General features: G+C 31.4%; 3 protein-coding genes across 3 annotated transcripts in view; 2 read left to right on the top strand and 1 right to left on the bottom strand.

Moving 5' to 3' along the window:
* Positions 1 to 4,489: 4,489 nt before the first annotated feature.
* LOC142335073 (uncharacterized) lies at positions 4,490 to 30,306 on the bottom strand. The gene is made up of 4 exons (XM_075383411.1): positions 29,557 to 30,306; positions 23,807 to 23,974; positions 21,722 to 21,923; positions 4,490 to 4,775 (listed from the first exon to the last, which is right to left on the bottom strand). The coding sequence occupies exons 1-4, from the start codon at positions 29,560 to 29,562 to the stop codon at positions 4,588 to 4,590; spliced, it is 564 nt and encodes a 187-aa protein (XP_075239526.1). The 5' UTR covers positions 29,563 to 30,306; the 3' UTR covers positions 4,490 to 4,587.
* Positions 30,307 to 59,329: 29,023 nt separating this feature from the next.
* The window catches only part of LOC142335072 (late secretory pathway protein AVL9 homolog), a 72,670-nt gene continuing 67,615 nt past the window's right edge, over positions 59,330 to 64,384 (top strand). Inside the window, exon 1 of the mRNA XM_075383410.1 lies at positions 59,330 to 59,423. Coding sequence (XP_075239525.1) covers positions 59,343 to 59,423 — 81 coding nt within the window. The 5' untranslated portion in view covers positions 59,330 to 59,342. The remainder of the gene's footprint in view (positions 59,424 to 64,384) is intronic.
* Positions 63,591 to 64,384, top strand: part of LOC142335071 (uncharacterized) — a 9,432-nt gene continuing 8,638 nt past the window's right edge. The window contains exon 1 of the mRNA XM_075383409.1: positions 63,591 to 64,090. Within this exon, the coding sequence (XP_075239524.1) occupies positions 63,672 to 64,090 (419 nt within the window). The 5' untranslated portion in view covers positions 63,591 to 63,671. The remainder of the gene's footprint in view (positions 64,091 to 64,384) is intronic.

The following is a 64,384-nucleotide window of genomic DNA, read 5'->3' as shown; positions in this document are numbered from 1 at the left end:
GATTTTTGTAAAAGGTAGCAAAACTGATAAATCAAAAATTAGAGTAAAAATAAAAATTATTGGTAATAACTTTGAGAAATGGTCCATAATTTTACATTCTATTTGTTAAAAAGATGATATTTGACTGCTCTGAGATGTTTCACAAAATACGAGCTGTGAAATTGGGTTAAAGTGTAGAAAAATAAGCTGAGATAGAAACAACTGGTAGGATGGACTGTGCAAGGTTTAACGGTTCCTTGAAAAATAATCCGATTAAATCAATTAAAAAGACAACGAATGCAAAAAAATTTATTGCAAGGTCTTTTCTGATATTACGGTAGCTCTATACATTATGGTACCAAAAAAGCTAGACAAACCTAAAAAACGCGCCACTAACATCAAGTAATAATTATTTTGAGTTCAAGTCAGAAAGCAGTCCACCAGCAATAAGTTATTACGCTATTAGCCTTTTAAACATCTAGTAGACGGTTTGTACAGATTTCACACAGGTTTCTAATGACATCGTTGTTAAATTTTGACAAATTTTTAAAATTTTCTCAAAATAACTAATTGTAAGAGTGTCTTTGAAATTTTCAATTGGATTCTGATCGAGAACATTTGATGACAATTTAGGTACCTCATGCTTAGTTTCGTTGAATATATTGTCTACAATCTTCAATTAATGCGCAGGAGCATTACTTTGTTCAAAAAAATTGGGTTTTGAAAAAAAAACAATTTTTCTTCAAACTACCAATTAAGCTACATTTAAGCTTGTTTGAAGATCTAGCAAAGAGTTTCTGCCCATCTGATTGCATTGTAACCAAATTATAAGTGATATTCTTGTTGATCTATTCATGTTTTTTTTTGTCAATGGAAACCGTAAATCTCGACTCACATCAGCATGGTAAACATAAAAAAAACAAAGAAGTTTAACCATTGTCTCTGTGTAAAGAGAGAAAGCAAAATAAAACCTCGTTTCTCACTTCAAAATTTCAGGCCCAATTTAACACAATAGCGCTAATGAAAAATCATGAGCTTTTTGTTAGCCTGCTGGATCAAAACGTTTTGCGTTTTTGCCACAAAACAAATCACCACCTGTCAGGCTCTACCTCAAAAAAGAGAGAACATAAAGGATTCTATAGTATTCTGAAAATCATTGCAGTCTTCGAAGCTTCTCATACCCTCATGGAAATATAGCTGAACTAAACTTACAACTTTTTTTTTTAAAAAAATCAAATCGAAAAAAGTCCATTCAATTGATAAAACATCAATCAAAATATTCAAAACAACCATTAAAATCTAAAAAAAACATCCAAATATATCCAGTTCAATACATATTAGAAATATTTCACATAATTAAGTTGTTCCGGTTACCCAGCATTTATTTACTGGTTTTGGCTCTTGATTTCGTTAAATTACAACCCAAAAAGCTCTGCTCAACGCGCTTTAAACTTTAAATTTTAATCAGAAATATCAATTGTCTTCCGGAACATCACATGAACATAAATTCAAAAGAAGTAACGCGTCACAGTCTAATTTAAGAAAAAATTAGATCTCTGACCTTGAACTGCTCATGGTGAAGTAGCAAGGTAAAATACCATTAGGATACGTCCATATAATTTTCATAATGAAGTAACAAGTCAAGATACCATTGGGGTACGTCTATACAATTTTGAAATTTTTTTATTATTGGGATTTAATGATTCGATACATAAAGGATATGTTGCTATTTTTCCAAACGATCCTCTTGCCCTTCCGTTCAGATCAATCAATTCTTTTATATTATATCTTCATCTGTTTCAGGCAACTGATCTTTTAATCAGGTTACCACTTGCAAGGAAAAGTTGTTTTTTGTTTTCGAAAAATATTTTAACAAAGGGTGTTTCATCTAAATTTAGTTACGTTTTATTTTTTTAATGGAAAAAAGTGTAATTTGTGAATAACGAAGTAGCTTAGGAAATTTTTGATAACATTGAATTGAAACGCACCTTCTTACAATTGAAGGTGGTTAAATTATTTCAGACTGAAAAAATCATGAAATCCACAATTTATCTAAAAAGACTTTCTGATCATGTTTTCAGTGATTCGGTCAAAAGTATTTGTCAACTGAATTATTTTAATTCGTTAAAACGTGTTGCATAGACTTATGGTTTTATTGTGAAATTTTGTAACCTATCTTCTTCTTTCAAATAGCACCAAACTGGCACAATAAGGCCAAAAAGGCCAAAGATACAAAAACAGAAGACAAAAAAAGTGAAGACTAAGATATAATGGGATACAATTAATCAATGAAAACTTAAAATAGCACTCAAAATTTTACTTGCCTTGTAAATGTTATAGGATAATCAGATAAATTTTATAATTTTAAGCGTTGAAAGCATAAGTTACAGCGCATGTTTTTGCTAAATGTGAGCAATTTTTGTTGCATTTGGTTGATACGTATGTACCATTTATCCAAAAAAAACAATATTTTAGCAACTTGTTTTGTTTTCAATGTCAAAATTGTCTAACCTTGTTTAGCTATTCCGGGTTTTTGAGCAGCCCTCACACCTGCAACTAAATTTGAAGCATTTTTATAGCTTACTTCTTATACAATTTTCCATCAGTGGATGTTCTTCAAGCATATCCGCTCTCAGTCACTCACAATTCTACCAGGCTTGAATCAATTTGACTTCTAGTTTTCAACTTAATAAGATCTAGTGATAAGCGGATTCAAATCTTGGAAGAATATTGCGAGAAAGGAATCTTGCCTAAAAATTTAAAAAGGCCGTTTATAGATCTGGGAGGTGACCTAAAGGCCAGGCTGGGACTTTAAGACCGGTTTCATGACTCATAGATGTCCTAGCAAAAATTTCTTGAAAGAAAAATACGAGATTTTTCCAGGATCTTAATTTTTTATTCCTAGGGGGATCTTGAGTAAAATATAGTTTATTAACGCTAACCCAAACTAACATCTGAACTCAGCTTACTTTTGGATAAATCAAAACAATTTAGTTTAACGATCTTTTTCCGACTGAACGAAGTTAGTGAAAAGTCTGGTTACAAAAGTTGGGCAATTGAGTTGATAGTATTGAATTTAGTTTGCATTGTCAAATTAAGATCGTTTGAGTGAAAACAAAATTTGTTTACTCAAAAACTGATCAAATTTGTTATTTAATAATACGCAACCTTGAGAATAATGTGACTAAAACTGATCTTAAGACTGTAAAATGCTTGAATGCTCATTTATTTAGCATTCGCTTGTTGCTGCTGAACAGAAAATTCAGCTTTCAAAACTAAATTCAGGCTTTCAAGCGTTCGAATTCAATGTGACAAAAACAGCCAGGGTCTGAAAAAAATAGTTGATTGAGTTAATTGAAGTTGAATCTAGTTATCTTATACTTGTAATTGTAACTTTTGTCATAATTGATTTAAGTTACTCTGAATTCAATTTTTTTCTTAGAAAATTTTACTGAATTGTCGCTGAAACGTTTTAAGTTTCCTGAACTATTGCTATGATCAGTGATAATTCAGCACCTGTTCATGGGATATGAAAAGAATGAAGTTTGACTGAAGATTAAATTTCAAAACGGTCATCTCTTAACGAACATACAAAGCACGTAAAGACAGTTAGACTTAGAAACGGAATTGTTTCTCTTTATTTTTTTGCACTGAGTTTTTGTATAGAAATGAAGATGAAGCCTTGCGTTAAAAAATGGGATCTATTCTGTCCCTGACCCCCCCCCCCCCCAAATAGTGTGTTTTATGCCACCAAAATTACAATTTATGCGTTGTTATGTAACACATTTCTAAGGAAAAATTGAGCGTGCACCTGATGGGGGTGGGGTGGTGGGGGGGGCATAAAAATTGTATGCCCACTAATCATGGTGGGGGGGGGGACGGGGGGACGGAATAGATCCAAAAAATGTTATAAGAGATACCCGCCAAATTCAATAGCTTAAGGCAAGTTTGGCGTGAAGAGATGCTGGTTCGAATTTGTTTTTGGATTCTGTCGCTACCCCCCCCCCCTCCACCCCCCCCCCCCCCGATAAAATGAAAAATAAAATAATGATAAAATATTGAAACAACTCCGCTAAGTAAGTCATGCGAGTTTTCGTAAACAATTATTTATTAAAGAAAAGTAGTTTGTATTTTTGTATAGCAACGTCTGCAACTACAACACGATAATCAAGTTATCTAAATTGGGTAAAACAGAAACCCGGGTTGACCGCCCAGAACAGATTGAAACCAAAACAAATTACGTCTTTTTTCATTGAAAGCAAATTTAAGAACTCGTGAAAATGTCGAAAAATGCTGTCAAAAATATAGTGGTTTAAGCTGAGTCGTATGCCGTATGCACAAATTTTGGGCCTTTCCCATTGTAGCCCCCCCCCCCCCTACCTTAGTGGTCAGCTTATAGCCCCCATCCCCCCAATCATGGTAAATATAGCATAATGGGGGGGGGGGGGGGTATAATTCCGTTGGGGGGGGGGGGGGGGGTACAATGGGAAAGACCCCCAATTTTTGCTGTTTAAATTTAGTGCAATCAACCCGGAATTACATCAATAAGAGTAAACAAACAGGAATCGCCAAAATGTGATTCCCAGTTTTGTTTGTTTGTTAGTGACGTCAGTTGTTTAGGCTCCATTCATTGGGGAAAGAGTTGAGTCTGATTGCGTCATCAACTGCGATTGAGATGTACTCGTGAGGGGTCAACATTTCGCCAGTGATTGGGTCCTCGAATGACATTTGCAGGTGCACCTTCAAATGGGGTCCGATACTCACACTCCTAGGCTTATTTTCCAAGTCTAGCAAATCTAAATCACAGACAAGGTTTCAGCCTTTTTTTACCCCTATCAGTTCACCCCCCCCCCCCCCCCATCATTTCACCTCTATCATTTCGCCCATTTAAAATTTCACCACGATTTCATCCCCATTTTAAACTTGTATAAATGCTGCAAATAACATTCAAAAGAATATGTATACGCTATTTTTACGCAAAGGTTTTTGGGGTGAAAATTTTTTATTATTAGCTGATGCCATGATTTTAACTTGGAGTAAAGGTTAAACATATTGTGTACAGAAAACGAATATAAATTGAAATTTTGTCCAAACAAAGGGTTTTTTGCCAATTGCCAAAAATTAAGTATCAGCTCAAGTTGAACTCATGCAGTTGAACTTAAATGTGAAAATTGACTTGAAGGACGGTTTGATATTCTATCTCCAACTTTAATTGAGTGAAACAACTCTTGTCCCTCGGGTCATTTGGGTTGATGGAAAATTGTCCATGATTAAAAAAAAATTGATGGACACTACTACTGGCATATAATATCAAAAAGCTGATAAAGATGAAAAAAATCTCGCATTAGCAAAAAACGTGTTATTTAATTTACGAGGCCAATGTCCGAAAAGACAAATTTCAACAAAATTCTCCAATTTGTGCAATCCACGATAGAGCATAGCTACTCAAAACGTGGAATTAGGTTTTTATAGGGTCGAGGCCGAATGGTTATCTTGTAAGAACTTGCAAGTTTCTGGCAGAAACTTACAAGGCGATGCATCGCCTTGCAAGTTTTTCTTCCAAAAACTTGCAAGTTCTTACAAGTTAACCCTTCGACTTGCAAGTTCTTACAAGTTAACCATTCGACTTACAAGGCTCTTACAAGTTAACCATTCGACTTACAAGTTACTTACAAGTTAACCATTCGCACACACACACACGCCCACACACACACCACGCACGCACACACACGTGAGCACACACACATACACGCTCTCTCTCTCTCTCTCTCTCTCTCTCTCTCTCTCTCTCACACACACACACACACAAACATACACACATACACAAACACACGCACGCACACACACACACACACACACATACATACACACATATGCCCGAAACCGTATTATAAAATGTTGCAAGACATGAATGTAAATGGATGCTTGAAAAAAATCGAATCTGGAAAAGTGTTAATTAAATTATAAAAAAGGTATAAAAATAAAGGGCCACTAAATTGTTTTGAGAAAATACTGACATATGAATTTGAAAATTCAATCAAAGTCAATTTTTTGGGAACATTTTTGAGAACGCGATGAAGCTAATTGAGATCTACAGTTTTTTAATAGAATTGCAAAAGGAAACTCTCTTGAATTGATAAAATTCGAAAAGTAACCATTTTGTCTACTTAGGTCGAATTTTATTATGTTATCCAAACTGAGCAACTAACTCCCACGCGCTTTCTACGGTAAATGACTGAATTTTATATTGAATTAACCAATAAGAGTTGTGCTCGACCGGAACGAACTTGCAAGAAACTTACAAGTTAGCCATTCGCCTTGCAAGTTCTTACAAGTTAACCATTCTACTTACAAGTTCTTACAAGTTAACCATTCGACTTGCAAGTTCTTACAAGTTAACCCTCTTTTGCAAGAAACTTGCAAAATCTTACAAGATAACCATCTTTTACAAGAAACTTGCAAGTTCTTACAAGTTAACCATTCGGTCTCGACCCGGGTGTCCATGATTAAAAAAAATTGTTGGACACTACTACTGGCATATAATATCAAAAAGCTGATAAAGGTGAAAAAAATCTCGCATTAGCAAAAAACGTGTTATTTAATTTACGAAGCCAATGTCCGAAAAGACAAATTTCAACAAAACTCTCCAATTTGTGCAATCCACGATAGAGCATAGCTACTCAAAACGTGGAATTAGGTTTTTATAGTGTAAAAATTTTGGTATGTGTCATTTTTTTATTAAGACATATTTTGTTTTCTATTTGGTAAGAGATTGTTGTAATCTATATATATATATATATATATATATATATATATATATATATTTATATATATATATATATATAGATGGCTGAAACTGTTGTCCATTTTTGAAAACTTTGTTCGAAATGCTTTTTTGGCCCGGCTTTTCCTTATTGCAATTTTTTGACAGATCTGTAATATTATAGGTAAGTTTATAATTGGTACTTGAACAAATTCAATTAACTTGTTGTAAAAAAATAATGGAAGCTACAAGATCTCTTTTTTAAACTAAAGTCCTGGTAATCGACGTTCTCTTATTAATTTTTGCTTTGTCAAGCTAGGATATTTTTTAAATTATGATTTTACACAATTTTGCCTGACCAAATGTCCACGCCCTATTAATTTTACGAACAGAGTAGCTACTTTACTTTAGCAACAAAGCAGGATATACTTTATTGATAAAGCCCACGTTCAACTCAATTATATCTAAAAAATTGGTAGATATGGTGATCATACATCGTGACATAATATAAGCAATCATTTTATCATTTCCTGCTTATTTCTTCTAATACAGCTACAAGTTCCTGTTATTACTAGAGATAACAGATAACAATACATAACGTATAACTTAACAACTAATTTACTCCAGCAATTAAAAACGAAAAACTTATTCATCAAAGGAAAATGTGAAACCGTTTTTTATGACGCAACAGTGAATTGTTTTTTGAGTATTTATAGTGAAGTAACGAATTATGTCTAACTTTAGAAAATTTCTGCTGCTAAGGTTTAAATTTCTTTTAACTTAGTCATAGACGCCGGCGGGGCAATTTTATAGATTTTTTGTAAACAGTTGGAGTAATTATTTTTTTAGCCAAATATTAAAAACACTTTCTTTTCATAACTTTCGATTTAATCGATTTTGTTCTCGCATGATCAAACCATAAATAACCATGAGCAATGTATACTAATTTTAATGACTAAAAAGTCATAACTACTGCCGGAAATATCAGCTTGCATACAAACCATCTTCAAAAATTACCAATCAGCATCCTAACAATGATTTTGATTAATATTATGAAAATGTGAGGCAAAGCCATTTTGATATATAACACTATCTGTCAGTTTTTATAATAGTATAATTTATTATAATGAATTGTAAAATAGAATATACCAAAATTAGTATAATCGTTCCTTTTTCGCTATATCCCACACTATGCTACCCTTTTTACATGTATAAAGATACGTTTTGTAGAATTAAAGAGGTAAAATGTTCCACGTGCTTATTTTGCTAAGTAGTCAATTTAAACATTGCACTGACCGTATTGACTTAAAAACCATAATCCTAATCCGAAAAAGAAACTGAACTTTTTTCCACAATTTTGCAAATAACTGAATGCTTTGTGAAACAAGTGAAACGCACTAAAAACTTCATAATAGATTACAGTAATTTGTAATGACCGACTTTTAAAACCAACTTTTGCACGCTTCGAAAATTGTATTCAAATACTGGTCATGAACATAGAGACCCAAATATTTCAAAACCACCCAAGCAAAGTTTTAGCCCGCTTGATTAAACTAAGTTCATTACTAATGGCTAACTTTGCACTTAACTTAATGAGGTAAATGTGCCGTTGAAAATCTGGGTATTTTATCTTAGAATTTTAATTACTGAAAGTCAAACTCAAATTCACGCGAATATGACATTTTTGCAAACAAGCGTGGAAAGTTTTTCTGCGCTGTTAATTTTCAGCGTCTCGAAGTTAACGGAATTTGTTCACGGTGGCGCCTGTAAACATAATTAAAAAACGACTAGACCGAAAAAAAGGGAAAAACTTTTCCATTCCCAGCTTTATCTATCTTACTGAAATTGCTTTCAAGTAATGAAGTTTAAAGCTTGTATTTTTTTTCAAAAAACGGCAATCAAGTTAAAGTACTTTTTATGATGTGTGAACAAATTTATTTCACTGACGTAAGAAAAAGTGGATCAAAATTATGAACAAAAGTCAGAAGAAATGGAAGCAAAAAAGTAGTTTTTAACATCTTGCTGCAGAAAAATATTGAGCTCTATTGAAATTTAAGGCGGCATACTTGAAAAATTTTGTAACGCTTTTGGCGTTGCAGTTTAAAAAGCCTCTGATGTAAATTAAGTGAAATTGTTGGAATTGATGTCAGAAAATGTCAATGATTTTGAACTAATTTGTAATTTGAGGTGATAGGAACTGAATTATAGGCGACAAGCCCATTTTTAAACTAAATTTAGAACCTGAAGAAGAAAAGTTGCAGACTTTGTAGAAGTTTGGTTAATTAACAAAGTTGAGCTCTTTTTATTTTGGGGGGGGGGGGGGAGGGAGGGAGGGGGTGAACATATCAACTATGCACTTTTTTGCATAATTAGATAGTTGTTTTGCAACCTATTTCTGTTTTTTTTTCGGCATGCTTGTAATGAATGAGCTTATTTTTGCAAAATTTTTGCAAAGCCTGTTTAAAATTGACAGTGGTAGTGGTGTTCGTTTCAATAATTTGAGGTTGCACTTATGAAAAGGGGCTTTTAAACTGCTTATATTTGACAGGCGAGCAAAAAATGCTTGTCAAATGTCTGAGTGGCAACAATCTGAAACAATCCATCAAAATTATGCTGAATAATTAATGGTTCGATATCGAAAAAAGGTTGAGGGGTATTGAAGGGTAAAAAATCGAACGGTGAAAGTGATTTTCTGTCAGACGTTAGACGATGCAAAATAAATGGAGAAAAAATGAGTCAAAATTGAGATTTTTTATGATTTCATGGAAAAATGGGGGATGGCTCCAGAATTTCTCTCAATATTAAAATCGCAAAAAAATGTCTCAATTGCCGAGTAGTGCAATTTTTAATTTTTTATGATCACATTAAAAATTTATATGACTGTAGTTGGGAAATTGACAGTAAATTATACTAATTAAAATATGGTACCTAAAAGCTATACATACAACACAATTTGTGCTCTGTAAGCGTTTCTTTTACCCAACGTTTGATTTGCAATAGAGCGTGAAAAAATTGTTATATTTAAGAACTTTTAAACAAGATTTCATTCTCGTTTTCTTTGCTAAAAGTTCTTGATTATATGGAAATTTGGAATAATTGCATTTTAGATACTCTAATTTTCAACACGGGCATAAATCAAAAATTGCATGCAATCTATTTAAAAAAGTAATAGAAAAAACTATTTCCTCGTAAAGTTTTTTCTCTTTGATTATTTGAAGATAAAAATAAAATGAATTCAAAACACTGCCAGTTTTGAAGGCAAGCTATGATAGAAAAAATTAGATCTTGTAAAAGCTATCAGTTTTAAATTTTTGCGAATTTTGAGAAAAAAGTCACCGAGGCAATGTCAATTGAGTGATGAAACCGTCATTTTTGAGCTGTCAAAAATTCTTCTTTGAAAATGAAAAAAAAAATAATAAAATTTTCTTCCAGACACCGTTCATCAATGATTCATACCTTCAAGGTGGCTCAATTGTCAAATTTCTTCTGAGAAATTAAAGCTCTCTATTTGAACCAGATGTAATTTAATTACTCACTATATACTCTGTTATATAAAACAAAACAAGTCCATCTACAAAAAAATACATTTGACAAATGAAACCTACAGTTTAGAGAAATTTATGTGCCAAATTTATAGCTCAGCACTTTATGCTGTTTTGACGAACTGCATAGAAAACGATATCAAAAACATACACATAACACAAACAAAGGCTGCAAATGCAATTATGCTGTACACCACAATCCAAATCATTTATACGCACGCTCGCTTGTAAATATATATCTTTGATTTGTCGAACTTTAACGCAAAAAAATGAACAATATACGAATAGAAATACACACACCCACATACACACGCTTCAAGGAGGCCAAACAAATACGTACGTGCACGCACAACCCCATGCTCACACATAAACACAACACAAACACAAACACATATACACAATTACACCCAAGCACACACATACATTCATACACTCACAAACAGACACAAAAACACTCAAACACACAAACGCGCAATCACACAAACACATATACAAACAAACACTCACGCACACACAAACATACGCACTAACACAGACGTATACAAGCAAAAACACACATATACTCACAAATACACACACATATAGACACACACTTACTTTTTCTATATGACAATTTTTCTACCCTAGTTAAAACCAATTTCCTCCCTGGACACCTGCGTGTTAACACAGAATCCACCGATTCGATTTTTTTAATCACTGACGCATAATTTTTGACGTAAGTTTAAAACTTTACACATTTTGGGATTATAGGCATTATTAGCGTCTACCAGTACCAAATTTCTCGAGTAGATTTACTTCCTTCTGTCACCAGATTTCACTTTTCCGATCTTAGTACATCGTAAGTGTGACACGTATTTACAAACTTCGAGGATGAATGAAACGGTGGTGCCTTTAATGGAAATTTCAGTCGGTGTTTTTCACTCTTAAACTTGAAGTTGAAAAGTGAAATCTACTTTCCGTCACAAAAACCTTTTTGCGGAAGTGCATTCTAAACTGAAAGGTGCGGCAGATTAATTTCAGTATTATCCCTCACTCTAGTAATCTTAAAGGATTGAATTGTAAAAAGACAAATTTTTTGTGAAATCCCTTCACCGTCGAACGTAACTATAATCACATTTCTTTGGAAGTATTTTCCATTTTAGGCTATTTAATTGCCGCGTGGAAACTACTTACACGTAATTTAAGCGCTTTCCACATTAGGCATCAAAAGGCGGTGAGAATTGCGAGTCACATTCTTTGTAAGTAGTTTATGTTTTGGTACCTGCAGACGCTACCAATGGGAAAAATCAGTGTCTTATTATCGAGGACTTTTTTTGATCATTGAACACGGCTTAAATTAAGTTAGACTGGGGTATTTCACGTATGAATGTGCATTTTACTTCATTACTTCACATGTTCATCAAACTGACGTCATTCGTTCATTATTAACAAACCAAAGAATTGAATATTATCAAATGTCTGAAAATATGAGATAATTCAGCAGAACTCCTTTTGAGACCACAATTGTGACGTCATTTTTGAGGTAGCTAGAAGTAGTAATTACTCTCCTCTGACGAATACGCATCATTATTTACAACCATTATCAAATATATCGAGTGTTTATAATGAGGGAAAAGTAGCTGATTGAATGGGAAAAAGAATAACTAAGAACAAAAAAGTGAAATAATTTGGAAAAAAGAGGGAACGAAATTTGAAGCCATTATTTAAATCGGTGTGATGACGTACACATCTAACATTTGCAATTACCTCTACTTTCAAAGTCGCTTTTGTTTACATTTTTTGGTAGATTTCTATCAAACTGCTGTATACCTGTACACTTCTACCAGCCCCCCTCCCCTCTGCCCCCCCCCCCCCCCGCTGCCCCCCTCACTCTTTCTCCCTCCGTCACAACATAACCAACTTTACCCGGTTGCTTTTTAGGCTCATGCGGGCTGATATCGGTACATTATAAATTACAAAATTACAATGTGTAGTCCTACGGTAATGTTTGTCTGCAAACAGCTAATAGGTTTGAGGTTTCAGTACAAACATAAGATAATGGAAAAATAACAGCAAAATCACCGCTAGAAACAACAAGTTTTACAAAAATTTACCGCAAATCTTACAATAAATTAACGCTAATACTACTAAAATTCACCGCTAAAATTTGCGGGAGATTTACAGTGAAAAACAAAATTTTCTCACTGCCGCAAATGTTGCATCAAATCTTGACCTGAGTACCAGTGCAGGAAAAACGCAAAAGAATATTAACTCAATGGTTATGAAAAAAATATTTACGAGGGAAAACGAAACGAGTTCAAAAAAGCAGTCATTCATTAAAAGATAGATAAGAAGATTCATTTGATGAAAATGTAAATGTCGTTCAATTTTGTAATCAGATAAAAATTTTGTTTCGGTCCTTGACATTTTAAGGCACGGACACATCATTCGATATATAAAAACAAAATGAAATTTTTGATAATTTCAGCGCATTTTAGTCGATTAGTTGAGTCATTTTATCTGATATCAAACTTCGTTCTTATAGCTACCAGGAGCACATTGATGTCTACAAAAGGAATGCTCCGAAAAACGAGTATGAAACTCCATACTTAATGTCTCAAACATCCAACATTTCAATTTTGCTTTTTCTGTTGGCGTGATGTCACACGATTACTTTTTAAAAAATATATCCCACAGCCTAACGCCCGGAACATGTTGAGACTTTTTGAGAACTAATGCCGCCCCTAGCTGTGAACACAAAATAATATTGCAAGAAAATAAAGATTAATACAAGCAAGACAAGATCCTGCAAAATCTTGCAAGACGAAAATAATCTTGCAAGACATTGCTAGTCAAAACTATTTTGAAAAATTAATTTTTATTGTGCACCTAGAATTTCAGAACCGATTTCAAATCTCCACCTACAAAAATTCTATATGCTCAGCCAATTATCATAAGTATGCTATAAGTTCACTTAAAACGTTTAGCAGAAAGATATTGATACTTTCAATTGAAACAATAAGTCTTTTTGCCTATTATTAGAAATAATGAACATTGACTTATAATTTATTTTGAAATAAAAACATTTATAATGTTTTACCAAGTGGTAACGCCTTTAAGCAGTGATCATCAAGGCTTGAGCTTTAACGAAAATGAAATTAATTGTTTCTTTAGAATTAAGATTTCAGAAATATGTAGTAAAATATGGAACCCTATGCTACACAAGACTTTTGCATTTTCATTAAAAAGAGCAACACTAGCAGGTTTTGCATAGTTCAGCTACAATTTTTTCAACCAGACTTCTACTAATATGTCAAAAAAGATTTCTAATGAAACAAAACGAAACTAACCACTGACCTAAATTTGGATATTTCTAGGTGCCGGTTTGAATTGATAGCTACTGAAATTATTGAAACACGCCTGAAAAATTTTGGGCAGCCAAGTGCTTCTTTTTTGAAAAAGAGTGCTTAAATTTTTTGACTTGATCTGTCTGTTGGTAAGTTCAATCTTCGGCCCATTCCACACAGTTCATTTCACAAAAATTTTATTTTTTGCTGTATTGTAGCTAAGTTCTGAACTGACTAGAGTGCACTCACTTTCCTTAAAAAACCGTGAGTGGTCCTATGATGGTATCTATTAACCTATGCAAACTGCTAACAATCTGGATGTTTCAGCACTAACAAAATACAATGGAAAAAATAACCGCAAAATCAGCGCTAAAAACATCAATCTTTAGAAAAATTTACGGCAAATCTAGCAGTAAATGAATGCTAACCCTACTATCATCCGCGACTAAAACTTGCCGATAACTTAAATTGGAAAACAAATTTTTCTCAATGTCGCAAATGTTACCTCAAATCTTGATCTTGGTACCAGTGCAAGAAAAACGCAAAAAATTTCTATCACAATAGTTATGAGAAAGAATATTTATGCGGGAGACCTCAAAGAGTTCCAAGGAAGCCGTCATTCTTTATAAGATAGGCAAGAAGATGCATTTGATGAAAATATAATTGTCGGTCTAATTTGTAATAAGACAATAATTTCATATTGACCTTTTTTTACTTTAAGGCACAGAGACGTCACTCAAAATATTTTAAAAATTTTTACAATTTTAGCGCATCATAGACAATCAATTGAGCACTTTCTATCTCACAACAACCCGAGTTCTAATAGCAACCAAAAGCTATTTGATGTCTACAAAAGGAATGTTTCGCAAAACGAGCTTGAAATTGCATTTTTAATGTCTCAAAGAGGTTTCTAAATTTTTAATTTTGCTTTTTGTGTTGACGTGATTTTGCACAATTGCTCTTCAAAATATCCGAAATCTTAACGCCCAGAAAATGTTGAGACCTTTAGAAAACTAACGCCGCCCCTTAGCAGTAAACACAAATTAAAATTGCAAAAACTGAAGGTTACTGCAGGTAAGACAAGATCCTGCAGGATCTTGCTAGAGCCAAATGACAAAATTATATGCCCAAGCAATTATCATAAGTACTCTATAAATTCCATTACAACGTTTTCCAGTAGGATATTGATACTTTCCATCGGAACAATTATTCTTTTTAACTATTATTAGCAATGATGTAGTGACTTATAATTCATTTTGATTTAAAAAACGTCTATGTTTCTTTTTCACAATCAAAACTGGATGCCCTGGATAAAAAGCAATATTCCGGGCCAATTATTTCATTCAAATATTAACACTTTTAAGCGGTGATCATCAAGGCTTGAGCTTTAACGGAAATTGAGCTTTATTTATTATCAATTTCAAAAGTTCTTTTTGAGAAACTCCAGCTCTACAAATTGATTGAGCACTTGTCACATTAAAATTTGGGTAATATAAAATGATACAAAAATTTGCAGAAAAAGAAAACTGCAGCTTGCTATTTTAACATAAAATTCAGATTTTTAAATTGGCGAAACTCGACCAAAGTAAATTTTAAACACCATGTGGTCCCAAAGCTCCAAAATAGTTTAGTTATAACCCCAATTTATCCTCGGTTGGATCAAAAACAATTTGGATTGTGATTGAAGCAAAAAAAATTCTGCACGATGGATTCATTTGATTAGTCTTTAGAGTTTTAACAATTCTATCTAATAATTTCGATCCTATTTGCTGCAGCAAAATCTTAAATTTTGGAAACGATTACTGTTGAATTTAAAAGAGCAAGATTTCAAGTGTGCAAGATCAACATTTAGTTGACATTTTTTACTATTTAAATTACATGAGAAGATATTTTCCATTTTTCCGAGAATATTTACTATTTTAATTATGACGGCCATACGTAAATTTAAGGGATAAATTATCCGTTTTGAAAGTGAAAGTTTTTTATACTGTCTATTAGTGCATCAAACAGGTCAATCTGCTCACATTTTTGATATATTTGTTACGACCCCCACTTTAGTTGGGAGGGAGGAACTATATACTCAAATGGGATTTTTTTTGTTCAGTCAATTTTGGCCGATCGATATAATCATCGTAGAGAGTTGTGAGTGGTATCATTAGAAAGCCAGTCCAGCGTAGAATAAGGAATTAAAAATATTTTTTCAATTTTGGCTTTTTATAGGGAGATATCGAGATTTAAAGTTTTGTGAATAATTGCTGTTTTTATTCACATTTTCAGTATTTTTGATCAAATTTTTGTCAATTTTGCTTTAAAAAATGTAAAAATTGTTAACTGTACTGCTTTTTTTCAACTCTAAAGATAAAAGACGGTTGTTGAGTTGTTCGTTCCCAGTTTTTTTGGCTAGAAGTTATGCTAAATTTTTCGAAAATCAGACTTTTTTCGAGAAAAATAGGACTACGTTTGCTACTTTTTAACACACTTGCTTTAAATTTGCTAGAAGTAGACACCTTAAAACTGCGGTTGGAATCTTCTTAAGCTCAAAAAGGATTTAGTTGTAATCCGCCTGGCTTTATGAGTTTTCTGGATCATAATTTTGCAGGTTTTTTTGGCAAATTTAAACTCGATAATTACAAAAAAAAGCATTATTCATTTTTGACAAACTGAACAATTTGGTTAAAAAATTGATCTATTTCGCAATCATTTGAACAGTTGAAAGTTTTGTTAGTCGTGCAGTAATATTTGGGCTGATCTTGATCTCACAGTGGATTTTTAAGATAAAAAAAATTTTTAATTTGAATGGGGCGCGACCTTTTTCTCAAAGCATTTCCGCTATGTAAATGTTTTTGATGTAAATTACTGACAAGAATCTCAAGTCAGGGATCAATTAATGACAAATACTATTTGCAAAAAAGATATCCCACGAAATTATAATATGGTTTAAGAGTTAAGCTCATGGTTTTTACAGCTTTGACTAATTGTTTTCGTAAAAAATATATAGACTTCTTGAGTTTTGCTTTCATTTGTTATACTTTTGTAGCCCAACAATTTAGTGTCCCCAGTCAAAGATGCAATTAATTTTTTAGGAGGTATAGATGAACCTAGACAATTCCTTCAGTTTTTATCTAATGTCTCTTATGACTTTGAATATATTTGTTTTAAAAAAATATCGGTGAATTTTTGAACGTTGCCATTACTTTATCTTATTTATCTCAACTTCGGGTGCAGCCTCAGTAGAAACAGGCAAATACCAATTCCGTGTGAGTAATACATCATAGTAGGAAACTGTTTTTTTACATTCAACTTATGTTTAACTTGTTTTGATACTACGCGTTTTTAAATAATTTTTTTTTTCGTTTTCTTTTTTGAGCATAATTGCATTTTTTAAGAGTCCATTTAGTTTCCTTCTCAAATTATCACATTGTTGGCAAATCTAATTTAAAAAAGCATAATAGGAAATAAGAGGAGCTTTGGAAAAGTGCGTTTTTTTATATATTAGTTGTTTTTGTTGAATAGTTTATGCTTTTTTGGGCTGAGACCAAGTTATCTCGCAAAATTTTGTCGATTTTTTGTTGTTTTTTCTATGTCGGTCTTTCATTTTCTTGTTTTGAGCCATATATTTGATAACGATAGGCCTCAATTGGTTCCAGAGGACCTATAACTCCAACTAGATAAAGATTTCAGTTTATAGCTGTTTGTTTTAATAACTTTCAAATTAAATTATTTAAAAGTTTTTTTACAATTGTCTCTTTTTGCTTTCAATTTGGTCACCATGTAACTCAATCTCAATGATTATAAATCTCAATTCCGTTTGATAATTCAACCATTCTTATTTCGCTTTGATATACGTTGTGACTGATTGCTTCGACCATTTATTTTCAAAAAATAAACTGTTCAATTTTTGGGTTTCTTTTTGTTGTCGTGTCTACGTTGCTTTTTCTTACGGAAGTCTCCCTGAGTTTAGAATGAGAAAAAAAAGATGATTTACAGTTCTTGGGGGTAACATCTTATAATTAGAGTGCCTTGAATAGAGTGATGTCGTAAAATTGTTTGAAGTTTTGGCTTCTTTTTGTGTTTGTTATGTTTATGTTATTTTGTGGGGTTTTGGCGTGGTCTCATTATTAATAGTCCCAATTGGCCTCCTGAGGTGTTGCAACTTAATTCATCGCTTCTTGTTGAAATTTTAAATCTGTTATGACTTTTGGAAAAATTTGGGTTTTTGAGCTTTGTCATTTTTCAAAATAGTTTTTTGCTCAAATTGTAGTTCAGTCTTTGTAAACACAGGTCACAACCCCTCTGCAGTGAGCTATAAATTAGCCCTGGTAACAGTTTTAGCTTCAAACTTGCATTCCTCGGCCTTTTTTCTACTTTTACTACGAGACTTCATAAAATGTTTGAGATTTTTATATATTTGTACATTTTAGAGGATTTTTGTCTTCTTTTTGGTTTATGACAATAAGCGTAAGTCCCATTGGCCTAAAAAGTTTTGCGCAATTGAAGATTGGATTCTGGTATGTCTCAATTGCTTCCTATGGAGATATAAATGAAAATTTCAGTGATTTCAGGTGGTATCTAATGACATTAATAACTGTGAAAATAATTGTTTCCAAAAATAGAAACGTATTTTTTATCTTTGCACCTCTTTTCGATTTTTTCATTTCTTGTCGACTTGTTAACCATTCGCATTGAGAACCGGTCCCATATTTTTTCTAATGAAGTATAGGTTAAACTGTTTTGCTGAGATTTTATCTGACGCGAGTTTGATTTTGTTGTTTTTTTATTGTAGACATCGAGTTGTGGTCGTAAATAATGTTTGTTTTTTGATTTTTTAACGGTCCTTTTTAGTAGTTCTATTATCAAAAAATGTCATCGGCCCTCTAGCGTGGCATTATTATACTCCATTGGTTGTTTATTGAACGATATCTAAGTTTTTGATCTCTTCATCATTTGGTAGTCAATTAAATTAAGAATGTGGATGAGCGGGGTCGGAACATTATGTGCGTACGCACATTACCGAGCCTCCTTGTATTTTTTAACCTGATTTTTCTAACTAAATTAATTTTACAAAAAATTTTCATTTTGCTTTTCATTTTATTTAAAATTTAATTCTGAACTGAAAAATAGATACGTTTCAATGCAAGAAGTGGCCAAATTTTAAAAGAATAACACCTGTGAAGAAAATGGTAAGACTCATCGCAGATTCAATTTACTTAATGTGCAAAAATTCTATCAATCGTAACAGCTCGAAAAATTGCACAATTTTTTATTTTGTTTTCAATTACCATAAAAATATTATTGATAAAATTAAGTTCCGCTAACCAATTAGTACGTTTTGAGCACGAAGTCAAAATTGGAGAGAACGAGGCCAAAATAATTAATTGCTAGAGAGATTAGGTTACGTCTGGGTACGCCCCCTTTTCCCCATATGATCATTTATTGAATCATATTTCCGCCACTTCAGCCCCTGCGGAAATGGCACTTGGGGAACACCATTTCTATGTCATCTCCCTAAGTCTAAAACATAAATGGAAGCAGACTGTGACCACTATTCATTATTTCAACTTGCCAACGAGATAACGAGCATAATTCTTCGCCGTAAATATTTTCCTTTTGTGTACGAAGTTTTCTTTATTTTTCACCGCAAGTAGCATATAAAAATCTGAAATTGAAATTGAAATTTTGGCAAAAACTGCTTCTTAGAAAAAATCATTTAAGAGCACTCCTAACTGCTTCAAAAGGAAATATTGGTTAAAGAACAAGAACAGTTGTATATTTCTCTAACTGCCATTAAGGAGAGCAAGAGACAAAACAAACAACAAAATCCAATAAAAACAACAAGCATTACTTAGGACCAGAACTCTATGTCTATCCAAGTTTGTTTTAAAAAAAGCGTACTAAAAAGTCAAAATAGCATGAAAATAAAAAAACTAAATCAAATTACTTGAATGTTTAACAGAAAAGATATGGGAACTGTCTTTATTCAGAAGAATTAACAAGTAGACAGAAAACAAAAGGGCAAAGTCAGAAAATAAGTTTACACTTTTTCAAAACCAATAAATTCAAAGTAATGAAAGCAGTAAATTATCAATTGAAATAATTAATTGCCTAAATTTACATCTTCATACAAATCATTGAGATTTATCATTATCCAGAATATGTCCCAACCAGATAAAGAACAAATACATGCACCAATCAAGAAGTTCCTTCAATTTTGCGAGGAAACGGTGTCGAAGCCTAAAAGACAAATATTAAATCTATTGTGTCTTATTTCATCGCCTTGAATTTGATATGCGACTTTTCCATAATGTTCAATTAATCTGACGATGGAACAAAACCATAAAAGAACCTAAAAAGATGGAAAATCTCAAATAATAGAAAAATTAGGAAAACTCGTAGCATCAACACCAAAAATCAATTATTTCAATCAAAAACAACAATTAACACTCCATTATATTTCACTTGAAACAGAATATGATCTCTTTTTTTAATGAGACGACGCTGAAAGATTGCAAAAATAAGATTGAGAATGGCAAATCTCAAATAAAAAAGTTTTTTGAAGTCAACTTTAAAAAACCGTAACACACATCAAATGAAAGTATTCAACTAAAAAGTCGTAAACAGTTGCCTATTAAGACCATTATACATGTCATTATTGAAACCAACTCAAAAGATTACAAATTATTATATTACCTGCAGAACTCAAAATTTCGCAAACATTTTTATTCAAAAGGTGTTGAAGCCAAAAATCATATGCATTTCGATGGTAATGTTGCGTATATCAAGTTTATTGGCCTATAAGAAATTATTTTTTTACTTTAATTTTGAGTTGTTGATATTTGAGGTTTGATTTGAAATCATTCTGCTCTGTAATCATCATAGAGAAAGCACAAAAACCAAAAGCACTCTCAAAAAGGCATATACAGCGCCCATTGAAATCCCAAACCACAGTTATACCAAATAAGATTTTTTCACCAAAAAGTCATTATATCAAAATTTAACGATGAAATTTGGATACTTATCAATTTTTTTTGCAAAAAAGCAATTTGTATCAACTGAAAGCACTAGAAAGTTTCTGTCGTCACTTCCTACATGCAAAAATTGAAATTTGATGAATTAGACTCAGTCATTGGACTACAATAATATTATCAAATTCTTGAACTCCTGAAAAATTAAGAAAATAATTGTCGGAACAATAAAAACCATGAGTTTTACCAATTAATCACAATGTTATCTCATTAGACTCTATGAACTGTAATGAACAACTTTTAATATTTGCACCTGTAACTGAGAAAACACTTTCTACTAATTGAGATGAAATAAATATGGCTTCAAAAAACACAGACCCAAAATACAAACCGAACATTTTTTCATCCTTTTCCAAAACTGAACCGTAAGTCCAAAACTTGCCTTGCAATCTCTGATCAGCTGTTTAAAAATGCAACTGCTCTAAAATATGTCGCAACAGATTTTTGGCAAACGAAAATCTAATATATCAATAATAATTTAAGCTTTTTAAAATAAATATCTGTTTAATTTAGCGAAAGACCGCACAATTGTTATCTCCAGAAAATGTTTCTCTTAGCAGCCCGAGGCAGAATTAGCCGGTGTCTGACTGAAAAAAGATTGCACCAGCAGTTTTTATGTCTGTCAAACTGGACAAAGATGGCCAGATAAGCATATTTGATGCCATTTTTTTATGAAAAGGGAAAAAATGCTGAATTTTCAAAAATTTAGCTGACATTTTTGCAAACAGTTTACCAAATCTCTTCGATCTTTAAACATAAAACCATTTAGACTTTTGTAAACAACTTTATCATATTTTATCAAAATTTGATCTAAAATTAGGCAAGAAATGCGAAAATTGGAACCAAAACAACAGATGTTAGGCTAACGTTGCCAAATCTTAAGACCTCCGTACTCCTCGGAAAAAGCAAAATTCAAAAAATTTTAATTTTAAATTCTACGCTTGACACGCGTTCTAATGATACCACTCTAAATCATGTACGATGGATATATCGACCGGGGAAAATTAACTGAACAAAAAAACCCAGTTTCGTATATAGTTCCTCCCCACACTAAAGTAGGTCGGAACAAATATTAAATAAACCCTGTACCAATAGTGAAGCTGTGTTTCTTGGGGACTGGAATGAGACTCAACTTCTGCAGACCCTGTTCACAACTGGTGCTTTTTCCTCCGAGACAGGTGGAGGGCCTTCTACTGTCAAATCCACTTCCACCAGTTGCTCCACTTCCACCACTGCAAGTGGAAGAACTGGCTGTAGTCGAACTAGCACTGTGTTCTGTGCTTACTGTCCCCTGTTTAACAAAAAAAAATCTCCAAGAATTTGATTTTTCTTTCTCGGGGTAAAATTTGAACATCTGAATTTGAAAGCGATGAAAAAAATTTACCGCCCAAAACCGCAAATCTTACAAATATTTACCGGTAAAATCACCGCAAATCTTACAAATATTCACCGGTAAAATCACCGCATATGTTACAAAAATTCACCGGTAAAATCACCGCAAATCTTACAAAAATTCACCGGTAAAATCACCGCAAATCTTACAAAAATTCACCGGTAAAATCACCGCAAATCTTTCAAAAATTCACTGGTAAAATCACCGCAAATCTTATAAAAAGTCACTGCTTTGACCGCATTCATCCTAAAAGATGCGGGTGCTTTGTTGTGAATTTTTTTTCACGGCTATTCACCGCTATTCTTACTATATTTTTTCGAAAAAAACTCGACCCGGGTATAAAAATTGTACTATTTCGCTCATAAGAGACCGCAAATAAGGGGGGAAACGAAGTTCAGGAAAGCGAAAACAGATCACCACTGGACCTTTGGATCAATTTACTCTTCTTTCATAAAAACTTTTGTGCGAAATTGAGCTTTTTGTCGAAAAAGGGCCAAGAAAAAGGTCCCCCCCCCGGCATCCCATGTTCTATTTCGCTTTGTCAACGCTTGCAAGTTCTTTCACATGGCGGCAGGCTATGCAACAAAGTCATCACTTCGTAACTCCGAGTCATAATTAGCAAGGTGTGGGTGAGAAGGAGTGACTGCAAAAAACCAAAAAAAATGTATGGATTCTGTAGCAGTAGAAACACTGGATGTACTCCTCCATCCAATCAGAGACTGAGAAGACACTATTCTCTTATATAAAGCGCATGCAGCAATAACTCTATATTACCACCGTATTAATAGAAGTTTATCTTCTGTGTCTTACAGAGTCGATTAGTCTTAGAGATATATGTAAGCCTACTTGGCGCGCAGAAATAAGTAGCCCTAGCTCTTTATACTTTAAGGCTGTAAAAGGAGCCCACATCGGGTCTGCCTTAATTCATTGCCAGATTTCAAACCAAGTTTATTAATGATATGCACTTGTTTTTTTTAGACATCAGAATATTTGAAACATTCACGGTTAATATTAAGAACGCCGGGTTTTCTGAAATTACTAAACTTGTTTCGTGTTTCAAGCAATGTTATCGTGACTGTGATGGAGTCGTTTCAAAAATCTGACTCAAAAATCTCGAATAGCAAAGCGTTTCTCGATCGAGTTTCTCAATAACAATAACTCATCAGATTCATGTCACCTATACATCACGTAACCTATATATAAAACTTCTATAATACTGATTCTATTACACATCATAAACAAAAATATACAATAGTTGGTGTTGATACCATATTCTTGACATTTTCCGGTAGAACCCGACAATCTTGGTTTTTTATACTCCTTGAATTATAAATTTGTTTATTGAAAAAATCACGCGAAAAAGAGAACCAATTCAGAACCTTATTTCGTATATAGAAATCATCATTATGCTTTGTTTTCAACAAAGTTGAAAGTTTTGAATATTTCAAGTGGACTATTGCATGCAACCATTTTTTTGAAGTAATAAGATATTTGGGTCTTTCTCTCAGCTTAGTGGTCAGGTAACCTATAGCCCCCCCCCCCCCCCCCAAATATGCCATAATAGGGGGCTCTAATTTCATGGGGGGCTATAATGGGAAAGACTCCAATTTTTTGATCTCTCGTTTTTATTATGTTTTTTTTTTCTCAATCGTATTTTTTGAACAGAAAATATGCCTGTCAATAATATAAACATCACAGTGAAATATCGGAATTGAAGTTGTAAATCAGCAATTGCTGGAGCGATTATCAGATATGACAATGGGAAAAACCCGGATATTTACGTGGTGGTCGAATCTGGTGTGTTTTCCGCAAAATGCACTTATTTGGTCATGAACAGACTGCTTCGAGGTGTCAATGTTCGCAACTGAAGATGACTTTTTCCTCTCTAGATTTTGCTTCTGGATACCAAATGTCACTTTGGGAACTTGCAGGGTGCTGCCGTACCTGCCCTAAACATTGAACAAAATACTCTGCATTCAAATTTAGAGACACTACGCTGCAAATGTCGGATTAATAAAAAAATTTTCTCGATTTGTCATTTTTTTTACGAGTTTTAAGATTAGGATCATAAGCGTGCGTGTGAGTTGGTTACAATAAGCCAATTAAGTTCAAATTTTCTTCAAGGGTCTAGGAAATAAACCCCCCACGGAAAAAAAACTCACTTAACTTTAGATAGGAAAATAACCCCCACGGAAAATAACCCACACGGAAATAAACCCCACGGAAATAAACCCCCATTTTAAAATTGAATTTCGGTTCTGATAGTTTGTAAAATTGTGATAGTTTCATATCAAGTCCCACGGGCCGCTGAGGCATGGCCAAACACGCTAAATGCGCAAGTTCTTTAATAGTAAATGGGGGGGGGGTTAATTTCCGTGGGCGTTTATTTCCTATCTAAAATGAAGTGGGGGTTTTTTGCGTGGTGGTTTCTTTCCACAACCGTTTCTTCAAGTTTGGACATATCCGACACGGACCCATAATCACACGCACATGTACACACACATACACACACTTACACACATACGCACACGCGCGCACACACTCACGCACGCACACACACACACACACGCACACACACAAACAAACATACTCATACACAAAAACATACGTATGCTAAAACATTCTAAAACATGAAATAACATTTTTGCTAAGTTTTATGTCACGTAGAATTGAATCTTGCTCTTTCCAAAACTCATCATTATTTACGTCTTTAATTTATGTACGATTTAATTTATTCATCATAGCGCTTTACTGGTTCTTCCAATTAAAATAGCTAGCGTATAAAAGTTCCATGCATTGATAAAGACAAATTTCATTAAAAATAATAATTACAGCGGCAATGTCTGGGTGACGACGAGCAATAAAGATAGAGAAAGCGATGGCCAACTCATCATTATCTGTGCAAACAAATTTGTTTTCGAGAAAAAAACTCACTTGAATAACCGAAAAAAAAACTTGCAAGCAAGCGATTAAAAGCAATTCGTGCGACGACAATTAGTGTGCAGTCTTCAAAATCAACTTAAATTGTTTTGTTCTTCCTTCGCAAAAGCAACAGTCACTCAGCAACATATTCCGCTTATTTCAAAAGACATTCAAAAATTAAAGGATAGATCTTAGTTTTATGTATTCAATATACCGAAGTTAAATCGAAAGTCAATTAATTAATATGAATTTTAGTGCTGTTGCCTCAATTTATTGGCATAACTGTATCTGTCTGGAACAACTGCTAATTGTGCAAAAGGTGAAATTATTACAGAAAACTAAATATAATTTGAATGCTGAAGTTGCACAATTTTTATGCTGCGTCGTAGAGACTTCAGTAAACTTTTCCGAATTCTTTTGACTATTTTTACTGCTTACAAAATTATTCTGTCAGAATATTTTTTTCTCATTTACAGACGTTTCCCTACTATTTCACATCGCTCGAGTTGTTTGGAAGAAATGCAGATTGATTAATTAAAGTGTTATTGTTCCGACCCCACTTGTGGGGGGAGGAACTATATACTCAAATGTGTTTTTTTTGTTCAGTCAATTTTGGCCGATCGATATACTCATTGCAGAGAAATGTGAGTGGTATCATTGAAAAGCTAGTCCAGCGTAGAAATCAAAATTCGAAAAATTTTTTGTTTTTTTTCGAGGAGTTATCGAGGATTGAAGTTTTGTGTGAACACGGGATATTCGTTCACTTTTAGTGTGATTTTTCTTCAAATTAGGATAATTTCTAAAAAATAGTATTTCAAACTTAAATTTCTTGCCCAAAAATGATCTAATTTCGTGTTCCTAATAGACTAAAGGCAATAAAAAAGAAGAGTTCCGGTCTCATAAGGAGCTTCAATATCAAAATATTTGATATCTATTTGAGAGCTCTTTTTTTATGAAACTTATATACATTTTTTTTGCTGTTTTAAGTCACCTAGAGACAAGTCACTTTTCATATCGAGGTTTTGTTAATGACAAACCTCATTTACAGTCAAATGAAGCTCAATGAACAAAGAAATCGTTTTCAAGGAATTGCTCATGTTTTTTTTAAATTCGACTCTGAGTTTTCGTAATTTTAAATGAAATTTTCATTTTTTTTGTGGTTTCACTAATTTTTTGGAGTCTTATGGCGTGGACTCATTAACTAACAGTTCAATATGTTCCGTAATGAGATTTAAGTGGGCATATCCAGTGCTTTGAGTGAGTCACAGCTGATGGCTGTTAAGACTTTAAAAATAATTTTTCGAAAATTTTTTCGAACATTAACCAATCATAAACTTATTATCGCGAACTGTAAGTCAGTCTCTGTGATGACAGCGCCCTCTTCCGTCCTGCTCTAGCCAAATTTGATCTAGTTGGCGGTTTTATCTTCTAAGTTTTAGTAATATGACTTCAATGACACAAGGTTTCAAAAATCTTTAAAAAATTTTTTTGGAAATTTCCGTATTATTGGATACTTTTGAAATCTTTTCACATTATCCTAAACTTGACAGCTCCTATTGACTTCAAAAAAACGTTCAGTGGATCACAGATGGTTGTTTTAGAGAAAAGCATATGGCTTCAAATGGCTTCGACATTTTCTTCTCGCACTTCTCTACTGAATTTTTGGTTTTTGCCTGATTTTGTTGTTGTTTTCATAGTCATAAGACTTCTTGTGATGTCTTATTGATCACTTATGCATGACAGACACCACCATACTCCTATTAAAGCATATCTGATTGTATTCATTGACTTGCGTTGAAATTTATTGAAATTAATGGCTGTTAAGAAATTAAAAATAATTTTTCGAAAATTTCTTAGAACATTAACCAATCTTAAAAATTTCGTGAACTGTTAGTCTGTCTCAGTATTGACGAAACCCACTTCTTTCTACTGAAACTAAAATAAACTTCGTTGGCGGTTTTATCTTCTAACTTTTGATTAAATGGCTTCAATAACACAAGAATTCAAAATTAAAAAAGAAATTGGATATTTTTGTATTGTTGGTTACTTTTGAACTCTTAGCACATTATCCAAATATTATTTTAATCCCATTGACTTAGAAAAGACATTCAGTGGATCACAGATAAAGTTTTCAGAGAAAAGCTGATGGTTTAAATGGCTTCGAAATTTTCTTCTCGCACTTCACTCCTGAATTTTTGGTTTTTGCCTGATTTTGTTGTTTTAATAGTCATAAGACCTGTTGTGATGTCTTATTGATTATCTATGCATGACAAAAATCTTTTTCCTGCCTTCGTGTTATTTCTGAGCGTACTTATAGACCTCCGTTAAAAGCTTTTGAGTTTAATGGCTGTTAAGAGTTTTAAAAAAATTCGAAAATTTTTTTGAACATTAACCGATCCTAAACGTTTTTTTGTGAACTGTTAGTCAGTCTTAGTACTTAAAGGATCTTTTATTATCTCTTTTGCAGCCAAAAATAGTCTGGTTAGCGGTTTTATCTTCTACCTATTAGTTTTAAAACTTCAATGCCACTGGCTTTCATAATTTTTTTTAAATTTTCGGATACTTTTTCTTATTTTTGGATCCATTTGAAATCTTGTCACATTATTCTAATACTGATAGTTCCCATTGGTTCAAGGAAGACGGTCAACGGATCATATATAAAGCTTTCGGAGAAGAACTTGTGATTTAAATTGCTTCGACACTTTCTTCCGGCACTACTGAATTTTTTGTTGTTGCCTGTCTTTGTTGTTGTTTCCATTTTCAATAACTTGTTGTAAGGTCATATTGATCAAACTTGAATGGCCAACAAACTTGGTGTCCCATGGAGGCATACTTTAGCGTATTTAGTGGATTCCGTTGAAAGCTAATGAAATTAATGGCGTTGATACTACGAGTTTTCTCAAAAATTTCGAAGTTCTAATGTATTTGTTCATTTTTGATTTTTTGAAACTATATTGATAAGAAAGACGAATCCCATTGTTGTTAAAAAATTAATTGAACATAGAATTTCAGAGAAAAGTTCCTTTTTTAATGCCTTCGACGCTTTTCTCGCTCATTTTTTTTCCTGAAATTGCTGTTTTTGTTCTTTAGGTAGCCGTAAATTGCTGACAAGTCGCTTAATATTCTAATTGAGGATTGAACTAATGATCTTAAGCTGAATTAGTGGAAATAAGAATTCAATTAAAAATACAGAATATCAAGATAATAGCTAATGATTTTAATTGTAGTAATAGTGTGTGTTTTCGCAAATCGTTTCTAATTTTTTAGGTTTTTCTTTAGTTCGTTTCTAAGGCTTAAGCAACCCACAGGCAACGCCTTTTGGTTTTGTAAAAACTTTCTAGTAATTTATTAAATATTATTTAGTTTAAGAATATTGATTTTTAACTCTTTTGAAATTTCTTGGTTTAAAAAATGTTGATCAATTTTTGAATTTCGGTTCATTGATCGTTTTCTTTGTTGACTTGTAACATAGTCTCATTAAGAAAACTTTTCGTCCGCTGTATTGCTAAGAGAAATTAATTTTGAGTAGTTGAGGTTTTATCTGACTGCATTTTGACGTTTTTACTATGTGCTTTTAAATTTAGATATCCAGTTTTTGCCGTGAAGTTTTTGTTTTTGCTAATTTTTTTTGTTTTTTTGTCTCGTACTCTCTTTAAGGTCAGATCTCATTGCCACTGTATTAAGGCATGGCATTATGTAATTCAATTAGCTTGTTTGTGTAACGATTGTTTTAAACTCAAACATCTATTTTTGTTATTTCTTCATTTGGTTGACAATTAAATCAAAAAGTAGATGAGCTCCGGTCGGAACATCATGTGCGAACGCACTTTAACGAGCCGCCTTGTTGATATTAAACATAAATTAGTTAGTTACAAGATAGTTACATGAACTATTAGTTGCTTAAAGTTTTGCCTATGGTCCTCGAGGAAAAGCTAAATTAATGAACGTAAATGGATGATTCAAAATTTTTATATTGAAAAAGTTTAGGTAACAAGCAATGGTCATTATCAGGTGGCAATTCTGATGGACCACGCAATTTTAAAATTTCTTAATCATTTTTTGTAAAAAGTAATCAATAACTGCTCACAGAAACTGAAAGATAAAATTTTTTACCCCAAGAAAAAATCAAGAACAATAAAAGATCAGAAAAAGTCAAGTTTGATTTGTAGATTAGGACATTAGTTCTGCTAATTTTTTCTAATTTTTCTAAAAGTTAAAAACTTTTTTCTATTTTTTAGTTGAAATTTTTCTATTTTTTAGTTGACATATTTTTAATAAAAGCTATAAAAAAGATATTGAAAAGGAAATATGTTTGTAGAAATTTGTTGAAGTTGAAACTCTGAGTATAAAGAAAAAATGTTTCAAAAATTACGTCGCAGGTTTTCCTCTGAAGAGAGCTTTTGACAAAACAGTAGGAAAAAAATATTCTTATCATACTAGCTCTGAATTAATCTAGGGTCAAAAAATGACCGCAGGGTTGTTGACCTATGGGCGTGTAATTATTTATCTAATCATGCATAAATTAAAAGTTTTAAAGGTATATTTTAGAGTTTAGGGAAAAATGGTTTAAAAATTTAGAATAAAAATTGAATGGATTATTGTAACTGACCTGCATTTTGAGGCGTACTACTTTTTCACGCTAATTCTGAAGAGTCTTTCAGAAAGTGCCTCCACTTTAACAATAACACTAAGTAGTAAATACTTAAAACTGTTTTGCAGATTTGCAAAACCTGAAAGCGGTTAGGGGAGGGGTGTAACAGGAATATATGTAATAGTGGGTACAATTAAAATAAAAGCACGGGTAAATTTTTTGTGTCTAACTCGGCTCGTTGATTTTAAATTGACAAGACAAGACAGTTTTCAGTTATTAGAAAGCAAAACTCTCATTTTTTCCTTCAAATTTGTTGTTCGCGCAACGCTGTTGATTTTTTATCTTTTCCCGCAATTGGATGGAAAAAAGTTGTTATTTCCTGTATTTTGTGTTCACGTTACTTTACGTAGGGGGATTAAAAGTTTCTGCCTTACAGGTAATATACGCGAAACACATAAAGGAAAAGAAGTTGTTGGAATTTTAAGCAAGACAGTTAAATTAGAATTTCACTAGTTTGTTTACTTCCTTATAAATAAATGTAAACATTTAGGAATAATCAAGTTGAACAAGCAAATCAAAATGGAACAAAATTTTAGCTTCAAAAAGACACAGCAAGCTGCAAAAAAAAACGTCGCTATGGAAAATTATCTTATTCAAAAATTGGCAATATAAGTATAATTGAACGAAAATGAACTTCAATTTGGTTTTGAAAACGGATTGAAAAGCGCAAATAATGTGTTGCATTTATATGATACCAGCAAAAATGGATTGAACAAAAAAATGGAACAATTATTTGAAAATGATTAATTTTCAGCACATTCTCAAAAGCGCGAGAAATTGCAAAATATGAAGCCACTTAAAAATTTCAATGTATATGTGAAAAATGGGAAAATGTGTGGTTTCGTGATAAAAAATGTGGGGGGTATTTTTTTTTATAATATGTGTATAGAATATTATTTAAGGGTCACAGTGGCATTAGTGTTCAATTAACAGAGGAGATTAGACCCGAGATAGGAAGTAAAATTTGCCCAGAAGGAAGAAAATTGCCCAAAAGAACGCGAGAGAAAGAGAGAAAAGGAAATCGTATGATATTGATCAGGGCCTTTCAGATATAAGGTTTTGCTAATAATAATAATAAATATGATGCTAACCACATCGAATGGTCAATTGTTCGAATCAACAGTCATATTCTAAATTAGACCCAAAATAAAACTATAGTAATAATCTAGCCAAGTCATTGCTCGAGTGCAGCTGTGTGTATATATTTAAAGCTGTACACCCCCTCCCAACGCTGAGCATTTCACGTTTTTTCTTAAAATTTTGAGAACAAATTAACGCTTATTTTATTTCGATTCGACGATAGGATTTTTCTGTTTTAAAATGGTGACCAATTACGTGTTGTCGTATTATATATTATTCGACTAAGTGCAAAAAAACTGGTGTGTGTGCAGAGGGTCGTAAAAGCTTCATTCCCACTAAAGAGAGGTGGGGTTTAGTTAGGTCCCTGCCGTGACCCGTGCAGTGATAATTTTAAAAACATTAATCACAATATTTCTTCTCTAACAAAAAAATTATTTTCGATTTAGATAGTGAACTTAGAGGATGAAATGAAGCCACAATCCGCTTGGTGGGTCGTCAAAATCTCCTACATTTTAGTCAAGCGACGTCCCATAAATTTTAAAATCAGAAACTCAGCTAACTCCTTTGTTAAACAACTCTTTATGGAATCGTAGTTAATCGCTAAGTTCTCATCAGTTGAAATCAAAAACAGACCAATTTGTCATTCGGACAAAGCTTGAAACTGTAACCCACACAATCGGAATTGTTACCACACTTTTAGACTTATATGAGAACCGAACTTATAAAAGCAGGACACATCTTTTCTGACAACTTTGGTTATATTTTACGATGTTCAAAAAAGTTTTTATATTTTAAACCAAAAATAGGCTTTATTTAAAAATTTAAAAATTTAAAAATCCTTCCAATTCTAGCTCTAATTAAATTGGATGTAATACCACTGTTTTTGTTGGATACTTGCAACTGCTGCAATATTCGTCTATTTCAACTTCTGCCTTTTGGCTATCAAAAAATTTGATTTCACACTTTGTTCTGAGTAATTTAATGGCTCTTTTAGTATTTCAAAAATCTACTCTGTCTTCTTTTGGCTGCAAATTTTTAGACCGAAAGTTATACTCATGTGATTTTTGCTGCTGGTTCCAGATACCAAAGCAACATAACTTCTGAGTGGTAGTTGATTTAGATAACCTATTTATTCACTTGAAGTATAGCTCTAACAGCAGTCGTGAAGATTTCTTCAATAACTTATATTTATGAAACCTAGAACACTAATGTCTTGAAAAGTAGTTCTTTAGTAACAATTTTTTTTCAGTACCGCTATGATCGTACTGAAATTATCAGGGACTTTTCATTCTGACAAATAGGATGTACAAAAGGCTTGGGACGACATTTAAGCCGTAAGTCATAACCTCAAGGAAGTATTGGTAACATATTTCTGGGAGAGAGGAACTGCTATGACGGGAAAAAGCCAAGATTTCGTATACAGTAATTGTTTAAACATTTCCATACTATTTAAGGGTGAAAATGTACATAGCAAAATCATTTAGTTTGCAAAAATGATAGTTTTTGTTGGATGTATATACTTCAGTTGTAAAAGAAAATTGTTATAACGAATTTTTTCAGATGTACCTTCGTTTCACAAACAATGAGCTACTCTTGCAGAAATTGCAACCAAACCTCAAATTTTGGGCCAAACTCTTTTTTTTGCTGTTTTTATAGTCTTAAAACTATATAGACTGATAACTGATTAGAAACAGCTCACTTACTGCAAAAAGTTGTTAGGAATAAAAACTATATTTTCATAAACGAAAATGAAACAGAGTTCACAGTAAAAAACTAAAACCAACATAAAAAAAGAACAAAATGAGGTTAGTTTCTTTAGCCTTAATTATTTTGTTATCAGATCAGACCTTTAGAGGAACGAATTCCGGGAGGACAATAAGAACACAGCATTGGGCGAAGACCATCTGGGTTCCAATTCTTTGAGGAGTTGAGTCCCGTGAGCCTCAGATCTCTTTAAATTTTTTTTTCGTGACCTGTTTGGACTTCCCGAAACAATATTTGACGCTTTCTAGTGGTACATTGCCCTCGTTCTAACGTGTATATGCGAGGAAGTTTGAATCTTGTGGTATGAATTTAAACCATTTAGTGGTTGACGTTTCAAAACAGTACTATATTTCTCCAATACAATAGCCCTGGAGATTTATTGCTCTTTCAGCGAATTATTGTATAAGGATTTAAAATGGAGGTTTTTTACTCTATTGAACAACCTTCTTTTTGTTTCTTTTTGTTTCGAAAGAATTTTTTTAGTTTGCATCTGAAAAAATCTTTTGAAAATTATTTTTAACCCTCTTGTGCCTCGTAGCTGAAATGCTGTCAATTTTCATAGAAACATCTCGAAAACAATAGTTTGAACAATCAACAGGTAACTTTCTCACAAAAAACTCTACTGCTTTATCCTGTCAAGTTTTGGTGATGTTTTAAATGGATGCTCTCTCACAAAATATTTGAAAATAGGTATTAGATGATTCAATTTTCAATCGCTATTATTTTGCTTATTGTTCTCACCCCCACTTCGATGTATTCATCGTAGAGAAATGTGAGTGGTATCCTTAACAAGCTCATCCAGTGTAGAATTGGAAATTAAAAAGGTTTCTTTTGAATTTCGTTTTCTTCGAGGAGTTATCGAAGTTTAAAATTTCATGTGAACGCGGGATATTTGGTTCAGTTTTGTTCACTTTTATCGAAATTTTTGTTTTAAGTAAAATTTTTTCTACGAAAATTTTAAACCCAAATTTCATTTCAAATCACAAAAAAAATCAATTTTGAGATCCTAATAGACGAAAGGCGATAAAATAAAAAGACTATAAAAAAATCGAACTCTATTTGAGAGCTCTTTTTTTAAGAAAATTTTGCATATTTTTTTTTGTTCTTTCAAGTCACCTAGAGACTAGTCACTTTTCATATCAAGATTCCGTTAATGACATACTTCATCTTCATTTGCAATCAAATGAAGAGCAAGGAACAAGAAATTCGTTTCCAAGGAATCGCTCATGTTTTTTGTGGATTCGTATCCCAGTTTTCGGAATTTTTAAGTGAAACTTTGATTTTTTTGAGGTTTTTCTAAATTTTTTGATTTCTTTGGCAACAATTCGTTGATTAAAGGTGCAGTAGATTTCATAATGAGCATTACGCGAACCTATCTAGTGCTTGATTGGACAGCTAAAGGATGTTAATGCTTTGAAAAAACGCTTTGAAAATGACTTAAAAAATTGTAAGTCGTCGCAGTAATGACAGGACACCCCTTCTTCCTATTGCGACCAAAATTATTCTCGCTGGTGGTTTTATCTTCTAAGTATTGGTTATAGGACTTCAATGCAAGAAGATTTCAATTTTGTTTTAAATTTTGTGTTATTTCGCATTACTGATTCTTTTTCAAATCTAATCTCGCTCTCCTAGTATTGATGGCTACCATTGGTTTAGCAAGGAAGTTCAATGGATGATAGCTATATCTTTCTGAAAAAAATTTATGGTTTAAATTGCTTCGTCACTTTCTTCTCGCACTTTTCTCCAGAATTTTTGACTTTTGACTGTTTTTATTGTTTTTTTTCACAGTCATAAGAATTATTGTGATGTCTTCTTGAATTCCTATGCATGACAGTTATCATTGTCCTCACATCAAGGCATAACTGAGCGTATTTATTAACTTCATTTGAAAGCTATTGAATTGAAAATCTGTTAAGAATTTAAAATTATTCTTTTGAAATTTTTTTAAAAACCTAAAACAATCTTAAGCGCAATTTGGTTTACTGTAAATCAGTCTCAGTATTGACAGAACCACTTTTTTCCAAGTCAACAAAAATTTATCTAGTTGGCGGTTTTATCTTCTATCTATTGGTTATACGATTTTAATGAAACAAGATTTCAACTTTTTTTTTGACATTTCGTATTATTGGTTTCTTTTGAAATCTTATCCTGTTATCCTAATAAAAATGGCTCCCATTGGCTTAGCGAAGAAATTCAATGAGTCATACCTCAAATTTTCAGGGAAGAAATATGATTTAAATGGCTTCGACAGTTTCTTCTGGCACTTTTTTACAGAATTTTTTATTTCAGCCTGTCTTTATTATTGTTTTCATAGTCATAATAAAAATTAAGACGTTTTATTGATTACCTATATTTGAAGGATATCTTTGTAATCACATCGTGGCATAACTGATGGTATTTATTGCGTTCCGTTGAAAGCTATTGATTTCAAAAGCCGTTAAGTCTTTAAGTAAATTTTTTTGGAAAAATTTTTTGACCATTAATCTATCTTGAACTTATTTTTGTGAAATGTAAGTCATTCTCAGTAATGACAGAACGCTTTTTTAGTTTTTCAACAAAATTCATCTAATTAGCGGTTTCATCCTCTGATTATTGGTTTTTTTTACTTGGATGCACGAGTTTTCATAATTTTTCTTTAATCTTTTTTGGAATTTTGGCTCCTTTTGTTCCGTTTGAAATCTTATTACATTGTCCTAATATTGATAGTTCCCATTGGTTTTGTTAAGATTTTCAAAGGTTCGTAGAAAACGTTTTCAGAGAAAAATTTACGGTTTATATGTCTTCCACTCTTTCTCACTATTTTCTGCTGAATTTCTGCATTTTGCCTTTTTTTGGTGTTGTTTTCATAATCACTGACATTTTGTAAGCGCTTTAATTTTATTTTTGAATGACAAAAAATCTTGTTGTCACATCGAGTCACAATTTAGCGTATCTAGCGGCTTCCGTTGTAAGATATTGAACTTAATGGCTTTGATACTAAGGGTTTTCTCAAAAACTTCGTGGTTTTAACACATTTGTTTATAATTTTTATTTCTAGTCATTTTGTACCAAAGAAAACAATCACATTGCTGTTATTAAGATAATAAATGAAGATCAAAAGCTGTTACTGAAAAGTTCATTTTCTATTGGCTTCGACACTTTTCTCCTTAGGTAGCTGTAAAATGCTGACCGGTCTCATAAACTTGCAAATGATCATTAAATGAGTGATGGCACCTAAAGCAGTCAGTTTATATCGATTTTATGATATTATACGTTTTCAAAGATCATTCAAACTTTTCAGTTTTTGTTGTTCTTTTCGTCAACTTGTTACTTATTCTGGTCATTGAGATGTCCCATCCAATTCTTTGAATTTCAAAAATTGACAGGTGTACTGATATTATGTCTTAACTGGTGTTTTTTGGTGGACAAAATACGTTTTCATAAAAGTTTTGTGAGTAGTGTAATTGTGTTTCTTTTTCTCTTCTTTTAGCACATTCAGGTAGTAACCGATCCCAATTATTTTCAAATGTGGCCCAAATGATTTTATTTCTTCTTTCAGAATGCTTTTAGATGAATTAATATAAATTAAAACTGAAAAAATACATAGCATTCAGATACTAACTAATGATTTTAATGGCTTCAATAATTTGTGTTTTTGCAAATTGTTCATAATTTTTTGAAATTTTCTGCGTCTTTAGTCCGTTCCTATGGCTTAGTCTAACCAAAGAGAGGTCCCATTGGATTTCTAATGGTTTTTAGTCAATTATTTATGGAATATTTCGTTATAAGCCAAAAGATTCTTTATACTCTTGAAAAAATTTGTTTTGAAAAATGTTGATTGATTTTTGACATTAGCCAAAAAGTGGCATATTTTGGCATTAGCTAAAAAGATATTTTGGCATTAGCTAAAAAGTGAGTTACCAGCATAACGTTTTTCAGAGCCATTTTTGTACTTGAATGGCCTCCGTCTGAACATATTTTGCATTTGGGTATTATCGAAAGTCACAAAAAGGTTTTTTTTTCTTTTAAATGAAAATGCTATCCTTTAACATTGCTGAATATTATGCTGCCTTTTGTTGAATCAGTCTAAAAGAACAAACAACAAAATTGTGTGACATTGGCATGCCGCGTGCCAATTTAACAATTTTTTCGAGTAAGATATAAAAGAAAGGATGCAGCAGAAAAGAATGGCTTCTGAAAAAAATGGCCCGCAATCAATTGGAAAAACAACTTTCAAGTACTTCAGACAGTAACAAAAAAGAACAAGCAGAACCCGAGGAAACCGAAATACATCGCCCAGAGGTTACTTGTTTTCTGAATGTTTTGTTTCATTCAAGGTCTGTAAAAAGTGCCCCTAATCATTTGCTACCATGTGAAAAATATAACCCAAGCAATTAATTTGGAGCCGCAATAAAACCGGAAACTTAGTTTTGCTAGTGCAGGCTGCAGAAAATGATGCAATTTTTTGGTTCACAAAATTTATCCAGTGCTTTAGCTTTTCCAAAGAAAAAAATGAAATCGTTTGAAAAATTTCAGGGAAAAATTGCAAGGATTCAGTCAGTCAAAATTGCAAGATGCTTATATCCAACAGCAATGTGTATATGGGTAACTCCGCAACATAGAGCCGCGATACGGTACCAATATACACATTACTCTAATTCCCTTTATATATCCACTACTCTATATTCATTTCTTTTATATTTTATATCCATCATTTCTTGTCTCACCTAGTGCAAGCCACTAGTACAGAGTTAAGCTGGTAATTAACCATTATCAGACGGATCCGTGAAGCGGTTTCACCGATAGTTCGGGTTCAATCTTCACTGACTCCAGTGAACGTATCCCAGATACTAGTATAAAACTAGTGAGACCGTGTAAAAAGCACGTAAAATCAACTTGCGAAAAAAACTTGAACAAAAATTGAAAGAAATATTAAAATAATAAAAATTTTCATATATCCCCTAATCAATATTTAATCAATTTAAAAATAAAACTTCCTGTCTCACTTGGTGTAGTGGTTAAATCATCGAGTCTAGTTAAGTTGCTTTAGCAAACGGAAAGTTTGTGGTTCCTTCCTCAGTGACTCCAGTGAACGTCCCCCGACTCTGATGAAATACTATAAAACTGAGTGAGATAAAAGAAAACCAAATTTACAGTTCTTAAAAAGGATGATCCCTGCTGTGAGACTGCATATGGGACACACTGTGATGGGTATACAGTCAAAAACACCGAGATTGTTGGAAACACAGTGATTAGTGTTTTTCAGTATAACAAATCAGTGAAGCTGCTTCGCAGATGAGACCGTGTAACAAGCACGTAAAACCAACTTGCGAAAATCTGTGAAGCCACTTTGTGGATTGTTGTAACCACTTCGTGGATAACTTGAATAAAAAACCAGCTTAACTCTTTTATAAATTTTAACTTTTGCTATTTTTTTATAAAAATTAATTATCTGCGAAGCACATTCACTGGTAAAACCTAAATTCACCATTACTATCTCTAATGCCCTTATCATCAAATGGATCTATAGCTATTTTATATTGTTCTTTAGTTTCTAAATGATGTTTATTACTATCAATAGTATAATTAGTTACATATTTAGTTTTACCTTCATATATTGCATTTTTGTAATCTTCCAAATAAATCTGTTTTTTAATAGTAGCTTTAGTTATACCTTTTAACTTTTTCTCTTGTTCTCTTTTAACAGTATTGTAACAATATGCTTTAACTTTAAGGAAACATGCTTCTATAATAGTATCATTAGGTAATTCATGTTTCATCTTAATTAACTCATTATTATGTAAAATATCTTTTATCTTATCCATTTCCTTTTCCATAGTACTATCTAATGAAATATTTATGTGTATAAATATGCTATCTGTATCGGTGTAATGATAACTACAATCTAACTTTTTCTCAAAGTAATCATATATAGCTTTATACATGAATAGTTTAGCTTTTTCTAATATAACAAATCCAATATAATTAAAATAATCTAATTTAACATTACCTCTCGTTTTATGTACGGCTACTAAATCATCATCAAACTCTACAGAATATTTGAAACCAATATTTTCTACTATTTTAATATATCTATCTACATCATTAACTAAATCTACATCTTGTCTATTATATACATTCTCTATTGTTTTTCCATAGAAGGCATTATTCATTAACTTAAAGAATACATCCCCAAATTTATCACACTTAGCTTTAGCTTCTTTTCTTTTCTGAATATTAAACTCAATATAAGGCTTTAACCACTCACTCTTACTATACTCTAACTTTTGCTTAATTGTAATATCTTCCAACTTCAAACCACTAGCTAATTACCAATCTAACATCTCACCATCAATTACATAATCGTTTTTATCCGTTAACTTCAACATTAACTTGTCATTGGGTTTAAATCCTTTCTTTTTATTTTCATTTTGATAGTCTGTAAACTGATAAATGTTAGCTTTTGTCTTTTCAGGAAATAATGCATATTTCTTTGTTTTCTGTTTCAACTCATCATTATACTTTATATCATTGGTATAAATATATCCAGTATTAGAGCTAGATCTAGTTCATACTGTATCTGCTAAGCCAGTTTCTGGATCTTCACATACTTTGATCTCACCAGTAGGTAAAGCTTGAACCATAGCAGAAGCAAATAATGAGTTGAAGTCTAAATACTTTAAATAATTCTCTTTACCAGCATACTCAGGATCTATCTGTTTATTCATACATTTTACATGACAATCACCTAATACTAAAGCTGACCCACCTCTAATACCATGTTGTATTGTATCATAAATATTAACTGTATGTTCTTTATAACACTTAAGACTAACATTAGTATATTTCAACCCACGTAACCAGGTTAACCCAGGAGTAGAATATGTGTAACAAGGATCTATTTCATCATAAGATGCAACATCATATAATCCTTTATTGTCTCACATTTAGTATCTTTCCAACAATCAATTGCTTGCTTATATTCTTTATCTGTAATACCGCTTTGTTTCAACTTAGAATAGAACGCTTCCTTGGGTGGTAAAGTTGTTTCATGTAGTTTATCTATACTATCAAACCATTCATATGGGAATATACCTTTACGTCTTTCTAAGCCACATTTATTTAATGTTATACATTCTTCATAACTCAATGTTTTACTTTTAGCATCTAAGCTAAGTGGATGGAAGAACCTAAACATATCTAATGCTTTAGCATAACCCATATCAATACTAACATAATTCTCATCAGTTTTATTTAATACTTTTAGTCTAACTTTTTTTGCTAGTTTAGTTATAAATAGATGATTATCATAATTAGAAGAATTAAATGCATACATTGGTACAAAATTATTCTTAGCTTGGAGGTTACATTTGTTGTGAGCTTAACCTCTGAATTTACCATTTAGATTATCATGATCTCTAACGATGTCTTCACTCAAGTTCTCATTACAATAATAACATCTACTATATAACGAAAGTAATAGTCTCTTCTTTCAATGGAATATTTATACTAAACAAATCTTTAAATAATTCATTATAATAATCTACTCTTTCTACAAACCAATCAACTACTTTATCACCACAGTTACATTCATACTTATCTTCCAATATATCAGGATATTCACTTTTTATATATAAACCACAAGCAATAGGAATGCGTTTACCATCTTTTATTATACATTCAAAATCATAAAACATAGCAAATGGTACTCTGTTTTAATAATGGAAATTATCAAACTTTAGGTAATCATCTTTATGGAATGTTCTTCTTCCTACATGTTTCTGTGTAATACATAATTCTAAATGTTTATTTAATGCATCTTCTGTTCTAAAGGATACACAACATTTTAGACATGGATAACATATATGTTTAGATGATTTTCTTAATAAGAATGATACATCTTTACATAGGAAGTAATGATTATCCCAGTATAATATATTTCATCCTTTAGGATCATTATGATTAATTAATACAGGATTAATAGTTGTATTTTTATTTAGATTAAACACATTAAATAATATTTTATCCTTATTTAGTTCTTGTATTTTCTTCAAGTGATAATAATCATATGGGGGTGTAACTCCTATTGGTAATTTTATCTCATTAATATATTCTTGTTTATTATAATTACTAACTCTACTGGGATTATGTGGCGCACAATGTAGATAAGCAATTAGACACCATAGCAAACACTTATTATCAGTATTATGTATATTAAGTATATATCTAGATGTGAATGGTAACTCAGTATCACATCCACCACTAGGATAAAACCTATGTATAAACATTGTCCTTTTAACAAATCGTTGCATACTCCATCCAGATTGATTCATTTCTTGTTCCTGCATTCTTGTCTCTAGTTCCCCATTCAATAAATCCAAGTCATGTGCACCATAATATTGCCTAGTCATTAACCTAAAGGTGAATTCGTTTTCTTCTAATTTATCATCCGTAGGTTTTGTATACTTAACTACATCAAAGGTGTTAAACTTAATATGGGGATGTATGTTATTCAATGACTCCAGTATATTTAAGAGTTTAGGATCTTCATAATTACTACTAGTTATTATTATTTGATTATGCTTCATGTTATGATCTAATCCTAACTCATTAACTTTATCTCGCCACTTCCCATCAACAAGTTTTTTCTGATTATTATTTTCTTTTTGTTCTTCTGATTCATTGTGTTCATTTTTATTGTTATATCTATTATTACATATATTGCAATATCCTTCAGTTATATTCTTATCTATATCCTTATCCTTATCCATATCCTTTCCCTCTACATTATCCAGATGCATCTTTGTTTTTAAATGTTGGTCAACACTATATTGACTCAGACTTGTCTTACATATCGTACAACCAAACTTACTTCCATTCCTTACTATTTCCCCAGTAACCAATCTTACATTATTCCTATGTTTTAATATTGTTATATGTTTATTATAAGTAGTATTATTATCAAGATACATATCACAACTATCACAAAACTTTATTCCTTCTTCTATATTGGTGTAACCACTTTGTGTATACTGCTCATCCAATTTTTGTTCTATATCCTAATTAGTAACTTTTATTCCATCCTCATTAGCACTCTCAATAATTTTATTTCTATTATACACTCGCTCATTCTTTTTATGTTTAAGTGATTGAATGTGTCTGTTATAATTCTTTCGAGTTATCTCTTCATCACATTCTTCACATCTAATCTTATTTGTTTTAGGCTTTTGGACATAGACAAAATCATCATATGAAACTGAGTCTAAATCTGAGTCCTTATCCTTATCAGAATCTACATCTTTATCCTTATCGGAACCTAAATCCTTATCCTTATCAGAACCTAATTTCTTATCTAAATCTGGATAAAATTTTGCTTCAACCATTCGCAATGACTCACGCATATCTTCTTCTCGTTGTTTTAATTTAGTAACCTGTTTATCATGCGACTATTTTATTTCTTCATTTATTTAATTGAACCTTCTGATTGATTCTGAGGATTTTTCTAATTCTACCTTTTGTCTTTCCTTATCTACTGGTTTGATTTCTTCCCTTGGTTTGTTTTTGTTTTTTAACATTTGGACTGCCATACTAGTAGAACTAGATGGAGCTTGTCCATGAGATTGAGCTTGCTCACTTTGAGATTGGACTTGACCTCTTCCAGTTAGGTTGTTCCCGTTGTTTTCCTGCACATTCATTTTTTTATGCCAAATTTTGAAAGTATATTATTTATATACCTTTTCAATACTATAAAAATGATTTGTACCAAATGCAATAATTGTAAAAATAAAGCTTGGTGTTGGAGTTGTGATGAATGCCAAAGTAAACCTTTATCATGTTTCGTATGTGATGAAATTATAACATATAGAGAAAGACATAATCATATGAGTAAGCACTATAATCATCCAGATCAATATCTAACATGTCATAAGTGTAAAGTAAATAAACATATCTCTCACTATAGATTCAAACATTACACTTGTTGGATGTGCTTATATCTCAATAGATATAGATTTGGTCACACTAAAGAAAGATTTAAAGAACATGCGAAGAAATATAATATACATGAAGCTGGTTCCCAAATCAAAGTTTAATCCTATTAAAATGTTACTTGCGTTCCCGCTATTTTTTATGTTGATACTTTTTATTGTAATTGCTTATTGGAGTTATGATAAATATTCTGATTTAAGGAAGAGATTCAAAAGATATAGGAATATTGTACCAGAACCATTTGAAATTAAAAAACATAACTTTATTATTTATGGTCCATCTAATTCTGGTAAAAAAACTTTTACAAAAGATTATTGTGGTTTGTATGAGAATGTTAATGTATTCTGTATTGATGGTAGTGAGTGGAAAGGATATAATGTATATGGTGTTGATGATTTAAATTTAATAGATAATATGGATAGTTTTGCTAATAGTCTTATTATATTTGATGATATGGGAGAAAACATTAGATTACCAGCTATAGACTCATTGTATTCTAAAGGTAGACATCACAATATTAATATAATATGTGTAGGTCATACTGTAAGAGATTTAAATACCAAAGCAAGAGATAACACCCCAGCTATATATATTACTTAAATAGTTCACAACAATACTTTGAAAGAGTACAAGAGAAGTTTAAAATTGATTCTAATCTATATAGATTTAAACATTATAACTATGGTGTAATAAATTATGATACTATTAGCGACTATTATATTGTATTAGATAAAGATAAAAATGTTGTATATGACTCTAGGATAGGTGATCTTGATATTGATAAGTATGTTGATTATACAGAGTTTAAGGACAAGGAATATAATATACTAAGTAGTTATTTAACAGATTTAGAATGATAAAACCAACACATATTAAACCAAAAGAGTTAATGTTCTATTTTGAAGAATATTTAGAGTTTAAGTGAATACATAAATCAATTAATTTATATAAAATACATACAAATATAAAAAATGTACTTAGTGAGATACACAGTGGCTATTTTGCTATAGCAGGCATAGTTACTATGGTAGAATTTGGTTATTCTTACTTTCAAAAACATGGTAATAATAAGGATAATAATTTTAATGGTATAGTTATAATGAATATAGATAAAGCATAAATTAAATTAAAAAATGGTAAGAATATGACAATAGGTTATGGATTGATTGATAAAAGCAATTATAATCTCAATCATCCATTTTATATAGTATGTGTGTTAGCTAGTTGCCTTGTAAGTATTTATGCAACTCATAATCATAATAATTCTATATCTAAAAATGAGAGTAATATGTAGAGAATGTAATAATGAAATTGATACTAGTAGTGGTTATCCAGAACATGAACTAATGGATCATTGTAATAGTTTTCATAAAAATTTAATGATAAGATGCACAAAATGTATGCAAAGAATATATAGTGGTTATCATTTTAAGGATAGATGTATAGATAATCGTAAGGGCCTTATATCATTAGTACATAGTTATATTGACTATATCAATATTTATGATAATGATAGTTATGATAATATTGATATCAATAAAGATGATAAAGATGATAAAAATTATGATTTAAATAATGTTTTAAATGAACTGAAAGATAATAATAAAGAAGATTTAAAAGAATATATTAGGAATATTTTAAAACATGAGATCATTAATGAATTAAAACTAGAGATTAAAAATGAAGTAAAAAAAGAAGTTAAAAATGAAATAGAAGGAGGTGCTATAAATAATTTAAAGACTGATGTTAATATTAAGAATCCATCTAAGCAAATTAAATCAACTAGGACTTGTTGTTTTTGCAAAATTGAAAAGAATAAAGATTGTTTTTATAAGACTGGAGGTTTATGTAAAAAGTGTTCCCCTGAAAAGGTTCAATGTCAATTGTGTCACATTTTTCTAAATAGGTCTTCCCTTAGAAAACATATGAAGAGACCACATATATTTTAGAAAGATAATTTTTTTAATGAAAAACTAATTATAAGCCATAAATTTATGAGATAATTCTCTCATTATACCTTTTACTTTGTTAAATACAAAATTACACAGAATAACACAGAAAAACAAGGATAACTAGAATTATGGATTAAATTAGAATCTTAGTAATTCTGCACTCGTGCAGAATTACTAAGATTCTAATTTAATTCATAATTCTAGTTATCCTTGTTTTTCTGTGTTATTCTGTGTAATTTTGTATTTAACAAAGTAAAAGGTATAATGAGAGAATTATCTCATAAATTTATGGCTTATAATTAGTTTTTCATTAAAAAAATTATCTTTCTAAAATATATGTGGTCTCTTCATATGTTTTCTAAGGGAAGACCTATTTAGAAAAATGTGACACAATTGACATTGAACCTTTTCAGGGGAACACTTTTTACATAAACCTCCAGTCTTATAAAAACAATCTTTATTCTTTTCAATTTTGCAAAAACAACAAGTCCTAGTTGATTTAATTTGCTTAGATGGATTCTTAATATTAACATCAGTCTTTAAATTGTTTATAACACCTCCTTCTATTTCATTTTAACTTCTTTTTTATTTCATTTTTAATCTCTAGTTTTAATTCACTAATGATCTCTTGTTTTAAATTATTCCTAATATATTCTTTTAAATCTTCTATAATATTATCTTTCAGTTCATTTAAAACATTATTTAAATCATAATTTTTATCATCTTTATCATCTTTATTGATATCAATATTATCATTACTATCATTATCATAAATATTGATATAGTCAATATAACTATGTACTGATGATATAAGGCCTGTACGATTATCTATACATCTATCCTTAAAATGATAACCACTATATATTCTTTGCATACATTTCGTGCATCTTACCATTAAATTTTTATGAAAAATATTATAATGATCCATTAGTTCATGTTCTGGATAACCACTACTAGTATCAATTTCATTATTACATTCTCTACATATTACTCTCATTTTTACATATAGAAATAATATGATTATGAGTTGCATAAATACTTACAAGGCAACTAGCTAACACGCATACTATATAAAATGGATGATTGAGGTTATAATTGCTTTTATCAATCAATCCATAACCTATTGTCATATTCTTACCATTTTTTAATTTAATTTATGCTTTATCTTTATTCATTATATCTATACCATTAAAATTATTATCATTATTATTACCATGTTTTTTAAAGTAAGAATAACCAAATCCTACCATAGTAACTATGCCTGCCTACTTAGTATATTATATTCCTTTTCCATAAACTCTGTATAATCAACATACTTATCAATATCAAGATCACCTATCCTAGAATCATATACAACATTTTTATCTTTATCTAATACAATATAATAGTCGCTAATAATTTTATAATCTATTACACCATAGTTATAATGTTTAAATCTATATAGATTAGAATCAATTTTAAACTTCTCTTGTACTCTTTCAAAGAATTGTTGTGAACTGTTTAAAGTAATATATATAGCTGGGGTGTTATCTCTTGCTTTGGTATTTAAATCTGTTACAGTATGACCTACACATATTATATTAATATTGTGATGTCTACCTTTAGAATACAATGAGTCTATAGCTGGTAATCTAATGTTTTCTCCCATATCATCAAATATAATAAGACTATTAGCAAAACTATCCATATTATCTAATAAATTTAAATCATCAACACCATATACATTATATCCTTTCCACTCACTACCATCAATACAGAATACATTAACATTCTCATACAAACCACAATAATCTTTTATAAAAGTTGTTTTACCAGAATTAGATGGACCATAAATAATAAAGTTATGGTTTTTAATTTCAAATGGTTCTGGTACAATATTCCTATATCTTTTGAATCTCTTCCTTAAATCAGAATATTTATCATAACTCCAATAAGCAATTACAATAATAAGTATCAACATAAAAAATAGCGGGAACGCAAGTAACATTTTAATAGGATTAAACTTTGATTTGGGAACCAGCTTCATGTATATTATATTTCTTTGCATGTTCTTTAAATCTTTCTTTAGTGTGACCAAATCTATATCTATTGAGATATAAGCACATCCAACAAGTGTAATGTTTGAATCTATAGTGAGAGATATGTTTATTTACTTTACACTTATGGCATGTTAGATATTGATCTGGATGATTATAGTGCTTACTCATATGATTATGTCTTTCTCTATATGTTATAATTTCATCACATACAAAACATGATAAAGGTTTACTTTGGCATTCATCACAACTCCAACACCAAGCTTTATTTTTTACATTTACCGCATTTGGTGCTAATCATTTTTATAGTATTGAAAAGGTATATAAATAATATTATTTCAAAATTTGGCATATAAAAATGATTGTGCAGGAAAACAACGGGAACATTCTAACTGGAAGAGGTCAAGTCCAATCTCAAAGTGAGCAAGCTCAATCTCATGGACAAGCTCCGTCTAGTTCTACTAGTATGGCAGTCCAAATGTTAAAAAATAAAAACAAACCAAGGGAAGAAATCAAACCAGTAGATAAGGAAAGACAAAAGGTAGAATTAGAAAAATCCTTAGAATCAATCAGAAGGTTTAATCAAAAAAATGAAGAAATAAAATAGTCGCATGATAAACAGGTTACTAAATTAGAACAACGAGAAGAAGATATGCGTGAGTCATTGCGAATGGTTGAAGCAAGATTTTATCCAGATTTAGATAAGAAATTAGGTTCTGATAAGGATAAGGATTTAGGTTCCGATAAGGATAAAGATGTAGATTCTGATAAGGATAAGGACTCAGATTTAGACTCAGTTTCATATGATGATTTTGTCTATGTCCAAAAGCCTAAAACAAATAAGATTAGATGTGAAGAATGTGATGAAGAGATAACTCGAAAGAATTATAACAGACACATTCAATCACTTAAACATAAAAAGAATGAGCGAGTGTATAATAGAAATAAAATTATTGAGAGTGCTAATGAGGATGGAATAAAAGTTACTAATTAGGATATAGAACAAAAATTGGATGAGCAGTATACACAAAGTGGTTACACCAATATAGAAGAAGGAATAAAGTTTTGTGATAGTTGTGATATGTATCTTGATAATAATACTACTTATAATAAACATATAACAATATTAAAACATAGGAATAATGTAAGATTGGTTACTGGGGAAATAGTAAGGAATGGAAGTAAGTTTGGTTGTACGATATGTAAGACAAGTCTGAGTCAATATAGTGTTGACCAACATTTAAAAACAAAGATGCATCTGGATAATGTAGAGGGAAAGGATAAGGATAAGGATATAGATAAGAATATAACTGAAGGGTATTGCAATATATGTAATAATAGATATAACAATAAAAATGAACACAATGAATCAGAAGAACAAAAAGAAAATAATAATCAGAAAAAACTTGTTGATGGGAAGTGGCGAGATAAAGTTAATGAGTTAGGATTAGATCATAACATGAAGCATAATCAAATAATAATAACTAGTAGTAATTATGAAGATCCTAAATTCTTAAATATACTGGAGTCATTGAATAACATACATCCCCATATTAAGTTTAACACCTTTGATGTAGTTAAGTATACAAAACCTACGGATGATAAATTAGAAGAAAACGAATTAACCTTTAGGTTAATGACTAGGCAATATTATGGTGCACATGACTTGGATTTATTGAATGGGGAACTAGAGACAAGAATGCAGGAACAAGAAATGAATCAATCTGGATGGAGTATGCAACGATTTGTTAAAAGGACAATGTTTATACATAGGTTTTATCCTAGTGGTGGATGTGATACTGAGTTACCATTCACATCTAGATATATACTTAATATACATAATACTGATAATAAGTGTTTGCTATGGTGTCTAATTGCTTATCTACATTCTGCGCCACATAATCCCAGTAGAGCTAGTAATTATAATAAACAAGAATATATTTATGAGATAAAATTACCAATAGGAGTTACACGCCCATATGATTATTATCACTTAAAGAAAATACAAGAACTATATAAAGATAAAATATTATTTAATATGTTTAATCTAAAAAAAAAATAAAACTATTAATCCTGTATTAATTAATCATAATGATCCTAAAGGATGTAATATATTGTACTGGTATAATCATTACTTCTTATGTAAAGATGTATCATTCTTATTAAGAAAATCATCTAAACATATATGTTATCCATGTCTAAATTGTTGTGTATCCTTTATAACAGAAGATGCATTAAATAAACATTTAGAATTATGTAATACACAGAAACATGTAGGAAGAAGAACATTCCATAAAGATGATTACCTAAAGTTTGATAAGTTCCATTATAAAAACAGAGTACCATTTGCTATGTATTATGATTTTGAATGTATAATAAAAGATGGTAAACACATTCCTATTGCTTGTGGTTTATATATAAAAAGTGAATATCCTGATATATTAGAAGATAAGTATGAATGTAACTGTGGTGATAAAGTAGTTGATTGGTTTGTAGAAAGAGATTATTATTATAATAAATTAATTAAAGATATATTTAGTATAAATTTTCTATTGAAAGAAGAGACTATTACTCCGTTATATAGTAGATGTTATTATTGTAATGAGAACTTGGGTGAAGACATCGTTAGAGATCATGATCATCTAAATGGTAAATTCAGAGGTTAAGCTCACAACAAATGTAACCTCCAAGCTAAGAAAAATTTTATACCAATGTATGCATTTAATTCATCTAATTATGAGAATCATCTATTTATAACTAAACTAGCAAAGAAAGTTAGACTAAAAGTATTAACTAAAACTGATGAGAATTATATTAGTATTGGTATGGGTTATGCTAAAGCATTAGATATGTTTAGGTTCTTCCATCCACTTAGCTTAGATGCTATAAGTAAAACATTGAGTAATGAAGACTGTATAACATTTAAAAAATGTGGCTTAGAAAGACGTAAAGGTATATTCCCATATGAATGGTTTGATAGTATAGATAAACTACATGAAACAACTTTACTACCCAAAGAAGCATTCTACTCTAAGTTGAAACGAAGTGCTATTACAGATAAAGAATATAAGCAAGCAATTGATTGTTGGAAAGATACTAAATGTGAGACAATAAAGGATTATATGATGTTGTATCCTAAAACAGATGTATTGTTATCAGTTGATGTATTTGAGAAATTTAGAGCTATTTGTTTTGGAATATTATGAAATAGATCCATGTTACACATATTCTACTCCTGGGTTAACCTGGTTGTGTGGGTTGAAATATACTAATGTTAGACTTAAGTGTTATAAAGAAAATACAGTTAATATTTATGATACATTACAACATGGTATTAGAGGTGGGGTAGCTTCAGTATTAGGTGATTGTCATGTAAAATATATGAATAAACAGATAGATCGTGAGTATGCTGGTAAAGAGAAGTATTTAAAGTATTTAGACTTCAACTCATTATATGCTTCTGCTATGGTTCAAGCTTTACCTACTAGTGAGATCAAAGTATGTAAAGATCCAGAAACTGGCTTAGCAGATACAGTATATACTAGATCTAGCTCTAATACTGGATATATCTATACCAATGATATAAAGTATAATGATGAGTTGAAACAGAAAACAAAGAAATATCCATTCTTTCCTGAAAAGACAAAAGCTGACATTAATCAGTTTACAGACTATCAAAATGAAAATAAAAAGAAAGGATATAAACCCAATGAGAAGTTAATGTTGAAGTTAACGGATAAAAATGATTATGTAATTGATGGTGAGATGTTAGATTGGTATTTAGCTAGTGGTTTGAAGTTGGAAGATATTACAATTAAGCAAAAGTTAGAGTATGGTAAGAGTGAGTGGTTAAAACCTTATATTGAGTTTAATATTCAGAAAAAAAAGAAGCTAAAGCTAAGTGTGGTAAATTTGGGGATGTATTCTTTAAGTTAATGAATAATGCCTTCTATGGAAAAAAAAGAGAATGTATATAATAGACAAGATGTAGAGTTAGCTAATGATGTAGATAGATATATTAAATTAGTAGAAAATATTGGTTTCAAATATTCTGGAGAGTTTGATGATGATTTAGTAGCCGTACATAAAACGAGAGGTAATGTTAAATTAGATGAGTTTAATTATATTGGATTTGTTATAATACAAAAAGCTAAACTATTCATGTATAAAGCTATATATGATTACTTTGAGAAAGAGTTAGATTGTAGTTATCATTACACAGATACAGATAGTATATTTATAAACATAAATATTCCATTAGATAGTACCATAGAAAATGAAATGGATAAGATAAAGATATTTTACATAATAATGAGTTAAGTAGGATGAAAGATGAATTACCTAATGATACTATTATAGAAGCATGTTTCCTTAAAGCTAAAGCATACTGTTAGAATACTGTTAAAAGAGAAGAAGAGAAAAAGTTAAAAGGTATAACTAAAGCTACTATTAAAAAACAGATTAATTTGGAAGATTACAAAAATGCTATATATGAAGGTAAAATCAAATATGTAATTAATTATACTATTGATAGTAATAAACATCATTTAGAAACGAAAGAACAATATAAAATAGCTATAGATCCATTTGATGATAAGGGCATTAGCGATAGTAATGGTGAATTTAGGTTTTACCAGTGAATGTGCTTCGCAGATAATTAATTTTTATAAAAAAAATAGCAAAAGTTAAAATTTATAAAAGAGTTAAGCTGGTTTTTTATTCAAGTTATCCACGAAGTGGTTACAACAATCCACAAAGTGGCTTCACAGATTTTCGCAAGTTGGTTTTACGTGCTTGTTACACGGTCTCATCTGCGAAGCAGCTTCACTGATTAGTTATACTGAAAAACACTAACCACTGTGTTTCCAACGATCTCAGTGTTTTTGACTGTATACCCATCACAGTGTGTCCCATATACAGTCTCACAGCAGGGATCATCACTTAGTTTTATAGTATTTCATCAGAGTCGGGGGACGTTCACTGGAGTCAGTGAGGAAGGAACCCAAACCTTCCGTTTGCTAAAGCAACTTAACTAGACTCGATGATTCAACCACTACACCAAGTGAGACAGAAAGTTTTATTTTTAAATTGATTAAATATTGATTAGGGGATATATGAAAATTTTTATTATTTTAATATTTCTTTCAATTTTTGTTCAAATTTTTTCGCAAGTTGGTTTTACGTGCTTTTTACACGGTCTCACTAGTTTTATACTAGTATCTGGGATACGTTCACTGGAGTCAGTGAGGATAGAACCCGAACTATCGGTGAAACCGCTTCACGGATCCGTCTGATAATGGTTAATTACCAGCTTAACTCTGTACTAGTGGTTCGCACTAGGTGAGACAAGAAATGATAGATATAAAATATAAAAGAAATGAATATAGAGTAGTGGATATATAAAGGGAATTAGAGTAATGTGTATATGGGTACCGTATCGCGGCTCTATGTTGCGGAGGTACCCATATACACATTACTTCCAACAGGTTAGTCACTGAAACTAGTCACTGATGGAGCTATTATTTCGATTATTCACATTACTTAAATCAGCTCCGGGTGAAGCAGAAATTATATACATTGCGCAATATTTTTGTATAACGAAACTTTGAATTCATCGGCTATATTAGTTTTTGATGTTTAAAAGTTGCTGGAAACCATAAAAATTTTTCATTTTTTGAGAACAATTGATGAATCCTAGCTGGGAGTCCATGCCTTGACGAATCATAGTTAGTCATGATAAATTGCTGTTTTAAATCGCAAATGGTTTTTGACTATATATTTGGGTGTGCAACACGGTCAATTTCCAGATATTTTGATATTTTTCTCGTTTCCCGACCAGTAGAAAAAAGGATTCTCTAAACGGGTTCCAATCTAGATCAACATGCAAGGATTTCAGACGACGGGGTCCTAGCAGGTTGTTGTTATTTCATAAACACAAATTGTTATTTCATGAACTTAACACAACTGTGCAACCAAACGTGGACTTTTTATTCGTTCCAGAAAGTGCCAAATCTGGTTACAGGCAAAAAAAAAAACAGCATTAACAGAAATTGAAACAAAAACTCGTGGGAGGCTTAGTGGAATAAAAAGCAAGCATTGAGTGATATGAACATGAAAAGTCTCAAGATTTCAGGCGGCCTTGCCTGTTATTTTGTCAGCATTAAATGTAAGGTTGTCCTGGGACTGGATATAACTTTTGTTTGTTGGCTCTGTTATTTTGCTTCATAAATTCTTGTCATGGAAAATCTGTCATGGTTCTACAGATGACTACTTTTTCCAGCCAAACTGCAAAAACTTTACCTCATATAGACAGCCGACCTGTTGCCAGTTGGCAATTGAAGAAGGAAAAATTCTTCTCTTCACAGGAAAAATTCTGAAGCGCTAATGGAAACCCTTCTATTACCCAAAAAGAGCAGATTTCAATTTTTGTGTTTTTTTTTAAAATCGGGAGGTTGGTTATCAGCATAATAAACAGCTACTTTTGGTCTCCATTTTTATGCAAATGGCATCCAACTAAAGGTAGAATCTTTATGAGATGTACCTGTTTGTTATACCAGATTAAATGTCCATGTTCTGGAACAGAGATTCCGGAAAGTCACGCTGATCATGACAATATTTGTCAATTGAGTCGCAATAAACTAGCCAGGCAGAAAAGAGTTCGCTTTACTCTTGTATCAGTTTGCTCCGTAGCAATTTTTCCCATAAGACAAAAATAAAAGAAGTTTTGCGGTACCAAAGTTCTTCGCTACCAACCAACTTCATTGCAAATGTGCACTCCATTTCTCTAATCGGTATCCAAAAAACCGGCTATCATGGTATTTGCTGACGAGCTTGGTATCTTTAATTGAGCCCAGATTTAGTGAAACATTGAAACAAAAAATTTAATAATTTCATTAAATCGTTGGCTCACGCACAGAGAACTTTTGATTTAAACGACAAAAATATCACGCGTGCCATTTTTAAGGGCGCTGATAAGTGAATGTGTGGTTTGCAATTTCAAAATGCGTTCAAAATGACATTTTGTTTTGTACATGATTCGAACTGATGAAAATTTTTCAATTAACTGTTTTTCTTAGACGAATTGCATAGCTATGGAAAATTTGTCGAGCACAGGCTTCTTCTGAACAAAATTTTCCCGTGAGATCCTGTGTGGAGCTTGAGGATTTCTTTTACAAACTATAATTGAAAAAAAAACTCTTACTTTGTGATTTATCTTCTTTAGTGCGCTCTATAAATTTTTTGCATACATTAAACGTCATTTTGACTGATTTAATATACAACCAAAGCACTTGTTGGAATATAAAATTTAGAGGAACTTAGATCGCAGCACAACCTTGGTTTGAAACCAACTCCAAATTAAAAGCTACTTCTTGTTAATAAAGAAGAAATCTGTCTGAGAAGAGACAGGCTTCAGTCCAACCACATATAACTATACAGAAAAACATCTACAAACCTTTAACAACAAAGCAAACACGCTAATTAGATTTAGTTTAATAGACTTGAAAAACAGTTTTTTGAACAGTACCAAGTCAAGGTCAAAACACATGCGAAGTTCAATAATAGTCAGCGAGGGGGGCTAAAAGCTAAGTTCTAGAACAACAGTGTTAAGATACCAGACAACAAGTGGGGAAAATATTATTCATCAAAATAAAAACTTTCTATTTAATATTTATAATAACGTGTCTTTCGGCTAAAGGTCACAGAAACGATTGTTCCAAACGTTACCTCTTCCCTCCTCCCCCAATTTCCTCTTCTAGATTAGAAATGGTAACAAAATATAGGAAACCGTTGAAGGAGAAACGAGTTCTGACTAGAATACATCCGCAACTTCATATCAAATAGCTCTTTCTCAAATACAACATGTCTGTTCAATTTTCGAATAAAGTTACGAAAAATTGAATCATTACTCCAGTTTGACTTACTTTTTTGTTCTAAGAAAAGGTTATGCGTTCGTGTGTTTGCAATAATTGGCACGTTTTCTAAAAATCTGAAAAGTTTATTAAAGCGATTTCTTGTTTGTTGGAGAATATTGAAAAACCTATTTAATGACACCCGTGTTATTTGGAGCTCTGCTGGAAGAATTTTAGTCCCCAGAAGTAGATCTCTGGCAGTATCGTACTTGACTTTCATGAAGAAAGCTTTTATGCCCCCGTTTATCTGTTTGTTAAATCTGTCAATAGAGTAAGATGGTAAATTTTGAAAAAAATCGCACTAAAATCTAAATGAGACAAAACTAGTGATTCAAAAAGATTTATCCTTGTTTTTAACGGTACCTGATAACGAACCAAACATAATGATCTGATTGCTGAAGCCATTTTACTGAGAACCTAATTTAGTTGATTTTGGTTCGTCAGTTCCCTATCAATTCTAACACCTATATATCTACATTTTTCAGATGCTTCCAATCGGTGTCCCTTGAAATCGACAGTTTCAATAATGGGCAATTTTTCATTCCTGAACACCATTAACTTCGTTTTTTCCTCATTCAAGGTTTCGTTTTATATTTTTATCTGTCTTGTTTAATGCATCTTCAACTATTAGCTGCAAATTTGCTTCATTCTTTGCACGACATAGAATTGCTGTGTTATAACATATAACTTTTTAAAAAAAGTTATAACATTTGTTTTTATTGAAAAGTTATTTAATATTACCAAAAAAAATTTGTGTTTTTGAGACATACTTATAATTCAGTATTTATATGTGTTCGTGATAAGAACTCTAGTTTAAATAGTGTTGAATTTTTTGTTACGTTGCATAACTTATAATTAATATCACTTTCAATTATATCTAAATTGATCAAATTTTTTTTTGTTTTGTAGTAAAGTTTCTCATAATTGATCATGAACACTTACGAGCTCTTACGAGCTTTTGCATAAAAAAATTGTGGTCAAATACACAGAAAAATGTACAGATAAAATAAAAAGAAAACTGAAAATCATCCTTAACGCTCTTCTCCTTTTTAGATCTGAATTTTTGAGCACTATCAAGATCTAAATCTAGTTAAAATATTTCCGAATTCATTCTTAAATCATGTAAGTAATCCTTGCACTTAATGCTATCAAATTTCAACTACTATCAACAGCGAACTTTCTCTGAACAGCAGATTGATTTTTTCTCTTCCGAAGATTATCTTTCAATCGAATGAGGTCTATTCAAAGAATTATGCCCAATTCATATAAAACACTGAATTTATTGTTAATTGAAGCAAACAAAACAGCATGGCTATTATTTCAAGGGGTGCACCCCCTGAAATAATAGCCATGCTGTTTTGTTTGCTTCAATTAACAATAAATTCAGTGTTTTATATGAATTGGGCATAATTCTTTGAATAGACCTCATTCGATTGAAAGATAATCTTCGGAAGAGAAGAAATCAATCTGCTGTTCAGAGAAAGTTCTCTGTTGATAGTTGTTGAAATTTGATAGCATTAAGTGCAAGGATTACATACATGATTTAAGAATGAATTCGGAAATATTTTAACTAGATTTAGATCTTGATAGTGCTCAAAAATTCAGATCTAAAAAGGAGAAGAGCGTTAAGGATGATTTTCAGTTTTCTTTTTATTTTATCTGTACATTTTTCTGTGTATTTGACCACAATTTTTTTATGCAAAAGTTCGTAAGAACTCGTAAGTGTTCATGATCAATTATGAGAAACTTTACTACAAAACAAAAAAGATTTTTGATCAATTTAGATATAATTGAAAATGATATTAATTATAAGTTATGCAACGTAACAAAAAATTGAACACTATTTAAACTAGAGTTCTTTTCACGAACACATATAGATACTGAAATATAAGTATGTCTCAAACACAAATTTTTTTGGTAATATTAAATAACTTTTCAATAAAAACAAATGTTATAACTTTTTTTAAAAAGTTATATGTTATAACACAGCAATTCTATGTCGTGCAAAAATTGAAGCAAATTTGCAGCTAATAGTTGAAGATGCATTAAACAAGACAGATCAAACTATAAAACAAAACCTTGAATGAGGAAAAAACGAAGTTAATGGTGTTCAGGAATGAAAAATTGCCCATTATGAAACTGTCGATTTCAAGGGACACCGATTGGAAGCATCTGAAAAATGTAGATATATAGGTGTAATAATTGATAGGGAACTGACAAACCAAAATCAACTAAATTAGGTTCTCAGTAAAATGGCTTCAGCAATCAGATCATTATGTTTGGTTCGTTATCAGGTACCGTTAAAAACAAGGATAAATCTTTTTGAATCACTAGTTTTGTCTCATTTAGATTTTAGTGCGATTTTTTTCAAAATTTACCATCTTACTCTATTGACAGATTTAACAAACAGATAAACGGGGGCATAAAAGCTTTCTTCATGAAAGTCAAGTACGATACTGCCAGAGATCTACTTCTGGGGACTAAAATTCTTCCAGCAGAGCTCCAAATAACACGGGTGTCATTAAATAGGTTTTTCAATATTCTCCAACAAACAAGAAATCGCTTTAATAAACTTTTCAGATTTTTAGAAAACGTGCCAATTATTGCAAACACACGAACGCATAACCTTTTCTTAGAACAAAAAAGTAAGTCAAACTGGAGTAATGATTCAATTTTTCGTAACTTTATTCGAAAATTGAACAGACCTCCAATTACAATTAGAAAAGAAACGTCAAAGACGAAAATTAAACAAAAAGTTAGAACGGAAATGCTTAAACGACACGAACGGTTTCAAAGAGACAGAAGGGTTGCAGGATTCATACATATTTTTTATTAAACTATTTTAAGAAAACCGAACTTAGTTTGTTAAGAATTAGAAAACAATAATGTGTGATTAATAAATGTAGTATGTAAAATTAACCAAGTGGTTAGTTTAATTTACTTGTTTCAGATTTTAAAAAAAAATTGAATGAGATCTTTTTAATTTTAATATTATTTGAAAGCAATACCACGTTATGCAGAGTTCTAGCAAAAAGGGGCAATAAAAAATGTGATAAAATGCAAAAACGTTTTTAATCCGTGAAAGTTGATTTAAAATTTTCATATCCTTAGTTGTATTTGAAACCTCAATTCACTCCATCTGTTATCTTTTTAATTGTTTCAGTTCTTGAAAATATCTTGTGTAAACTTTTCCACAATTTTTGGGTACTTTGTACTGATTTTCGATCAATTTACATCAATTGAAATCTGACTCGAAATGAGCACAATATAAACAAGTTTTACCTAAACTCTTTAATCAATCACAAAAGCAAATACAAAAAAATAAAGTTTTTGTTTGTTTCTAATCAAACATTTCGCTTGATCAATCAATTTCAATAGCTTCTATTGCCAAAGTCACATTAACTTGTTGCTTTTTTGAAGAATTTCTTTGGCTAATCAATGCTAGAACTGTTTTTTAAGAACCATTCTAAGTCTAATTGATTTCCTTGAGTAAGGAATTTCTCTCTTTGAAAAATGAAAAAATGAATATTTATTTCTCTGCATTGAAAAACTCAATGACATATTAAGATTAAGATTTTGACATAAAAAGAGAATATCTGTGATTTTAAGGTTTGTAAGAAAGAACTCGTTGTCATAACCAATTGTTTGGTCCTTCAGAAGCGCAATAAATTATTTTTGTGGTTGAGTTAGGGAAATGCGTTTGCATGAAAGAATAATAAACAGACTGTTTATAGCAAAAAATAGAGATACACATTTGTGCCTGAACAGTAGATTAACGTGGTGATTGCGATTTAACTGCTGAAAGAAACTAGCAATTTTACTGTTGAGCTCCGCGTTACCAATGAAAACAGATCAAGATGCAAGTCTAGTGTTTGTTATCTTTCCAAACATGTAAATTTATATTGTTACAGACAGATTTACGTCACCAACAGAGTAAGGGTTTCTGTTTATCACATATAGCGGGTGTTGTCCATTCTTAGTGATAATATAACTTATAGCCCCCAATATGGAAATTATACCATTATGGGGGGAACAATGTAGGTACCCATACAACTCATATTTGAAGTCATTTTGAATTTGAAAGTCAATTTTTTCCAAACATGAAAAAATTAGTAATATAACCGAAAGGTTAAAGTTTACATGGTTTCATAATAATCAGCAATATTTATTGAAAATATCTTCGGGTTACTTATTGATGTTACCCATTAAGCTGTTCGTACCCTTTTTATTTATAAAAATAAGACAGGAATGATCCTAACTGTCTATCTATTGGAAAATTTTCATGCTGACAATGCAAAAACTCTTATGAAGTTTTTTTGAAAAAACTTTTGTTCTCCGTCGCTCTTACGTTAAAGGGTAACTTATTCCATTTGTGTTTGTTCTTCAAAATCAAAGATCATTTACTTGCAAAGTGTACATTTGCGTTCTTATTATGAGCTGTTTTCTCCGTTTGTTCTGTTTTACTTATAGACGGTATGCACATTTTTTAAAACAACCGTTGTCTGAAACCGGAGTCTAATTGGGAATTTGGCAAATTTTAATATATCAAAATTGTTGTTTTAGATAAATATTAATTTTGTTAGTGAAAGGCCGGTAACATTACTCCAACAGCACTTTCATAGTAAACAGGAGTGACAATAGCCCGCATATATGTAGACCAAGATTGTGTCAGCAATTTTCAGGTCTGTACCTTTGGTAAAGTTGGACAAGCTTGGAAAATTGGATATTCTAAGCTTGACAATTGATACCACAAACAACTCTTTGCTGAATATATCAAATGGCCAAAATTGACTATACACGAAGCGCAGTTTAGCATACAGTTCCTTCCTCCATGCTGTGAAGGAAGTGTATTTTAAAGTTTCAATTTTTATAAACCTTTTTAGGCCCGATGATCTAATAATTTATTGTACGATTGATTTTGGTGAATTACCTCGATCGATAAAAAGGGTTTAGATGGATTGGATATCTGGGATGGAGAAAAGTTTGCTAGTGCAAATGATGAACGCGGTGTTGTTTTAGATACCCTCTACTTCTCGATGCCCAGTCGGAAAGATGAGAAACCAGAATCAACTATATTTGGCGTCTCTTGTTACAGACAGATTTACGTCACCAACAGAGTAAGGGTTTCTGTTTATCACATATAGCGGGTGTTGTCCATTCTTAGTGATAATATAACTTATAGCCCCCAATATGGAAATTATACCATTATGGGGGGGGGCAATGTAGGTACCCATACAACTCATATTTGAAGTCATTTTGAATTTGAAAGTCAATTTTTTCCAAACATGAAAAAATTAGTAATATAACCGAAAGGTTAAAGTTTACATGGTTTCAGAATAATCAGCAATATTTATTGAAAAAACAAAAATTATAAATTAATCTTCTGGTTTATAATTGATGATACCCATTAAGCTGTTCCTTCCCTTTTTATTTATAAAAATAAGACAGGAATGATCCTAACTGTCTATCTATTGGAAAATTTTCATGCTGACAATGCAAAAACTCTTATAAAGTTTTTTTGAAAAAAGTTTTGTTCTCCGTCGCTCTTACGTTAAAGGGTAACTATTTCCATTTGTGTTTGTTCTTCAAAATCAAAGATCATTTTCTTGCAAAGTGTACATTTGCGTTCTTATTATGAGCTGTTTTCTCCGTTTGTTCTGTTTTTTTATAGACGGTTTGCACATTTTTTAAATGTTTCTGATACTGTCCTCTGATTCAAGTCTGGGTGGAGTTTCAATATGCTAAACTTTGAAATAATTAATTCAGCTGATAAGACATGCGATTTGAACAAGATATCACGAAAATAATCGAAATTACGACGCATAGAACACACACATTACTTTTATGCCCAAATTAATCAATCTGTCGATTTATACGCTTTATGTTTTTGCTGACATTGTTTGTAAATAAACTCCACTGAATGACACAAGAGAAATGAGACGAAACTAAAGATTTGAAAAATTGCAGCCTTGATTCCAAATTTATATGGTTTCTGACCACATGTAATGAGTGGATGGCGGCCACCATTTTTTTAAACTAATTTTAGATTTGCTTCAAAATTCATTTTGGAGTCAAGGTGTTTTCCTAGATAGCCACAACTCTCAGAAGATGTTATTAAATTTCCGTTAAAAAAATTGGTTCTAATTTGTTTCTGGTAGAAAAATAAAGTAGTTCTGTTTTATCAGCATACAAAGTGAGTTGATTTTCCTTCAGGTAATTATCCGTCTTCAAAAAAATTTTTTCAATTTTTTTTGCAATTGTTTCTCCTGGTTAGTATCGACAAAAAATACTAGTATCGTCTTCAAATTGAACAAACTCAAAGTAACCTTTTATGTTTTCTAAAAAATCGTTAACTTATAAAAGAAAAATTAGGGGTCCTAACACTGTGCCTAGCGGTACTCCATGATTAACGAAAATGTGTTCTGAGACATCGGTGCCTGTTTTGACGCATTGTGATCTTTTTTCGAAAAAAGATTTCAATAAAATAACTGCAGGCTCAGAGAAGTTTCACTGTCTCAGTGAAAAACAATACTCCATCTGTTGAAGATTCATTGTTTTGAAATCCAAATTGCTCTTTATTCAACACATTGTTTTTATTAAAATGATCCATCATTTGGAAAAACAGAAGCTTCTCAAAAAGCTGAGCAAAAGTTAGTGTGACCGAAATTGGTCGATAGTTGCACACTTGTGTTGTTGATCCTTTTTTTTGAATTGAAGTGACATATGCATATTTTAAAATAGACACTGCAAAGACACTGTTTTGAATACATTCATTAAAAAAGTTGCAGATGAGTGCCAATTGCGTATCTCGCCACTTTTAAAGCCTACGCATGGACAAATCCTGGACCCGGTGATATAATGTTTTCTAAACTGTCAATGGTTTTGTAAGTTTCTTTGAAAGACAATACTCTAAAATTGAAGTTTTCAGAACAGAACAGAGGTCCAACTTATGGATATTGAGAGGAACAAAATCACTAGAATGTTTGCCCTTTTCCGCAAAAAACTTAATAAATGCATTGCATTTTGATTTTTTGTCAACGGTCTTGGCTCCGTCTGTTTCAATTTCAGACACAATAATACCTTGTATGTGGTTTCCTAAATTTTTATTGATGAAATTCCATTTCCGCTACGATGTTTCACATTGCTTTAAAAAAAATCAACAGAATATTTGTGATATGCTTCTTGTTGCTTCACTAGGTTACGACATTTTTTAACTCGTCAAAAAAAAACGTAGTTTTGAGAAAATTTGTGTTGGTTATACAAATGATGTTTTTCAATAATTAATTTTTTCCTTGGATATCCATTGTTTATCATTTTCTTTATTTTGTTTTTTTGAAGAATCACAAATCTTTGTCGGTGCATGTTGATCAAGTATTCTTTGAAAAATTTCATTAAGTTTTGTAAACATTTCATCTTAATTTTCCTGTTTATACATAGGTCGTCAGTCAGCAAAAGCCAAATCCTTGTTGAAATTCTCCCCCGAGAAAAATTTCATGTTTTTTAAAAAAAATATCTATCTTCGTTCCTCCTCCTTTACCATTTCCTAATTACTCTGATAAAATGTGATGTTTTGGTCGATCTCAATGGGCGGCAAACAAACTTTCCATTCTGCAATTTGATTTTTTTGTCATAAAGCAGTGATCGATAAGCGATTGACTAGTTTTGCTGATGCGAGTTGGACTGTCCACATTTGTTGGGTTAAGTGCCAGACCAGATGTAAAGTTATCAAGTAATTCTTTCTCTTTTTTATTGAATTGGTCAATGTTATTATTTTACTATGTTATTTTATTATTCATAGTTGTCTCACCATACTGAAGATAACCAAAAGATGATATTGTTTAAAAAGTTCTTCACGTTGATTCTTTTCCTGAAAGGTTCTCACAATGGAGTCAATTGAAACATGCGATCAAAGATTTCAACAGCAAATAACTTACGGGTACTAAGAGTTATCTAAGTAAGAGATGCTGAACGAGATGAAAAATCTTTTCAGCTAAGTTTAGCTTGGTTCGGCTTGATAATTTCAATGAACTAATAGTATATCTTTTGTCTAAATTATGCTTGACCATAACTTCAGTTGATAAGTCTAAGTTAAATTTGAAGTCAATTTCATACAAAAAAATTTCTATTCAAAATTAACAGGATGCCACGTTGAATCAATTATTTTCTCTTTGTTAAAAATGCAGACAACAATGGTAATCAAAAATTTAGTTTAAGTGAAATATCTTTTTAGAATCAATCAAGTTTTGGGTTTTCTCGTCTACCTTCAATTTTTGTATCGCTTGGCTTCGGAATGATTTTTTCAAGATACTGTTTTTTCTAATTCAGCATCTCTCTTCGATAAGGATCTTTAATACATTCATAGGTTAAATTTAATTTTTTCTGTAATTATTAAATCTCATTATCTCCATTTTTGGCTGGTGATAAGGGCATGAACGTCTCCATACCCTCAAAAACTTTCTCTGTTATTTCTTATTTATTTTTATGACTTTTCATCGGCAACTAAAGTCTTTGAAATCTAAATTGTTTTTCTCAGATCGTTTTTTCTGAGATCATTTGAGCTTTTTTATGAAAAGACCTAACAAAACCAGGTGTTGAGAAATTGTTCCCCTAAACAAAAGCTGGCTGAAACTAAAATTGTTATCGTTTTTTTCTGTTTTTTTGTTCTTGAGTAAGAACTTGAGAAATCTGTGAATAATATTTTATATAAATTAATACACCTTCTTATTTCTGGTAAGAGATTTTGATTACTACTAGAGAATTTGTTTGCTTTTGTTCTTCTAGGATTGAACGCATTCAGTATACATCAAAAGTACACATCGAAAGTAGACTTAATTTGCGATTAATTTAATCATCTCGAAATCACAGAGAAGTTTCTTTACTTTCTCGGATTGTTTTAAAAGCAGTTTAAGCATAACTTAGGCGTGCCAAGATTATATCTTGCAAGAACTCAGCAACTTAGGTTCTCTTTCAAGATCTGACCCGATTCTATTGAAACTGATTCATTAAAAGCATAGTAAAATCTTGCAAATCAAAAAATAATTTTGCATGATAAATTATGCGATTGAGATTTCTTGACCGTTTTTTGGCATTTGTTGAATTTTTTTATATTATATATATTTATTATATTATATTATATTATATTATATTATATTATATATTTTTTTCTGAAATATTTTCTGACAAACTTGATTATTAATCCGGTAAAACCCCGGATTTTTGTATGAACCCGCAACTTTCAGGATCTTGCAAGATATATTTTTGGTTTTGATTACTCAAAGCAAAAAAAGGCTCAATCGAAGCAGTTATAATATATCACCTAAATTAACAATTGTTTCAAAACTACAACTGAAGATCTCAGTTTAATAATGAAGTTTCATTCTTGCAGTAGAGATGGCATATTTGAGTCAGTTTTGGGCAAATATGACCCTACAATTGACAAAAACTGGACTTCCATGGCCGAACTCTCGAAGCATATTTTTACCGAACTTTACCCAGAAAGCAAAATTATTGAAGCGAGCTCCGATCATGAAATTTCTTACAACCATTTATTCAAAACGGCTCGGAAAACAGCCAATCAATTCCGCGAAATGGGAGTGGAATCGGGTACTCTTTTACATTTGGTGTCTGAGAACGATTTTGATTGGCTAGTGGTGCTGATTGCGTCATATTTGAATGGTTACGTAATCGCCTCTTCGCATCCTGTGTCTCCTTGGCCTGAAGTTAGTGGGGGTATTGACTCACAGTGCGCGACTGTGCTGGTTTTGACTAGGAAATGTTATGACAGGTACTATAGCTAGCCCGTTTTTTTCCGTTTCTAATCGCCGAGAAAATATAGATTTCATTACTAAATTAATTCCTATTTCTTTGGAAATGGGCCTACATTTTATTACCTGCGACGTTTTGAAACAAAACATCAGATATGTCTTACAGTCAAAGCTGCGATGGTACCTTAGATTGTACAAAAACCAGGACTTTATTTCCCTTTTTGTCATTTTTGTTTGTTTTTGGAATTGAAACCTGGGTCGAAATATCAGCGCCGCTTCAGTCCCTTGTTTTAAAGAAATGCTCTGAATTTATG

The sequence above is a fragment of the Convolutriloba macropyga genome, chromosome 2 (assembly GCF_964194025.1).
Source record: "Convolutriloba macropyga chromosome 2, txConMacr16.3, whole genome shotgun sequence".
Lineage (NCBI taxonomy): Eukaryota > Metazoa > Xenacoelomorpha > Acoela > Convolutidae > Convolutriloba > Convolutriloba macropyga.
The sequence above is the reverse complement of the archived record's forward strand: the minus strand, read 5'-3'. Positions and strand labels throughout refer to the sequence as shown.

Coding starts and splice junctions, on each gene's coding strand:
- LOC142335073 (XM_075383411.1), bottom strand. Junction 21,924..23,806: donor ACACCAGATTCGACCACCAC/GTAAATATCCGG, acceptor TTTGTTAAACAG/GGGACAGTAAGCACAGAACA. Junction 4,776..21,721: donor GAAACACAGCTTCACTATTG/GTACAGGGTTTA, acceptor TCTGTGATTTAG/ATTTGCTAGACTTGGAAAAT.